At 38.2% G+C, this 72,089-nt stretch overlaps 2 protein-coding genes and 1 long non-coding RNA gene across 3 annotated transcripts; 1 reads left to right on the forward strand and 2 right to left on the reverse strand.

Annotated features, from left to right (window-relative positions):
- Positions 1–8,192: 8,192 nt before the first annotated feature.
- On the reverse strand, positions 8,193–8,621 carry LOC146003825 (histone-lysine N-methyltransferase SETMAR-like). The gene has a single exon (XM_083142249.1). The coding sequence runs from the start codon at positions 8,619–8,621 to the stop codon at positions 8,193–8,195; it is 429 nt and encodes a 142-aa protein (XP_082998375.1).
- A 2,554-nt stretch (positions 8,622–11,175) lies between these two features.
- Positions 11,176–51,636, reverse strand: LOC146003529 (uncharacterized). Its single transcript, XR_014443827.1, has 7 exons — positions 51,354–51,636; positions 50,921–51,178; positions 45,113–45,236; positions 37,710–37,847; positions 28,250–31,057; positions 25,503–25,630; positions 11,176–11,418 (listed from the first exon to the last, which is right to left on the reverse strand). It is a non-coding gene; the product is annotated as an uncharacterized LOC146003529 (long non-coding RNA).
- LOC146003826 (uncharacterized) lies at positions 36,016–36,639 on the forward strand. The gene has a single exon (XM_083142250.1). It carries the CDS (start codon positions 36,016–36,018, stop codon positions 36,637–36,639), a length of 624 nt encoding a protein of 207 aa, XP_082998376.1.
- Positions 51,637–72,089: the final 20,453 nt, after the last annotated feature.

Below are 72,089 nucleotides of genomic sequence, written 5' to 3' on the forward strand. Positions count from 1 at the left end.
TTAATTGAGGGGTGGAAGGATCTTTGCAATAATTTTGCCTGAGATTATTTCATATTATTACATTTTGCTTAAAGGTCATTTTTTTAAAATCTACTCAGTATTAATGTAGTTGTAGCTTGATAATATTTTGTGACAGGACTGCTTAATTAAGGGGAGAGGGATCTTTGCATTTATTTAGGATGAGAGTATTATTATATTTTGCTTAAAGGCGACCTACTTTTTATTTTATCTGCTTAGTGTTTATGTAATTGTAGATTACTTACATCGTGTGCATGCTTGAGTTTCATTTATGTGAGGGGACTGCTTAATGGGAGAGGGATCTTTGCGTTTATTTAGCGTGAGATTTTTTTCACATTATTACATTTTGCTTAGAGGTGATTTATTTAACCTGCTTGGTATTGATGTAGTTGTAGCTTACTTACATTGTGAGATTTTGCCAGTACATTTGAGAATGAGCTCAGGAAACGTATGTTCTTGGTGTTTCAATTTCCATCAGACACTTTGAGATTTCAGAATGATTTTATTTTTTATTGTGATTTTAAAATTTTAAGGCGGTAGACATGGATCTAAAATAGCCTAATGAAATACAAAATTCAGCCCGGGAGGGTGAATTCAAGGGATACATGATTGACTTGGTCAGTGAATATGTTAGAGCTATGCATTGCAGTAAGGTTAAGAAATGTATAACCTATAGCAATTATACTGTGTACGATTTTCATTCTTTTTTTTTTAAAAAAAAAAAAAGATAGATGTTTCTGTCTGTCTACTGCCTCTCCACGTTAAATGTAACAATGACAATGAATGAATAAATGTACGTGTCTTAACTTGTTCAAAATAATCTCTGTCTGAAAATCTGTAAATCCTCCTAAATTTTGTCTATTTATACATTTCTTTAGAATGTGCTTCAATGCTAAGATCAAAATGCAAAGAATTGTGCGTACATAAATGTAAATCACTACATTTCGAGGGAAAAAATTAGGTGTTCGAACAGAACTAATCTATTACAATGTACATATTACTTTATATTTTGGTATATTAAAATAATTGACTTTCATCAGATTTGTATCTCCTTATTTACTATTCTTGTTCAACAACATTCTGCTCAACATTACATAGTAATGTACGTACGTACGTAGAAGCAATATCGTGAACTGGGCTGCGAACGAACAGCACTGGCTGCTGTTGGAAGGGTCAGATCGGCGTGACAACATGCGGCAAGGGAGTGGCCTTCTAGCTTCAGAGTGTGATGGCTCAGTCAGGAGCCTATCCTAAGGGCCAGAACATATACCCTTGGTTGTACCCTGACACAAATGTATGTACCGACTGAAAATTTATGTAACTTGGCAGGAACAAAATAGACATTTAGTGGTTTAATCATTGTGCTAATTTTCACTGAAATGTTGTAAGAAAATTGCAGTGTACCTGAAATGGACTCTATAAACTTTTGCAGAGATCTAAATTTTGGGGAGGCCAGAGGTTGGCTTAGTGGGAGAACACTGGCACGGAATGCCCTGGTTTGATTCCTGATTGAACCACAATTTTTACATAACCATTCAGTAAATTAAATAGTTTAGCTACTAAGTTTTTTTCACTGTTTTTGTTCCCACTCTTTTGGCCTCCTCATGATGTAGTGGCAACATCATTTTCTTGTAATCAAAGGGTTCCAGGTCCAATACCTAGTGGAGGCACGTGATCAAGGGTGCCTGAAGGATTTTTTTCATACCATTGAAACAAATTCGGCGTTGTTGATGAGTTCAGACTTGTGTTAACTATTTAAATGGAAACTTATTTTGCCTTCCTTACTTTCCATAAACATCTATAATTTTTTTTATGAATAGCTATTTGTTTTTTGTACTTTTCCACATTTCACAGATATCAAACAGGCCACTTAATCTGCTCTCCTTCTTAGTATCTGATCTATGTTATTACCCGTCGATGAATACTGTAAAAAAAAATTCAAAATGATGGTGCATGAACTGTCATGGTCAGATCCTGATGAGTTGGGAAACTCCAAAGTGTCATATTTAAAAGTATTTAATTCTGGATATTTTCTGCACTATATCCCTGAAACTTCTTGAAGTTAAGTTTTTAATCAAGAAGTGCAAAAACAATCACTTGAGGGGAAAATCGTGGGCAGAATTCGAGATTTTCTTCCTTTGAAGGGAAATGGTCTCAAATGTCTGCATTATAAAATTTCCCTTCCCAATCCCACATTAAACCTCTAGTTACGGCAGTCAACATGATTAGATATATAATGGACGATAACCTCATCTTAACCAACCTTTCCGATAATTATGATCGTATTGTCAATGTACTTTACTTATCAATCAGATATCTGGACTGCAAGGTTTACTTTGATATTCTTTCTAATGTCTAGAGTTATAAAAATTAAAATTTATTGCAGAAATTTGAAGGAACCAAATTTTGCATAAGACTGAGAATCATAAGAACCGAATCCAGAAGTGGAAGTGAAATACTTGTTCATTTTGCAACTATTTCTCTTGCAGACTCCAAAATGCACGTAAATTCCAGACAATCTGCAAAATTCTCTGACATTTCCCTGTTTTCCAGATACATAGCAATTCTGTAGTTGCAAAATTTGTAAGTTTCCCAATTATATAAAAAATAGGGTGGCCTGAATTGTCTTATGAGGATCATTTTTTTTTTTTTAAAAAAAAGTGATTACTTAACAATATGCCCACTGTGTCACTGGTAGCAACAATTAATTGTGGAATCAGGTGATGGCTTTTTTCCCACCTCTACACGTGACATGCAGTTCCACAGATTAACATTTGTTTCGTTCTCGTTATTGCATGTTAAAGCGAAACAACGAACTTTTTTTTTTTAAACTTGTTAATAATAGTAACAATGAATATATTGTTTTGCAATTTGAACGTCACACCTTCATATATGTACCAATGAACAAGAAAAACAAAACCGAAATATCATGTGTTGTTTTGAAAAATGTCATGTTTATTGCTGCCACATGGTGGCCGGAAATATGCTGCCCTGCTGTCTGCAAAAGGTTTAAATTTTCCTGTATATATTGTTACATCGAAACTTTCCCTTTTACAGTATAACTGAATACCAAAGAAAATACATGCAAAGTTGTGTATAAATAGACTTAATTTATGTAAAACAGTATTACCCTCAGTAGAACAAATAGGTGAGGAAACAGAATATTATGCTTGATGAGACTATAACTCCATTTTGAAATTTATAAGTGGATAAGTTATGTACAGTACCTGATTCGTAATTTCCAACAACTTTTGAAAGAAATATTTTTTTAGTGTGGGCCACCACATTGGACTGCGAGAATGTGTGAGAGACTGCTGCTATATATTGTATATATTTTTTGTGACATGCTAAGAATGTGGTAAAATCACTTTGTACATTTAAATGCATAGTAGGGTAGTCATCAGTACTAGAAAATAGAAAAGTACCGATAGTTCATTTTTATTCCAATCTACAATAATAGTTCATTGTGAATTTGATTATGCAAAGAAATCTCAAATCAGTTTTAGGTGTATATTCATGCCCCACACAAAAAATGTTTCCTGTAAAGTTTGCTTGATTTTGAGACCTGTCAGACAAGGCATGATGTGATTTAAAATTTTCAAGTCTCCCCCATCTTCTCCCTGCCTTTCATGATGTTACCAAATAGAATCAGTTATCACCCGTGTAGTCCCTTCACATTTCTTTAGCGTAATCTTTTTTTAATTGTGCATATTGCATGTGTTCTACAAACTAATGGATATATTGAGCTCAAACAAGGACTTCCATTATCTTTTTTTGGCAAACGTTTCTGTACTTTTCATGGTTCTTTTCTACAGGGCTAGCATAAGTGATTCATTCGTTTTGAAAAGGCTATATTTTCAAAACTATTACACGTACACACATGAAAGATATATGAAAAGAACCACAAACTTACCAAGTTTATACACCCTCTACAAATGTTCGATATGTGCCCCTTTGGTTACACGACACACATCCAGACAATGTATGGGCCGTTTTTCTTCGCTGAGCAAACTGTGACCGGTAAATGTTACCTGGATATGTTGCAGTTGTGGTTGTTCCCGCAACTCAGTGCTGACTTCAGGGATTTTGTCTTCCAAGATGGGGCACCCCCTCATTGGAACATCCCAGTTCGTGACTACCTAACCAATGAACTTCCGCATTGCTGGATTGGGCGTATTTGTGAGGATGACCTAGCTTTGTTCCCCTGGCCTCCCAGATCTCCTGATTTAACGCCCTGGGACTTCTTCCTGTTAAGGACCTTGTTTACGTACCCCCACTACCGCAATCCTTAGTCGAGCTCAAAGAACGCATCAGTGCTGCAGTGCAGACCATTGACAGGACTATGCTACAAAATGTATGGAATGAGCTCGAGTATCGTCTGGACGTGTGTCATGTAACCAAAGGGGCACATATCGAACATTCGTAGAGGGTGTATAAACTTGGTGAGTTTGTGGTTCTTTTCATATATCTTTCATGTGTGTACGTGTAATACTTTTGAAAATATAGCCTTTTCAAAATGAATGAATCATTTATGCTAGCCCTGTATATGGAATTTTTGGACAGTTCAGCCATCGTGTTAATTGTGTACTTGCTTCTATATTGTATAACAACTCTATGTGTTATTATATTGGATAAATAAGTGAAAACTTGACATTCAATCCAAGGTGTTTGCTGTGTCAGCTATTATGTGTAATTCACATTGTACGTTGTAGAATTTCATAATGTAGACATTTTGTATTCTATTCCATGTGTAGTGTATGTTAGTTGTGTTAAATAAAATGACATTGTAAGAATTGGATCATTGGAACTTTGGCCAAAGAGTGGCCATGTTCTAGTCAAAAGCACAGGAAAGTGTTGAAATATTGCCACAACAGCGCTTGTTTGAGCTCCAATAAAATCTCAGCTGAGAATATGTGAATTAAGGTTCATTTTCCAACCACACCGTTCAAAATTCAGACATAATGTAAAGCACTCCCATATACCCGAAAACACACCCATGAAATTAGCCGGGTAGCAGACGTTCATGCTTTTGTCACATCGGAGCACAACCCCGTGTGTTTGGAGGTTTAAAAGAATGAAAGATCTTGTTGTAGATATGGGACTCCGTTTCTGGGGTCTGTAATGAACTTTCAATTCACACGATCACCAGCTCTATTATCGAATGGGGCTCGAAAGTGACCCAGAGAGAGGTCGGTCTGATGCTCGAACTACTCAACGCAGCCCGATTGCCACACAGTGTGCTGGAACCAGCAACTTTTGTCCCACTCTCGCTTTCTTTTTCCATATGTGGCACCAGCACAAATCTACTTAGTTGCCTGTTTTCATGGCCGTGCGTTTAGCTGAAATTATTGTTTACAAATATCAAAGCCCCTATGGTTGCAAACTAACTCTTGTTCTACAAAGGTGCAAAAACTCTGCAGAATTTCAATGAGGTTCAGCAAAATAAGCAAGGTTGTATAGAACAATGTCAAAAAAGTTAGCATCTAGAGGACACTGTCTGATTAATTGAAATCCTGATGGTCACTGGTGAGGTTACATTCACAATCAGAAGGGACTTAAAAAAAACACTGAAATGTGAACACCCTGTTCTCAAAAACAAACCTGCATTGCATACTATCTCTTAAAAATAATTATAAAATTAATTTAATTTTAGGGTTTGTTTTTATGATTCCGGAACGACGACAATATTCTCCTGGATGCAAAGTAATAACAGTGTAATGTAATAACAGAAGTTAATACTGTATGCAACACAACACACAAGGTACACATTCTTATATTTCCAGTAATTTTTTAATGTTCGAATTAATTTTGGCTAAAGGTACTATAGTTGGATTTCAATTCTCATTATTTGATGCACATGGAAATATATTGGTGTGTGTGTGTAGTGCAGGTGACTAGTAAATCATGGTTGTGGAGGCAGATACACTATTATTATGAAAAACAGTGTTTTTGATGGTTGTATGTACAAATGTTGAGAAAGACAAGAAGTTATTCACTATTATATACAGGGTGTACCAAAAGTCCCATTACCCCCCCCCCCCTTCGAATTGTAGACAAACTTACAAAATGTTATTTTAACAGCATGTGTATGATGAGAGGATGGTATACCATTAAATCAGACCAATGACCACCATTTACTCCAGAGGATCTGTGTGCACACTGCTATTTTCATGGCACAGTATTATTCGCCTCCAGGCGCGATGTGAAATCCTCCGTAACATAAGATGTCAGATCTGGATTTCAGGTGGCCACCATTTTAAGAGAATACCTCAATGATGTGTTCAGAGACAAATTGATTGGACAAGGATCGCCAAATTTACCAGAACCTCTAAAATGGCTGCCCCAAAGTCCAAATCTGACATCTTGTGATAATGCGCTATGGGGACACATCAAACAGAAAGTCACCCATAATTGTTATCAGACAACTGGGGAACTTCAAGAAGCTGTTCGCAGTGCATTTGCTTCCCTCACGCCAGCCGTGTTACAGAGGATTTCACATCGCACCTGGAGGCGAATAATACTGTGCCACGAAAATGGCAGTGTGCACACAGATCCTCTGAAGTAAATGGTGGTCATTGGTCTGATTTAATGGTATACAATCCTCTCATCATACGCATGCTGTTAAAATAACATTTTGCAGGTTTGTCTACAATTCGAAGGGGGGTAATGGGACTTTTGGTACACCCTGTACATTAGTAGTAAGTACTGTTTATGACAAATGTTAAAATAATCACTTAAAAAGTTCCATTATTTTGCAGGTTCTCCATTGGTACTGATTCACATCAATCTCATTGGATGGCTACACTGACACATTCGTTCAGACTTTAACAGGTAAGAGCAACATCCTTTATGTATGAACAGTTTTGGTTTAGTAGAAATTATTTCTGTTGGTGATATTTTTACTTCATAAAAACTAAAAGGGGAAGAGCGTACAGTTTTGCCTCAAATGCATACATATTTCAATTGTCAAAATCCATCAGGATGTTCTACTTTGTGAATTTCTCACGGAGTCCTCGTTTCAATGCCGTGGGCTCTCAAAAAATGAAATTTTCCATCCTGTACGTATTAGGGTTACCTGGTATTTCAGTTTGTTAACGTTACTGTATTTATTGCACACCAAAATATATTGATGTACCAATATGAGAATACTGAAAATGTGAGTTGAGAGGAAGTATGGGTTAAAAAATCTTGAACACCTGCTAAAACCAATTAATGCAAGGGCTGTGGTCAGGAATTTTATTACATTTAGACAAAAGTTACAAGGCATGTCTTCAGTGCATACATTGATGAATTCATTCTGCTGTAAACTGATATGTATCGTTAACAAACTTCCCAAATTAAAAGACAGACCTAGACCTATAACATACATGGGTGAAGTCTGTAATCAGATGTTTCAGGGGATTTTGAGGTTTTTTGTTTTTTTTTGTTTTGAGTCCACTTTATGAACAGGCTCATTGGACTACATTTATACTTTAAAGTGGAATCCGAACCACTATGTGCCTCTTACCACTTATCCAACCTGTAGCCTCTTGATTACGAGGCAATAAGGTTACTACTTTGGTCATCAGTGAGGCGTTAAACAATTATTTTTTTCAAGTTCTCTTAGCATTATGAGGAAAAACATTAGTGAGAGATTTTGTTTGCTCAGATGACCAGGATACACCTTGAAAGCTTGTTGGTGTTGTATGACAACACCCTGTAAATATACATGGTTATTGAAAAATAAATCAATGCCGGCTGAGTGACCAAGAACATTTAAGGCCTGCCACACACAGGATCCGACACCACATGATGAGTCATTTTGTTTGTTCGTTAAAATCTGATTACAGACTTCACCCATGTATGTTATAGGTCTAGGTCTGTCTTTTAATTTGGGAAGTTTGTTAACGATACATATCAGTTTACAGCAGAATGAATTCATCAATGTATACATTTTTATGTTGTGAATCGAGTCAGTTTGTATTACCTTAAATGCATTGCTTAAGTCACATACCAAAAAATTGTATTACTTGCTAGTAATATATTCCAACAAACCGAAACAAAGGAAAGTAGGATTCTCATGTTCTCAGTCAACATGGCGACTGATCAAGGGGCAATTCCAGTGTGTGCATATTGTAAGGGTCAGTCAGTGGAAAACAGGCCACCCTGTATAACTATGAAATTATGTGCTCACCTTAACAGTAATCCCCGTAGCCATTGAGGCATTTGTCCCACCACTTTGGCAGTAGGTTAATGGCAGTCCTGTAGAAGAAGGTGAGCTGTTGCTGCAACAACCAATCATTCACTGCATTCTTCACCTCTGCATCTGAGTTGAACCGGCGACTACGTGTTGCCCGTTTCAGCTCACCAAAGATGGCATAATCACACTGGGACATGTCTGGGATATAAGGTGGATGCTGGAGTGCTTCCCACCGAAATCTGTGTAACAGGTCCAGGATAACATTGGCCATATGTGGACTTGCGTTGTCATGCAACACCACCACCCCAGATAAACAATGTTTCCAATTCACTTCCGTCATTTGACAGTGAATGTCTCTGGTACTAGCACCTTCCCCCACCAGGAAATGCACAACTATTTGCTGCTCTTCTTTACTGGCCTCCATTATATGCAGGACGGCAAGTCCCTGCACGACTGCACTTGACACGGCTCACACAACTCTGTGACGTGACTGTCATCTACCGGGCGACAAAGAAACTCTCTTCTAGTAGCAGGAGTTTTGCAGAGCCGCAGCATCTACGCGTCGAGATATATAGGGTTTTCCAATAAGAATGATTTGATTTTACAATGGAATAAAATAAAAACTATTTCAGATACAACCAAACTTTTTATATTATTTTGAAGCATAGTTTATTACATTGTTTTGAATAACACATCATTTAAGTGTCCACCTCGACTTTGTGCACACGAGTGAATTCGATGAACCCAATTTTCGATGACTTTGTGCAATAACTTAATGCATCAAGGTTTCGTGGTCTGTTTGCATAGACTATAGATTTCAAATAACCCCATAAAAAGCAATCTAAAGGAGTTAAATCACAACTTCTTGGAGGCCAACAAACAGTTGCATTTCTTGAAATTATCCTTTCACCAAACTCTTCTTGCAATATGTCGATAATGGCATTAGCAGTGTGACATGTGGCACCATCTTGTTGGAACTACATGTTCTCCAAATCAATTTCATCTAAATTTGGCCACAAAAAATCTGTTAACATGAATTGGTACCGCTTACTAGTCACTGCAACTGCATCTCCTACCTCGTTTTGGGAAAAAATGGTCCGATGATCCAACCATGCCATAAACAGTACAGTGACGTTTTGCGGATGCAAGTTCTTCTCATCAATTACTTGTGGATTGTTTTCACACCAAAAACGACAATTTTGTATGTTAACATATCCACTTAACCAGAAATGAGCTTTATGATAATTTTTTGCCCAAAATTATGATCAGTTTCAAGTTCAATAGAATGTCTATTTTCATAAAATTTTTGGATAATAACCAAACGTTCTTGAAGCGTGTATTTAGCCATGATGAATTGTCACAGTATACTAAACAAAATAATATATAAAGTTTGGTTGTATCTGAAATAGTTTTTATTTTATTTCATTGTAAAATCATATCGTTCTCTTTGGAAAACCCTTTACAAGGTGGCATGTTTTCTATTGACTGACCCTTTGCAAGACAACATAACCTCCCGCAGTTGGTGGACACATCGAATAAATTACTAAAAAAAATATTAGTAGTTAGAAATCCATGTAATCAGCCAGTTAAAAATGCTTAAATGTCGTACTTTGTGCAGGTTGAATGCAAACATTTTTTGCACAACATTAATGTTAACGTTAAAACACCATTAAGCATTGTTTCCATGATATGAAAAACTCAATATGCTGACCAAGGCAGAAAAAATTATTTGATTTTAAAACATAAACTAAACGTAACATTTCAACCTTCTAGCAAGGTCTCTGTACCCAGTACAAATGAAACAAGGTACAAAACAGGAAGATATATATACACACAGAAATCACTCCCCTCCAGACACAAGATTATCAGAAAGTTGAGTTCCCTCTAGAACATTCCAGCAGGTGTCCTTCCCTTGTCAACTGTACTTTCTGCCATTCTTTGTTCATCTTCAGTCCCCATTCCAGTTCATTGTGTCGTCTTCTCTATTTCTCACTAGTACTCTTCTCCCTTCCTATCTGCTTAGCCTCATCCCACTCTGTTATGTCCTGTTTCTCGTGTGTTTAAATATCGCATTTTTCTCTTTTAAGTCTTACATCATCCTTATGTTGTTTCAACCTGTCTTTTAGCCTCTTTTTTTGTTTCTCCTATGTACACACTCTGACATTCTTTACACTTCACTTCGTAGATAATCCCATCCTCTTCTCAGTTTAGTTTATTCTACCCAGTTAGAATTATGAATAGTCAATAATTGCATATATTTTATTGTGAATTTTTTTTTCTATCTTGCTCCATAGTTGTTAATGGAACAGACTGAAGTTCCACAGTATCTCCTTAATGTTACTAGGTTATCCTATTTTTCTTGCATTGTGTATGGATTTGTAAAATTTTTTTGGTTTGAACTTATACTGACAAAATGTTTGTTCTTCTGTTTTCGGGGACGAGTTCCAGTAGACAACACTGCAACCATTGGAAGTGAAATCCATCTACTGGAAGTTTCAGCTGACAAAATCATTGGTCTCGTCTTTCACTAGAAGACAGTTTATTGTGAATAAATAATTGTTAGAAATAACAATTTTGGACTTATATAGTAAAAATTCACTAATTTAGCAAAAATTGTCCAAATTTTGGTCAATTTTTAGCAAAAATATGCCTTAACACTTTATGCTAAAATTTAATAAAACAAGTGTCAGGTAATGAGGGTAAGAGTTTTTATTAATAAATTTAGTGAACATCCACAGCAGGGGTTTCTAAAGTAGGCATTGATTAAATGTAATTGCTGTTCAAATAAGGTGACCATTCAAGAGAGTAGTCAATCCACTTTTGGCAACAATTGTGTATGTTGGTACCTTGGATGGACTACTCTCTTGAATAGGGCACCTTACTTGAACAGCAATTAGAATATAATCCGATCCATACAATTGCATTTACTCAATACCTACTTGTGAACCAGGCTACATGTACAAGCATTACTTAAGGCACAAATACATAGATACAGTAGAAATTTTACACTGGAATTATCTGAATATTCTCAGGTTGCAATATTCTATTGTCATGTCTCTGTTGAAGTTGTTTTACATCAAATTCCTCTTCTGTCTCCATAGTTGTTGATAGACCTTGGCCTCTTGTTCAATCCTTCTCTTCCCTTCATGCACTTCTTCTATACTGCAAATGATTATCCTGCTCGTCCAACCTTGCTTTGATCTCTACATGGATTGCTGCTGCTATAACAAAAATGCAACTTTGTAATACATTCCTACACTGAAATTATTTAACTTAGTACAGTAGAATGGTTTTATCCAAATAGTAGGTTTTGGGGATTTTTTTGGCTGCCTGATTGGTGGGGCATTTTTAATGCAATACAGCAAAGTGGCATTCTGGCTGCATGTGGGAAGATTGTAAACAAATAAACATTAGAATCCTAAGTTCCTTATTTTATTGGGTGTTCCTTCATTTACAATCTTTATGATCATTCACATGTATGCTAAGTATGTAAAAAAAAACAAAAAAAAACTAATTTTCATATACAGGGTGTCCATAAATTATCTTTACAACTTTAGACTTGAGTAACTTGAAAACTATACTAGATAATGACAAACTGTTTTCAACATGTGACAAGAAATCTCAGTTTTTTTTTATTTTCCAGGTGACGCAGATTTGACGAAAAATGTGGACACCACAGGAAAAAGCTCAGTGTGTAGCCTGGTTTATAGAGACGAAGTCCGATACCCAAGTGCCTGAAGCACCTTGTAGGCATACAGACGTGGCATTGCCAACTCTCTGGCCACCGTATGCACTGATTTTGTCCGACTACTTGCAAACGCCTGCCGCACCATGTCCATGTTGGCATCTGACACAGATGGCTGACCTGCCCCCTGTTTATGGAGAACAATACCCGTTTCCATGAATGACGTATGCCAAGCCCGAATGGTGGGTCGGGACGGTGGTTCCCTTCCATACTGTGTCCAAACGTTTCGTTGCACTTGGGTATCGGACTTTGTCTCTATAAACCAGGCTACACACGGAGTTTTTTCCTGTGGCGTCAACATTTTTCGTCAAATCTGCGTCACCTGGAAAACAGTTTGCCATTATTGTCGTATGCCGATTGAACTTGAACGCCAGACCTGGTTATTAAATGTTGTTCGTTATCAGTCTGTGTATTGTTCCTCTCATGTATGTCTCAATATCATAGCCGTTCTCCGTGACGAGACTTCATTCTATTATACCGATATGTAAGTTGTTGTACTTGTTCTATTACTGTGTTCCTGAATTATACACTTTTGTTTGTGCTACAAATTCTGTCTTATTCTTAACTCCATTTCTCGGATAATTGAAGAACTGAAAGAACCTGAAACTCAACAATGGCGACGAGGATCTTGGAAACTTCATTTGATACTTACTTCTCATAATTTTACATGTTTCTTGTGAATGTTCTTCAAGCTGTCTGTTGGAGGTAAGAATCTCTGTACACAATGCAAAAGTTGTCACAATTTTCTGAATTCTGCAGAGAGCAGGAAAGTATTAAACAATACTTCGATAGATTCGAGCATTTCTGCAAAGCTTCAGACATTCCCGATGATAAGGCTAAACATGTTCTATTAGCAGCAATGGGGCACAGAACGTATGCTGATTTATACAATCTCATACAACCTAAATCAATATCAGAGCTCAGTCTTGCTCAAATTCGACAAACATTGATCCGCCATTATGAGCCCAAGAAGAATCTCGTACTTGAAAGGCATAAGTTCTTTCTTATTAAACAGAAAGATAACACTGTCCAACAATGGTTTTGTTAAAAGTAAAATTTCAACGGTTCTTTATGTTTTGCCACCTGCTAATTCCGAAAATGAAGTCAGAAATTGTCAATCACCCACCATTTTTTTGTAACAATAAAAACATAATTCTGTATTATTATTGCAGCATGCAGTCCATAATTAGCTGATTAGTAGGCAATATTTAAAATATTTTTATGTCTTTGCTCCAACAATACACTAGTAACTTTATGCCATTGATGTCTGCATGAATGACAACAATTAAACTTGTTAAACAATCCAACTATAAAATTTGACAATGATTAAATTTTCAACACAATGCTGTGATTTGACTGTTATGTCTACTTCTCATTTCACTAGCAAGTTGTCTGGAGGAAAGAAGCTTTCCTGAGTGTTCTTCAGTTCCAGTGAGTGTTTCGAATCAAAGACAGAATCATGTCAAGAAGTTGCGTAAACGACCGGAACAATTTTTGTTATATCTGTGGTGAGTTGACCTTAAAAGCAAATAGGAGAACATTTACTCCTCGTGTAAGAAAAGCTTAAGAGTGTTACTTTGACAATAAGATAGACGAAAACAAGAAATGGGCCCCTGATATCTGTTGTGCGAACTGTGTAACGCTTTTGAGTGGTTGGCTGAAATGATCTCGTAATATGCATTTCGGAGTTCCTATGATATGGCAGGAACCTAAGGATCATATAACAGACTGCTATTTTTGCTTGACAAATATAACTGGGATAAATTCGAAATCAAGGCAAACAGTGAAATATCCAACACTAGAATCATCAACTCGACCGGTGCCTCATGGACCTGGAGTTCCTATACCTGGTCCACCAGATCACATTAGTATAACGGAAGAAAGTGAAAGTGTTGCTAACAAATGTAGCGAATTGCATAGTGATCCTGATTTTGTGGGGAGTGTTTCAACAGCTGAACCTCACTTAATAGCTCAAGAGGATCTTAACGATTTAGTTCGAAATCTAGAGTTAAGTAATGGTAAAGCAGAACTGCTTGCATCGCGATTAAAAGGATGGCATTTGTTGGAGAGTGATACTAGTTACTTTTTTCCGGCAACACCAAAAAGACTTTGTAGATATGTATGCTGAAGATAAGGACCTTGTTTTCTGTTGTAACATCGATGATCTATTAGAGTCACTAGGTGTTGTCCATAAAAGTGAAGAATGGCGTTTGTTTTTACACTCTTCGAAAACAAGTTTGAAAGGAGTGCTACTGCACAATTGAAATAAATATCCAAGCATTCCCGTAGCATATTCCTGAAAATATGAAACTGTTATTAACAAATATCCAGTACTGTAAATACTCTTGGCAGATATGTGGAGATTTAAAAGTTATTGTTATTTTCTTAGGATTGCAACTAGGTTACACCAAATTTTGCTGTTTCCTGTGTAAATGGGACAGCAGAGATAGAAAAAATTATTATGTTAAAAATAACTGGCCGAAGAGAGAGTCATTCATCGCAGGATAGGAGAATTTTATTCATCCACCACTTGTAAGTTCAGACAAAATCTTACTGCCTCCTCTCCACATAAAGCTTGGTCTGATGAAGAATTTTGTAAAAGGAATGGACCGCGAGGGTAGTGGATTTATGTTCTTCAAAGAGAGGTTTTCGCGAATTACTGAGGCGAAACTAAAAGAGGGAATATTTGTTGGCCCTCAAATCAGGAAACTAATGAAAGATAATGATTTTGAAAAGAACCTAAATGAGCTGGAATTGGCTGCTTGGCAATCTTTCAAGGAAGTTTGCATAAATTTCCTCAGAAACTACAAGTCAGGAAATTACAGAGAACTTGTCAATAATTTGATTCAGAACTATCATGCTCTGGGGTATAATATGTCTCTGAAGATACACTTTTTAGACTCCCACCTCGTTTCTTCCCGCAAAACCTTGGGACAATGAGCGACGAACATGGAGAACATTTCCACCAGGATATTGGTGAAATGGAAAGGCGATACCAGGGAAAATGGACTCCAAATATGTTGGCAGATTATTGCTGGACACTAAAAAGAGATGTTTCTCAGGCAAAATACAGTCGAAAATCAAGTTCGAAGACATTCTAGCTATGCTATTGTGAATAATATTGCATCGTATCACTATAAGGCTATATAAGATTTGTATGTACCCTGTTACTCAAATTTCATGGGTGATGGATAAATTCTGTAATTAGATTTGAAATCAGCACATCAAATTCAATTAGAATCACCCCCAACAGACAAAAACTTCAATTTTGTTGGACAGTGTAATCAAAGCATTCCTGATTTCATTGTGCAAATCAAAGAGCAAGCCTCAAAATGTGATTCTTGTGATCTCATTGATTCAATGTGTTGCGATGTATTTATTCTTGGTATGAGAAGTGTGCGTGTTAGAAATAGACTGTTATCAGATCCTGATTTGACTTTGAAAAAGGCAATAGATACGGCCATGAATCTCAACGAGCAAGAATTAAATGAGGGAATTGTTAACCAAAGTCACTCAAAGAATGCTGTGGAACATTCTGAAACTCCGACTGAATTCACTTCGCAAATCCAAAACAGGTACAAGGGCAATCTTCGAATGAACATCAGACAAAATAGAACTGATACAAGGAATATTGGTAACAAATCAAACAATGATTCTGGTAAACCGTGTGATAATTGTTATTCTTTATTGTAAAAAGAAAAATCATTTCTTAACAGCCTGCAAGAAGAGAGAATATAACAATTCCAGCAAAAACAAATTGGTTTCTAGCACAAACATTGTGCTTCACACACGTATCAATGAAAGATCTATCAATGTTCCAGCTAATTCAAAACCTACGATTGTACCAAATAATCTCAGCAATTTCAAACAATCACATTTTTCAGATTTTAATGTGCCGTGCATTCCCATAGATCACAAATTTGCAGATATTCAAGAAGAAAAATCTAAGAGCGAATTTGTTGATTACAGCGCCGCTGGTATCCAATGTAACGCTCAGTGTCCAGAAATTTTCACTACTTTAGTTACTAAAGAAAGTGAATCTGTTTGGCATACACAGGGATTGTTGTTTATCGACTTACAAGTCAACAATTCTAAGATTCCATTCCTAGTGGATACAGGTTCTGTTTATACTTTAATTGACAGTAGAGAATTTGAATCTTCATTGCGAGGTCCTATCATCTTGAAAGCAGCAAATGGTAATAATAATCTTGGTGTTTTAGGAAAAGTTAACGTTGAAGTTGTATTTCAAGGAATGAAACATAACTTAGATATGATTATTGTAAAGACAAAATTGAATCGTGCGATTATAGGTTTGTCTTGGATTGATATTTTCATGCCTGAATGGCGAAACAGTTTTGTTCCACATGTTCCTCAGATGGTTGCAACTGCTGTTGAATCATCAGTAATAAAAGAACTGGTTGCGAATCTAAGGAAAGATTTTCCTATACCTTTTGATGGTGACATGTCCAAGTCGATCAAGCGCTTCGAGATAGACTTGCCATTGAAAGACAATGCTACACCAGTGTTCAAGAGATATTACGACGTCCCGTACTCGCTTAAGGAACCAGTCAAGGATGAATTACAGAAGTTGCTTAGTGACGGAGTCATTGAACCTATCAAATCATCATCGTGGGCTTCTCCTCTTGTTGTTGTTCGTAAGAAAAACGGTGAATTAAGGCTATGTGTGTCCTACAAGAACACTGTAAATCTGCAACTTAGGATGATGGGACATCCGTTACCTAAAATAGAGGACCTTTTCAACAAGATGGTTGGTTGCAGTTGGTTCGTTTCATTCGACCTTCGAAGGGCTTACCTTCAGTTACGCCTATCTCTACAGGCTCAGAAGGTCCTTGTCTTCAACACGGAATTCGGGTTATTCAGACAGTTGAAGCTTCCCTTTGGAGTAAACTCTGCCAGTGCCATTTTCCAAGCCACGATGGAGCAGATATTGATGGGTGTAGACAATGCTGAATCTTTTCTCCGATTATGGCATCCGCATAAATGAACAAAAGTCTGTGTTCTTCGTGCAAAATGTGAAGTATCTGGGACATTCTCTTTCACATGAGGGAATTCGTCCTCTGAAAGAAAACATTGATAAAATAATTCAGTGTAAGCCATCCACCAATGTTGGCGAATTGAAGTCATTTCTCGGTATGGTCACGTATTACGCTTCGTACTTGCCAAACCTAACTGACTGTGTTGCCAATTTATATGATTTGTTGAAGAATAGGGTACGCTGGTCATGGACAGATGTTCATCAGAAGGAATTCCAGGATGTCAAGGATCTGCTATCTAAGGACTTAGTACGTACTGTATATGATCCTTACAAAGACTTATACCTCAAGTCGGATGCATCTCCTACCGCTACGGGAGCAGCTATAATGCACAAGATAAACGGAGTCTTTAAGCCTATCATGTGTATGGCCGGTACTTTATCCGCTGCAGAAAGGAACTACACTCAATTGGAAAGGGAATCACTTGCATTAGTCCGTGGAGTCAAATACTTTCACAAGTATCTCATTGGATGACATTTTGTTGCGTTCACCAACTCGAAACCTTTATCTCACCTGCTGGATCCTAGAAGTAACCTGCCTGCTTTAGCCATCAGCAGAATCAAAAGATGGAAGTTAGTATTGGAAGAATATGACTTCAAAACTGTTTACACGCCTCATGTTGAGTTGGCTGATGCACTGTCTAGAATTTGTGTTGCAGATGATCCAGTTCATGATTATTATGATGATTTCGCATGTCAGTTGACAGCTGAGCCGGTTGTCCTTAATCTTATTGAATCTTCGGTGTTGACGCGCATTTCGCTGGAATCACAACGTGATCCTGAGCTTTCTAAAGTCTTCGAATATGTTCAAGTGAGATGGCCACAATTCATCGGGAGAACAAAAGGTCATCCTCAGAAAAATATTCGACAGGCGATATGATGTCCACATACAGAAGGGATGTGTTTTCGTGGGCGAAAGACTGGTCGTACCTGAATCTTGTATCCAAAGTGTCCTAACTCTGTTGCACTAATTCCACCAGGGAACATGCAAAATGAAGGAAATAGCTCGTTCATCGTTCTTCTGGAACACGATGAACGAAGATATTGAGAGGGTTACGTCTTTGTGTGACACATGTTTGCGATACAATAACAGGCCCAACGTACCGGGTACTGCATTTGAAACGTGGCCTATTGCATCACAGCCTTTTGAGCGTGTTCATCATGATTTCTTCCATTTCTCAGACATGAATTTCCTGTTGCTGGTTGACGCTTATTCTCATTGGATATCGGTATGGAGAGTGAAGAATATGCAATTTGACACCATGATTGGTTATTTAGATGAATTTTCTTCATGCTTTGGATATCCGAAAACCTATGTTACAGACAATGGCCAACCATTTGCATCTTCAGAGTTCAACTCTTATTGCTCAAAGAGGAATATCAAGCTTCTTCACTCAGCTCCGTACACCCCCCCCCCCAATCAAATGGTCTAGCTGAAAGGAATGTTGGGGTGGTGAAGAACTTACTAGAAAAGAACTTTTCAAATCGTTCATGCATCACGTTGAGAGAGATGGACAAATTCGTTCTTGAGCTTTTAGGCAGATTAAGGAATACTCCAGTGCACGGGTATAGTCCAGCAGAACGTTTGCTTAAGTTTCGGCCAAGAACAGACATTTCCGCTTTTGACACGTCAAATTGTTCCAAGAATCAGCCTATTAGTCCTGTTCCGTTTATGCCGGAGGAAAAGGTACTTGTGGAACGTAACAAGAAACAATTCAGCCATGGGTCCAAGTACAAAATCGGTGAAATTGTTAAATTGATAGGCCGGAAGATGGCGAAGGTGATTGAAGATAATGAACTGATTGTTGTTCATCTCACGAAGGTCAAGAGGTATCCCGACAAGGTTGGAGAACACACCTTTGTCCGAAATCAAAGTCGACCTCGCGGAAACAACCCAATGCTTGTTAGAGAGGAGGACTATCTCCCAGTACCTGCTACTGAAGATCTAGTGGAACCTCCAAATGCGACCTGCGACAATCAAACGGTTAGGAGATCACAGAGACCAAGACGACCGCCTGACCGCTATGGGCAAACTCCATGAGACGGGAGTCTCTTCAACCAAAGGGGGGGGGGGGGGGAGAGTGTCGTATGCCGATTGAACTTGAACGCCAGACCTGGTTATTAAATGTTGTTCGTTATCAGTCTGTGTATTGTTCCTCTCATGTATGTCTCAATATCATAGCCGTTCTCAGTGACGAGACTTCATTCTATTATACCGATATGTAAGTTGTTGTACTTGTTCTATTACTGTGTTCCTGAATTATACACTTTTGTTTGTGCTACAAATTCTGTCTTATTCTTAACTCCATTTCTCGGATAATTGAAGAACTGAAAGGACCCGAAACTCAACAATTATCTAGTATAGTTTTCAAGTTATTCAAGTCTAAAGTTGTAAAGATAAATTCTGGACACCCTGTTTTTCTTTCCAGAGTAATTGAAAAAAGTAAAGAACGAAAAAAGTTTGTAAACAAACAGTGAAGTACAATTTTGGAGTTTTTATTGTAAATCCTCAGAGTTTTTAGTGAGAAAGATGTGCCTTTATAGCCTGACAGTTTCTCCACGTCTGGTTGTGCATTTGAAACTTTCAAGCAGATTCAGCTCCAAATTTATTCTATTTCGGTACTTAGTTTGAGAACTACTGGTCTAGTCGGTAGAGCATCAGACTGCCAGGTTTGAAACACTGGGTGGGTGATTTAAGATCTGAATTTTCCTTGCATAAAGTAGCTCTGAGGTTCACCCAGTCTCAAATAAATTTAAAGATAATTAAAGGCAGCTGGAGCATGGTGCTGATCACACATTGCCTCTAATATGGTCAAGATCGACATTGTGGGGGTAATGGGCATGGAGGAACTTTATCTTTGATTCTATAGATTACTAGACTATTGTAAAAAAAAATCCATGTAGAGTTCTCAATATTTCATATCAGAGCAAAATTCTACATTTCACAGTAGTACTGAAAGACTGGGTTGATGTGCATCTTTGCATCCATTCGTGGATATGCAAGATTATAATAAATGTGTGCACAATTATGGCCTTCCTTCACAGAAAAAATATCATGACTAAGGAGAGACTGCACAATGCATTTGATTTTCTGCATTACTTTTTTATGAAAGCACAGCTATGACTGGAATAGAAATTTTAAAAAGAAAACTGAATTCATACACAAAATGCTGAAGATGTTACCAGGGTTGAGCTTAGGCCTATATTTTTTGCACCAAAGTATCAACTTGAAAATTATTTCCAGTGTAGATGTTAACAGTGCCTACTTCCTCCCAGCATAGAAATGTATATTACCTTTTGAATTTGGCACACAGGAGATCTGCATAGTACATGTCACAGGTAGTGTCTGCCAAATCGAAAGGTAATATACATCTCTATGCTGGGAGAAACTAGGCACGTATGTACATAACCCATAGTGATACCACTGGCAGAGACAATTCCACACATAAAACAGTGACAGAAATAAATAAGTTCAAGCCATGGCTGGCTCAGTTGGTAGAGCAATGACATGGTATGCCAGAGACCCAGATTCAAGTCCTGGTTCTGCATTTTTCACTAAAATTTCTACAAAAATTATGCCCACTTTTTCTTCCTGGGAGGAATGAATGTTGTGATTAAAGGATTATCTCATGTGAAATTATGAAATATTTAATGTAAGCATTGCTATTATATAAAGGGTGATCCATTTGAGACGTATGCAAGAATGTAACATTTATCTTTGAGCAGTTTCTTTGAAATGTAAGTAGGAAAGAAGCCTGCTTAGGGTGAATGGAGGGTTCATAATGAGTTCAACTATTGTTACAAGAACCGAAAAAGCTTATCAGCACCAATACACATTGGAGTACATATTCCTGGCAAATGGTGCCTCACGCAGGTGGAAGAGAAGGAAATATTTGGAAAGTAACATTGAGTGTTAAGAATTTGGATAAGAGAGTGATTTCCCTCCTGCATATGTAGAGCCAACGGCAAATATATTAGCCTAGGCAAATTGGCAGTCACTTTTTTTTTTATTTCTAAATTCGGAGTTATTTCAAGGAATGGAATTCTGTTGATGCCACTCTGCTTGTTCACATTTTTATTCCAACACATGATCACCACATGGGGAAAACAGACAATGAAAATGGACAATTTGCGTACCATTACTTTTACTGTTGGGTGTACAAAAGTAAAAACTTGTAAAAAAGAGTGGATTTTTTTCTGCAACATTTTAGTTTCTTTTTTGACTTCTGAAATGGATCGCCAGATTGTTTCATAGGAAAACATACCTTTAAAATTTTTTAAATATACAAAAGTATATTGAATTGTTAAGATTTTCAACTATTGGTGGGATCTGTACAAGTATCAGCTCATCACTACATAACATCTAAGCTACAGAGCGATCAAGGAATTTCGTTTTGTAAAATAAGTGGAAACTCTAGTGCACAACTTTCTTGATGGCCCAAGTTGACACATATTATTGATTAGGGGGCTGTATGGGATGTCTTACACCTTTGACTACAAAAAAAGCAGTTACAAGACAGTACTTATCCTTAATTAATAATGTAAATTTAGATAACTACACAAGACATTCCGATTTTTTTCCACCAACACCCTGGCAATTTAAAGAGCTTATTTCCAAAGTGTCGTGTCTCCCGCAACAAATTGGAAACAAAAATTCATTCCGTCATTTTTGTTAATCTGACCCACATAAGAGTTGAGTTGGTGTTTCAAGTCCACTTTATGCACAGTAAGGCTAATCGGGACTGGACCTACAGTTTAAAGTGGGATCCGAACCACTTGTGCCTCCACCGGGTATCGAACCCAGGACCCCTTGATTACAAAGCGACGACGCTACCACTGTGCCATCGGGGAGGCCCGACCCACATAAGAATATGGAGTTGGGACACTTACGTTGTCATTGTAGCTTGGGAGAAGGGAATAGGTTTAAAATATATAGCCCCACCCCCTTTAAGTTAGTGGTATGCCTCTGTTATTTTTTTAACCTTTACATGTGCCTGGAGAGCGTCTGTGGAGAGGATCTTTTCAGACTTGCAGTGAAGTACAAAAAAAAATCTTAGAACGAGAATTAATTGTTGTAGAGAGATGAAATTGGGATTTCTTATACATTGTGCCTCCAAATAATGAGTTAGTGGAAGAAGAAAATTGAAAAAAAGTGCCCCTGTGGCCCCCCACAATAGACCAAAGTGAATGAAAAAAATGTATGTAGCAGTGTTACATTCTTACAATCATGCAAAGCTTAGTTGAAAGCAGACCCATATTTCCTTGGTAAAAAATAATAATCTATGAGGCAGTATTGCCAGTTTACAGAAAGAATTTCGCTTCTAGCGTAGACACTATGGATGGACCAGATTTGGAGAGAATCACGAGAAGAGACCAATCTTTGAGATATGTAATTCCCGTGCCCTAACTTTGAAAAATGGACCGAATGTTTAGTTCATGACCCTTTGTATTTTTTGCTTGATATGATTTAAAAAGACAATTAGGTCACATGTACGACACACACAGATATTCAAATGCTATTGTTTTGGGAAATTATTTAAAGGATAGTAAACACTCCTCTCTTGCATTTTGAGGTGGGTGCGGTTTCAGTCCCAAAAGCCATCCCCTGGCTCTGCCAGGCCAAGATTCACCAGAAAAGTCAATCATCTTTATCTTCCAACAATAGAGACTAATAAGGTAACTGGGGGGGGGGGGGGAATAACACCTATTGAGGTAATAACGCCAGGTGGCTATATCTCGAAAAGTTGAAAATGAATTCGATAGATGTCATATGCAGTGTGTGCGTTACTAGCAAGTAAGTCACATGATTCCTTTGTTCTGACGTCGTGCCATTCTTCCCAGTGTGACTTAGCTGTTTGTGGTGAAAGCGGCTATTCGGAGACGCTGATGTAAAATTGAGAAGGTAAGTTCTTAGTGTGCAGAAATTTTTTGCTCACGTTAGAGGTTCGCGCTCTGTATTATTTTTGTACGTGGGTCATTATGTTTTCCAAACATACTACTAACTAATTCTCGTTGTTTTGAGGAAGAAGCAAAATGCATTCCGAAAGAGGAACTTGCGTATTATGGGTAATAGCGCCAACTTCAAGTTGGGGTAACAACGCCAACTTTGCTATTGTGTTTGAGATATTCATTTCGTTCAATTTTCATTTCCGTATTCATTTAATTTTGTTTTCTCACTTAAAGTTATAGATTTCAAGAGATAAAAAAATGTATCAGTACTGTAGAAAATAAATAAACGTGGAAAATAGAATCTGTTTTTGTGTATTATATACATTTCCATTTACTATATGTTTATGTTAATATAATATATTATACGTTGCATGTTATGGCATCTTCTAACTAGTTGTAGAATGAATATTGCTTCAAGTGTGTATAAAGTGAGTAATTACCATTTATCCTTTTTATTAGGACATTCTTATAGTATGGCGTTATTACCCCTACACATGTGGCATTATTACCCAGCTATGTGGGAAATAACGCCAAAATGCACCTTCTTAGAAAAAAGCTCCCAGAAAATTTACTAATTGAAATAAAGATACCATAATTTTTTTTGTTGCTAGCGAAAAAATGCATCTATTGCCTTATCCAATTTTTACATTGCCAGATGGTTTTATAATGCCAGGAAAAATCAAAGAAGCTTAGCATGGCGTTATTCCCCCCAGTTACCTTATATTCAAGCAAATTTGCCAGTTCAGTTTTGGGGTCGAACTGGACATCTAGATTATCAGTGTTAGTACAGCATCTCAAGGTAAATTGAAATCTACTAGAATAAGAATCCTGGCTTGTGTATGGGTGTTCTTTCTGAGTGTCTCATCCTCACGATTACAGGGTGGCCACTCTACGATCATGATAAAATTCAAGTATAATTCCTGGTTTTCAAGGCGAACTTTCCAAATATTCAAGGGTAGTACAAAGAGATGGTTTCTCTATTTCAACCTTTATGTAATACCGCCTTGCACCACCCACACATAAGTGTATTAAGAATATAAAAGTTCTGTGTGATTCTAATGTATCCAAATTCAATTAAACTGTATATATATATATAAAATATTTAATTTAAGGTGCGGAATTTATATTTACCATTTCACATACTGCGACTCGAAATACATCAACAAAAACAAGTCAAAATGTTACAGGATATACAGGGTGTTCATAAAGTCCCGGTACCATTACAATGTACATTACATTAGTAATGGTACAAGAACTTTATGAACACCCTGTATTAATCGATAAAAAATTGTTACTTCTCTAAGAACTTCAACTCAAATTTACCTAATCAGCTTCAAGATTTCTTATCCTGCAATAATCTTCCGCCTGTCAGATAGATTATTCTGTACAGGACTCTAACAAAATAAACAAATTGAGAGAATTGCTTTATTTTCCAAGCAGCTTTCTTTTCCTTCCTCAAGAAAAACAAAAGCTAAACTGTGAAAAACTTGCCTCAGGGCATTATTAAGCATTGGTAACATTGTTAAACCTTGCTTCCATGTTAATAAAACATTAAAATACTGACCAAAGCAGAATTTATTGTATAAAAAATATATACAAAGGTAACGTTTACACCCTCTAACAGGGTCTTTAGACGAATATTCACACTAGATTCTAGCGGAGGGTGGAAACGTTACCTTTTTAGTGTATATATTTTTTATACAATAAATTCTGCCTTTGTCAGCATTTTAATGTTTTATTATTAAACATGCATAAATTCAATGGGATTTGGATTTTAAAGAGTCGCAATATTTCATGTCTACGGAGAAAAATTCATGTATAATTCCCGGTGAGTAGCCACCCTGGATTAGCCAAAAGTGGCAGAAAAGAAATGCTAAATAACAAAAAATCATATTGAACGACTTTTCACTTCAGAAATTGTTTCAATTCAGGACACGACAGATCTTATAACTGCTAGGAAATTGACAGTAATTACCAAGAACAGACAATGTTCCGTTTCCTTAAATATGATATAAATCTCCAAGGAAGAAGTTATTTGCTTTTCAACTCTTCAACAATAGGAAAGTAAAGCAGTCACGTAATGTATAAGGGCATGTACTTTGGGAATAAACATGAAACGTGCCATTTCCAAAATAAAAACCTATTTTTCTCAGAATGTCAATGCCAATCATTCTTTATTGGTATGCAATGTTAACCGGGCATTATCCATTGTCTAATGCTTTCACCTATACTTATTTTAACCCTACGTTTGAAAATAGCACCTCTTCTCTCAATTGAACAGTGAACAGGCAATCAAACATTTGTCGGGTCATGTTTTTTTTCTACAAATCCAGTGTTAACAAACTAGTCCACAGTACCACCCAAGTCTGATTTCTCAATCGAATTTCAATGGGATTTGAACCTTTTGAAAATTAGCCACATGATAACAGCATAAGAAAGAACCCTACTCATCTGATGATATGATGTAGTCAGCCCCAAAAACTTAGTTCCCATGCTATAACAGAAATATGGTGGAATTACTTCTACTTTTAAAACTACAGCAGAGCAGTTTCCCTTACCTTCCAAGGGTTAGTCAGTCCTGGACTGTGACTAATGTCGAGTAGCATCAGGTACGGGGTAAGTATTCCTCACTCACTCTCTCTAACGGACCAAGTTTCACATCCATATTACTACAGGGTAAGTATTCCTATAAAAAAAATATCAAAACTTCAGTAACAAATCATAAAAAGTAAACTGCTCGCCATTAAAAATGCACCACCCAGAAGGAGTAATCGGAATCGGACGAAATGTGCACAGTGTGTAGAGGAGAGGTGCAGAAGGAAATGATTAGGTGTTCAAGGCCGTCATGCGTGCCTGCCACGCCATCTGGTAAGTGGTACCTGTAGCAGGTCAGATAGGTGCAGAAGAGCAGTGAAAGTGCATGGTCGTTAGTGTAGTGTGTTAAAATCGGTCAGCAATGCCACGTCGTCGAATACGGCAGCGATTCCAGCAGGTTTCCCAGTTCGATCGCGGCAGAATTTTTGCATACCGTGAATGCGGATTATCCTACCGTGAGATCGGTGCCCGTGTAGGACGGAATGCATCCACAGTGATCCGTGTATGGAACCAGTGGATCCAGGAAGGCACTGTAGAGTGACGTATAGGTTCACAACGTCCGCGACGGACGACGGAACAAGAGGACAGACGTCTGATACGCATGGCCCTTACAGACAGAACGGCCACGTCAACGAGGATTGCGCATGAAGTACGGGATGTTTTACGAAGTCCAGTGTCCCCACGAACCGTGCTTCGTCGTTTGGCGAATCGGTGAATTTTTTCCCGGCGCCCACTGTTGCGGATTCCTCTGACGCTAGAGCATAGGCGTTTGCGTCTGAGATGGTGCCAAGACCGTCGTGCATGGATGGCGGAGTGGAATGCTGTAGTGTTCTCTGATGAATCCCGCTTCTGTATACAACATCATGATGGACGTACACGCGTGTGGCGGCACCGTGGAACTAGGCTTCATGACGCATGCATCATCACACAGGGCCTTCATTGGGTATCATGGTATGGGGTGTCATCGCCATAGGTGTTCGTTCGCGTCTCGTATGCATTCAAGGGACATTGAACAGCCAACGGTACATCACACAGGTTCTCACCCCTGTTGCTGTCCCATTAATCCATGCACTGCATAATGCCACTTTTCAACAGGATAACGCGCGCCCCCATGTTGCAACGAATGTCCTCGCATTTATGGAAGGCTAATCACGTGCCCCTGCTTCCTTGGCCAGCACGTTCGCCGGATATGTCACCAATTGAACATGTCTGGCAGTGTGCCAACTTAGCTCTCTTGGAGCCAGATCTGGCTCTTTCGTGCACTCGTTCGGCTGTAAACTTCGACGTCCACCCCCGTGGCCCACTATGATACCATCACTTGTTCCGGCCCACATAGACCAACTTCTGTCATAATTATACATTTTGCATGTGACATGATATTGTTATAATGATTGCATCGCCCCACTCCCTCTTATCTCCCCAGCTACTTCTTTATAACGCCATGTTTGACGTGAAATTGACATAACACTGTTATCAGGGAATTCTTTATTTTCGATTGCATGCAACCATCAGTGGATTATTGAGATGGGCGATGCCACCGAATCTAGATGTTGAAAACAGAATAAATTGTCATCAATTTAGAGTTAATGATACTAGCAGTGCTCCCACCCCTTTGACAACTAACATTACCCTAGGAGGCACTTTTTCAAGCATTCGTAAATCTAGGTCGTTGAAAGTCAGTTTTAACTCCATTTAAGGTGAAATTTAGTTCCTTCATGTGCATCAGGTTTGGCAACACTGCCAGGAGGCAAGGAGAAAAGCATTGATCATATGGGAGTATAATTTGATTCGTTTTCCTGGGAATATAAAACTTCCGATGGAAGAGAGAAAATGTCAACGGGAAGAGAGCAGTTTGAAGATGGATTTTCCCCATCGGAAAAGTCGGAACTTCTATTTGATTAGCCGTAACTTGATGTTGAAGTTGATTCCCATAAGGAATACATGGGATTCCGAAAATTCTTATTCATCATACTTTTCAAACATCATGCCCAGCTTAATAATCAACATAAAAAAATGCTTCCACTTGTAAGATGGAGAGAAATTCATACTCTTGGATACACCCAGGATTTTTTTTAGTACAGATACATCTTAATCAGATACATCTAATGTTCAATTGGGGGAGACATCTGCACCCTTGTACTTTTCTCTTTGCATTTTCTTACTTCGATTGATGGATGATACAACACTGATGAAGGGACACTCACAAACAACACCAAATGCCCAGTTTGGGATTCAAACCCGGGACCCCTGACATAGTAGCATGTTGTGCTAACCACTGCACTACTGAGGTCAGAGCATATTTTCTTACATTTTAGTGTTTGCTGCCTCTTTCCACTAGTTATGGCCAACAGTACGAACTAGAATGAATCGTGACATCATCTAACAAGTTCCGGGCCCCATGGCGAAATGGTGGACATATCGAGCTATGAAGTCAGGGGTTCCAGGTTCAAATCCTGGTCAATACACAAGTGTGTGTTTGTCCCGTCATCTATTTCATCCCTTTATCATAGCGATTAGCCAAAATGGCAGCAAAGTGTAGTAAAATAACCAAAATTAGCATCTAGAACTTAAAAGCATCCATAAGTTTTATGTTGTTGAAGGTACGATGATAGTAAAATAATATGGAATTGTGAGTATATAGTGAGTGGAAACTTGGGTCCATGCTACAAAGATAACATAAGTAAATATATTATAAATGTGATATTCATACCTGGGAGTTGAACATCAAGCTCGTTCAGTGATTTGCCCCTGCACTTTTCTAGTCCTCCTCTCTGATCCAATGCAAGGAGTAATTTGCTGACACTGGTGAGCTGTACAGTTGACTCTGGCAATCTGTAATATTCTCTGTGGATCTGAATATCGTGTCCCATGTGTCTTGTGATTTGGTCCAGTTCACAGTCCTTCAGATTAAGCAATTGGGACATGGTTGTAATAAGTTTCCTTAAACATGTAGATCTTAATGCAGATGGGTTCTTTGCTCCACATTCTTGAGAAAACTTTCTTAGGCAATCGTGTGCCCTCACACAACTATCTTGGATTGAAGGAATGGCAAAGAAATACGTTTTACTTTCACGGATGTTTCCAACTGTTCAAGTATGGAGTAATATTTGCATGCATTCGTCAATGCCAGGTGTTAGAAATAAAGGAACTCCTCGGCCTCTCTTCCCCCGTATTTCTATTCTTATTAAAGATTGACACAATTTCTTTTCCAGATCAGTTAAGCTGTTGAATACATCTTCATTAAGTTTATTATTTACCCTGTGCTTAGTGTAAGTTTCTGTTAACAGTCTTTGAACTTCACCAACTCTTCTCCGATTGAATAATAGGAGGTACGTTAACGCAACCTGACAGAGCGAAGTCCATGTATATTCATCGGGATTGCCTTTCATCTTTTGTGTGAGGTCCTGTTTGGCCTTCTTAAGATACGACTGTAGTTTTAGCACATCGTCTCTTAGTGGCAGCAAAACATCCGTATTCCATTTCTTTTCCTCCAAAGTTTTCAAGGCGTTCCTTGAAATTTCAACATTCCATTCAGATGTCATCAAATGAAGGAAATCATTTGCATTCTCCTTCATTTGTACATCATGAGTTATTATAGCGTCAGCCTTCATTATCTTTGCAGTCTCAGATAGGGAATTGCCAATTTTCAGTGCCAAGGAGGGAGCTTTATATGTATTAGATTCTCCCTGGAAACCACAAAGAATATGTACAGCTTGAATCACACTTTTAAATTTTGCAGGTGAAATACAGTCTCGTAGTGTGATTATTGTATTGTCAAGTTTTCTAATTTCTATCAAAAACCTTCAGAGTTCTCTCATTTTGCTACTGACGGTACTGTGCATGAGTTTTAGGTGACCATGGATATTGTGCAATCGGCTTCCTAATTTGACAATCAATTCATCATTTCGAACCACTACAGATACTCTGTCCTGAACCATCTTACACATAACATTCTCTTTCAGACCTTCAGTGAAATGGGCATCAGTAACGAAGCGCGTGCTTGGTGGCGATACTTGGAAGGTGTTCCATTTTTCGGAGCAAATTTACAAATTTTCTTGTGCCTCCAGAAGGCAAATATTCTTGTGTTGGTACTTGGATTGATGGCCTTCTATTAACAATGAGTTTTCCTTTCTTATTTTTCACAACTTCAACATTGTGAGTATAATTTCCACGGTTCCTAAGCAATGTTAAGGCTTCCTTTCGTTCCTTTGAGTTCTTAGGAAATGCAAAAGCTGCCTTGATGTCTAATTCATCTATGTGCTTTCTCTGTAGGTGCCGAGTAAGTTTTATCATTGTATCTCCACAGTAAAAACAATGTTGTATCTTATTAAATATTATTTTAGTTCCGTTCTTTCTCGTAATATCAACTTCCAGCGTGTCACTATTGGAAGACAAAGTGTCTTCTTCATTAATTCTCTTTGATCTATTACAAGTATCGCTATAACTACACTTTTTACTCTCCTGATCAGAATTAACTGACGCCAAGGTTTTATTTTTCTTAGTTAATTCAAGACAATTTTCAATTTCAGTATCAGAACTATATGTGTCTGGAAGATATTCACAATCTGAAGGAGTTAAGTCTATTGAAGAATCTTCCTCGACCTCGTTAATTTCCAAGACACGATTGGTTGATTGAACATGTTCTCTTCCTTGCAATTGTAAGTCATCATGAAGGTATGACCCAGCTTCGTTTGCCGCTGCATTTTCCACAGGAAGCACATCCACCACAATGTTTCCTTTCTTATATACAGCTGTTTTTCCAAATTCTGATAATTTTGGAAAGGATGAAGCTGTCTCTCTGCATGTAGATTTCTGATCATTAAAATTAAGTCTCTCCGATTTGCCTGACCTTTGCTGGATTGTTGTACACACTTCTAGCTTTCTTCCGTTGTTTAGTAGTGCTCTTCTTAAATTTTTCCACGGACGACGATAACTGTATTTCTCTCAAAGATCTATTTATTTGTTGAATTTTACTTGTTTTGCGATTTTTTGCATTCTTTGTACCATCTTTGTTTTATCCTTCTCTATTCTTGATGAAATGTTTCCAATTATATTTTTCTTTGCGTATTCTTTGTTTCTATCAGAACACTTTGAGTAGTCATTTGCAATAGGTATACTGTTGGAATTTGATACCTTTATATTTTCTTGCCATTCACGCCACTCAGTTTTTCTTGAACATGAAATAATTGCATTTTCCACTCTGTGGTTATTAGGTACATGGGTTGCTTTGTTTATCTCTGTCAAATCCGGTTGATAATTCGGACATTTTACCTCATCACATGCAGTTGCTTTACAAGATTGCCTTTGTTGATAGGAATTTTCAATTCCATTTACTACATGTTCAGTACTAGATATTTCAGTTCTCTTCTAAAGCAGAATTGTTCAGTCTCCACAAGTGACATTTGTATATTTTCCAATTTTCTCTTCTCAGATGTTTGCTTCACAGTACTTTCCAATGTCACTTGAGCATGCTGTCTGCTGGCAGAGTCGTCTTCTTCACCGTCATCCAGAGATGGTCCTGTAAAAATATTAACAATTTGTTCACCTTAGAAACTAACGAAATCAACATTTTTGTAGAAATGACTACGTCTTTCTCATCGTAATTAATATTTCTATGCGATATTGTATAACATTATATATTATGTAAAACAGAAACACAAGCGTAACCAGAGAGGGATACCGGGAGGGTTATGTTCCCCAATTTTATCAGATTTCCTTTCCAAAGAGAAGTCTGTTAAATACTTAAATCAAGTTGGAGCAGCATTCACAATCTTACCGTGATGTGCTTAATGGGTACTAATCAGAACATGTTATATCCACGGTTAAACTTACAAACAGTCAGACTAATCGAAATGTCATATATCTCTTAATACTCTATTTGTATCTTTAATGAAGAGGTATCGATTGGTTTGATTGTTGAATAGAACGGATAATGGGCGGATCAATAGAGAACATTTTCACGAAAGAAGTGACTGTTCAACATGGTCTTCAGCACACAAAATTGCACGTATTACATGTTTCAGTAATTCCAAGATCTCAATGGTCAAATATATATCGATTGTTGAGTTTCGATTGTTTACCCCTCCCCTCTCACCTTGTATATGCGGACCTTCATATTATGTATGTCACTTCAGAGTAGTATTGAGTAGGTCTGTCAGTCCACCAAATTCTATTTCCATGTCCAATAGTTTTTCTGACTACCATATACTGTATTTATCAATCGGTTTCGACTGTTGACTACAAAAATCAAATGGATAGGCCAGTGTTCTTTCTGAACACTCTGTGGCTCAGTCGGAAGGGTGTCTGGCTGCCAAGTGGGAAAGCTGGGATCTATTCCCAGCATGGGTGATTTCAGATGAGAGTGGCTCTGGGACTCATCCAGTTTCTCATCAATGGGTACCTGCGGGGTGGGGTTACTCCGGGGGCAGGGTAAATGCGACCGGAGACTGGTGTTGATCACATCGCCTCTATTATAGCCTCCCTACATTAAACTTCATTTGTTAACAATTGCACATGCACTTACACATCACACAATGCATACATACCTAACACCCCCCACATACACACAATGAACTACTGAAGACTTATTACTTATCTTTACTCCACAGTATGTATACTAATCTATTCAATGTATTATTTTATTATTGTATAATCTTTATATTATCTTTATTGTATTATCATGATCAATGTGTTTTCTTTTCTTTCTTTTTATTCATTTATTGTATCTTTGACAAGGGTTGGTTGTAAGAACGGCCTACGAGGCCGAAACATGCCTGCTTAAGTAAAGACCATTCTATTCTATTCTATTCTCTATGCCCCCACACCCCCTGCCTACCTGTATGTCATTGGGCAGTGCACAGAGCACAGCTTCACCTTCTTTTCTTTCTTGCAAAGCAGTTTTTCTTCATGACATGTGGTTTTATTGTTATCCATACTTAAAATGAATATTTTTCAAAAAAATAATCTTTCAACACTCTTGGCCTCATTTTTCTTGCCTTATTTCTTGTCTAGGCCGAGGAATTAATTTTGCTGAATAGCAATGGCGCCTGCATCCCTTGAGATAGCTGAGGAAAGTTCATGTAATTCGAATGGCAAAATTGTAACAAATATTTTGTTAGAATCAATATTATTTTATGCGATTTACAGGCTGTCAGTTATAGCAATTAACTGGCATGTCCAACAAAATAACGAGAGAACATTTTCACAAGACAATTAGAATCCTGTTGACTGCAGCAAATAGGGGTGTGCGGGATGGGATTGGGAAGGTAATATTAATAATTCTGAGGTTCGAGACTGAAAACATTCTCCGAGACAGAACATTTTCGAAATTTAATGATACGGTGATTGTTTTTGCACTTCTGGAATAAAAACAATTAATTTCAAGTAATTTCACACTTAGGGTCTATAGTGCAGAAAATAGAACAAATTAGCCTATTTTAAATAAGATCATTTGGAAAATCTCTGCTGTTCTGGATTACGAAAAGTCGTGAAATTATTTCCAGATGTCGGAATTTGACCTTGGAAATTCATACCCCATCGTTTCGGATTATTACTTATTTTCCAGTACCCTTCGGCACTTGAAAACATGGATCAGGGGTACCATGAACGACAGAAGATTAATAATTATTAATTATAATTATCTCTGTCTGATATCTGTGCATAGTTAGAAAGGACAAAAATACATAGAACTCCTAAACAACAAAGTGATACAAGTTTTTGGAAAGGAAGCAAGGCGATTTCAGTTTCTATTTAATTGGTAAACTCGACTCTGAACTTGTATACAACGTCAAAGTATTTTCAATTCAATTTGAATTTTATGATTTGTAAAGTAATAATATAAATAATAATAATAATAATAGAATAACAACAGTTCCTATGACTGATGGGCAAGTTATGAAATCTTATACATCAGAGAATGTTTGGAAAACTATACAAGAACTACACTATGTTGCCATTCGTCACCGGACACCCCTCAAAAAGTGCTTGGGATCGTCTGTACACGTCATACAACCTATAAAAGGCGTTGCCGGTTGAGAATATACTCATACCATCTGCAGAAGTCAATATGGACAGACGATGCGAACTGAGTGAGGCGGAACAAGGGATGATCATGGAGCCCACAGGTTTGGGCATTCGACCCGTGAGATTTCCAACAAATTTCAGATACCCCGGTCGACAGTGTGTGATGTTATCGTGAAGTGGAAGCGAGAGGGGGTCATGACATGCCGACCCAGACCCAGTAAACCGAAAATATTAACATATCATGACCATCAATGCTTCAAACGTGTGGTGAAGTCAAACCGGAAGGCGTCATTACAGATGGTGGCACAGGAGTTTTGGGTCGGCTTCCAGTAATGCTGCAAGTGATCGTACTGTCCACCGGGAGATCGTCGAACTTGGTTTTCATGGTTGCGCAGCAGTTCACAAGCCGCATATCACAGCCCGCAATGCGACCCGTCGGTTACAGTGGTGCAAGGAACGCCGCCATTGGACTCTCGAACAATGGAAATCCGTCCTATGGAGTGATGAATCTCGCTACCAGATGTGGCGGTCCGATGGAATTGTGTGGGTGTAGCGTATGCCCCATGAACGCTGTTTACAGGACTCTATCGTACCCACAGTGAAATTCTACGGAGGTGGCATCATAGTGTGGTCCTGGTTTTCGTGGTATGGTCTTGGTCCTCTTGTTTTAGTTCGGAGAAACTTGAATGCCGATGCGTACCAAAAAGGTCTGGACAATTCTGCGCTACTGACATTGTGGGAACAATTCGGTATTGGCCTATACCTGTTTCAGCACGACAATGCTCTATGTCATACGGTAGGCATTATCAACACGTGGTTCGAGGACATGGGTGTGCAAAAACTTGATTGTCCAGGCCAAAGTCCAGATCAACCCAATTGAACACCTTTGGGACGAGTTGGAGCACCGCTTGAGAGCCAGGCCATGCCACCCAAAAAACACCAATGAGCTGTTTGCTGCTTTGCAGGAGGAATGGGGCAAGATTCCTGTCGACACGTATCGCAAATTGGTGGAAAGTCTTCCTCGAAGGGTTGCGGACGTCATTTCGGCGAAAGGTGGCCCTACACGATACTGATGTGGTGCTGCGACCGGATTAACGTACTGGTATGGGGTGTTCGGTGACGAATGGCAACATAGTGTATATCATTGCTGCATAGTGGTAGAAGTGTCTTTAGCCATACAGTTTTGATCATTAAAATGAACACCTGAATATTTGTTTGCAACTTCAATCTGCTTGAGAAAAATTCTTGAATGTTTTCTTAACAGAGGAAATGGACGATTACTTTGCACTACCTTGCCTCTTCCCTGCCTATCATACGCACGTCCACTATCGCGGTTAACCTAACAGTAGAAATGAACAACGTTAATTAAATCAGGTAGCCATACACATTTTAATGTTATATTCTTTTTAGATCTCGTCTAATTTTTCCAATCTATCCAATTGGAAATGGGCCCAGAACGACATCTATGGATTCACTTCTTCCAAATTTGTATTGATTCATTTGTATCAAATTTCTAGAACTTCGTACAGAAAAGAAAAACATTCAGATAGAAACTCTTTGAAAGAACAACAATTCTGCAAATTTTGTCAAAAGAAGAGAATATGATGAACAAATGCGTGCTTTTCAGATGTAGAATTAATTGTCCATATTTCTGGATGATAGTAATAAATATAGCTATTGGCTATTTATTGATCTATTTTCTTTTTTGGAAAGCTTTGAAATTTGTTATGAAAAAAAACCCTTGGAAATACCATTACAGTGTTAAACTTCTTTGGGAGGAAGGTGGGGTTATCAGAAAGATACAGAAGCTATCGCATTTTTTGATGTTAAAGGTTTTGTGCATCATGAATATCTACATGAAGGATAAACCAAGATGTTTATATTGACGTCCTGAAACGTTTGAGTCCAGCAATTCAGCCTGATTTGTGCACATCTGGGCAGTGGTTCTTATTGGGCAACAATGCACGGTCCATACTGCTTTATCAGTCCAGGAATATCTGGTCAATCATCGTATCCCTCCTCTACCACATCACCCATATTAACCCATACTGTCGCCGTATGATTTCTTTTGTTTGGCCATGTGATTGAGTGATTAAGTTGGTGTTTAGTGCATGATGGCGTGTGTTTCTTTGATTTTTGTGTCTATGAGAGTGTGTGCTTTGTATTTGACATGTACTTTCTCAATTTTATGGTTGTGGAATTTGATATGCTTGGCGAGTCCGGTGGTGGGTTGGGCAGTTTTTGAATTTGATAGGTGTTGCTGAATTCTCTCACTGATGGGCCTGATGTATCTGGCACCCTACCATACATCTTACCAACTGGCTCAAAAACAAAATATCTCAATTCAACCACAAGATCTCACATGTATTTTGCAACAGTGCCGATGCCAAAAACTTGATAACATCCATAGTGCAAGCAGATAATGCTAAAATTGCAAGCATCGACATAGTGGACATGTATAATTCAATACCCATAAACCTAGTCCTAACATCAGTTGAAAGGTGGCTGACCATAAACAAAGTCCCCGCACTGGAATTATCCGAAACTGTCAATTTGCTAGAAGTGTGCTTAAGACACAATAATTTCTATGAGCAATCTGAAGGCCTTGCCATGGGAAACCCACTATCGGCTCCCATAGCAAACATAGTAATGCATTTGGCTGAAAAAAGCATACTCCAAACTCTGGAACTCAAATTCATCAGATATGGACGATACGCTGATGACACCATAGTCATATACAAAAAACCAGAAGAGATCAACCTGTTGTTGGAAAAACTAGATAGCATCCACCCCAGACTAAAATTCACCATAGAACATGAAAAGCAGGGCAAAATCAATTTCTTGGACCTCACCATCAGCCGCGGGGGCAACAAATTCACAACCACAGTTTTCAGAAAACCAGATGCAGGCAACCAATACATCCATGAACTATCCAACCATCCACCCAAGCAAAAGGCCAACGTATGGCTAAACTTCTTCCGAAGAGCCTTCTCGTACTGTTCCAGAGAAGAAGACCTGAGGGACGAGATAGCAACCATCACGGAACTGGCACTAAAACATGGATATACTGAATGTTAACTCTCCACATGGTGCAGCAAAGCTGAAATCTAAGTCATACAAGCTGCACCATCAACACAACCAGCTCCACCATCGCAACCAGATCCCAGTAGCAAAACCTTTCCCTACCATCCTACCACATCCAACCACCTTACCAAAGCCCTCCACCCCTACAACATCCAAATAGCACACAAACCAACCTCCAAAATAGCTAACCAACTAAACAAACATAAAATATACTTCCTCTCCCCCTCAACAATCCAGGCGTCTATGATGCTGAATGCGAGTGCAAGGCTCATTACATCGGCAGATCCGTCAGGCCCATCAGTGAGAGAATTCAGCAACACCTATCAAATGCAAAAACTGCCCAACCCACCACCAGACTCGCCAAGCATATCAAATTCCATAACCATAAAATCGAAAAAATACATGTCAAATACAAAGCACACTCTCATAGACACAAAAATTGAAGAAACACACGCCATTATGCACTACAACCATGAACTGAACATAGATAGTGGTCAGGCTCACCACGTCTGGATTCCGTTACTGCAGCAATTAACACCGGTGAACAGCAGACAACATCTACGCAGACACACAGGCGACAGCTGCACACCTAGCGGCAATTTAGGAAAAAACAACAGAAACGCGGCAAGCAACAACACAACGAATTCCAACGAGGATGGTGGCAGTGGCCACCAAAATTAATAGAAAATAATGTAAAACAGCTTCGCGGAAAACCTTAATTATACTGTACTTGTTATTAAAAAAAAATAACAATGCAAATTTTCGTAATCGAACTCTAAATATGTTTAAAATTTCTTTTTGGAACTGGATTTAAAAATTCAGTTGCCAGGTGAAAATTTTCAGTCATCATGGCAATTTAGGCATCTTTCATTTTTCTGCCCCAGCACACGTGCATATGAGAGAGATCACAATCTAACAATTGGGTTTTGGGCCATTATCTGTTAATTCATAGACAGTACATAATGGAAGATGATAATCAAAAAGCAAAATAAATCTGCAACCATGCTACCTGAAATTATTACAAAGAAGGAACAAAGAAAATATCAAAAGTTGTCTTTCCATACCTCCAACAGGAACAGGCAAAATGCTTCTCTCCGTGCAGCAAGAACATCACATGTTTGGTACTCCTTGAACGTTAGAATTCCAAAGAAGCCCACACCTACTGGAAATACAGGGTCCAACTTCTGGATGAACAATCAGTGCTACAAGATAAAAAAAAAAACTTTAAAGAAATTAGCCATACCAAATCACACTGGAACAACACATAGATACAGTTGCTAGTTCTCATGATTGCCTAAGGCAAGGAAGGTTATATTATTTTGCTATTTTAAGTGCAGTGGTGACAATTGGGTGTTAAAACTGGAGGGGGGGGGGGAGGGCAAGGAGAGGTGACTTAACTTGGTAGATAATAAATAGAGAAACTAGTACTCACTTTTATCCGCGAAGCTGTTTTTTTCTTTTTCGATTAATTTCAGTGGCCACTGCCACCATCCTCGTTGGAACATGCTGTACTGTTGCTTGGCGTGCGTTTTTTGTTTGTAGTTCTCTGGCTGCTGCTAGGTGTGCTGTTGTTAACTGTGCGTCTCGGTCTGTGTCGTCTGCTATTTCCGGGTGATAACTGTTGTAGTAGGGGAATCCAAGTGTCGTGCGCTTGCCCACTATCGATGTTAGCTTGTGCGGGAAGTTCATTATGGAGTGTGTTTCCTTGATTTTGGTGTCTACGAGCATGTGGGCAGTGTGTTTGACTTGAACCTTTTGAATTTTATGGCTATTGTATTTGATATGTTTAGCAAGACCAGTAGTGGGTTGGGCTTTTTTTGCATCTCCTAGGTGCTGTTGGATTCTTTCATTGACAGATCTGATGGACCTGCCGATGTAATGTGCCTTGCATTCACACTCTGCATCGTATACACCTGGGTTATCAAGGGGGGAGAGGAAGTACCGTTTGTGTTTGTTCAGTTTATCAGCTCTTTTGGAATTGGGTTTGTGCGCTACTTTGATGCCATATGGGAGAAGGGCTTTGGATATGAGGTTGGAAGTGGTGGGATGGTAGGGGAAGGCAAACCAATTATATTGGCCGCTGGAGGTTGCTTGCGGATGAATTGATTGTGGTTGGTTAGGGTGTCTGACCTGTATTGCCACTTTAATGCACTTCCCGCATGAGCTAAACATCGATAGCGGGCAAGCACACCACACTTGGATTCCCCTACTACGACAGTTATCGCCTGGAAATAGCAGACGGCACAGACCGAGACGCACAGTTAACAACAGCACACCTAGCGGCAGCCAGAGAACTACAAACAAAAGATGCATGCCAAGCAACAGTACAGCAAGTTCCAACGAGGATGGTGGCAGTGGCCACTGAAATTAATCGAAAAAGAAAAAGCAGCTTCACGGATAAAAGTGAGTACTAGTTTCTCCGTATTTACATACTACCACGTCTCTCTTTTCCCAATTATGAATTGGTAGATAAGGCGATAAGGCTTAGATTTAAGAAGCCATAGTGCGGGGACAAAAAGTGAGGGACAACCTCCCCCTAGCCGGGTCCAAAATTTGCAAAAATTCCTTTATTTTTTTAGTGAAGCAAATTACCCCCTCCCCTCTTCCCCCAGTTGGATGCCAATTTACCTAAAACACCTCACACACAGCTTAGGATCAAAATTTTCCGGACGAGTTTTAAATTTTTCCTTAAGGAGAACATGCCTAGAATGTAGCAATCCCCCTGCTCTATCACCCTCAAAGGATCTAATCACTTTTAACTTTTGTTAAAAATTGAGCTCAAAGATATACAGTTATGCACTCACTCCACCTGGCCAAACCTGTTACATGACCAATTGTACCCATTATTACTCCTTTACATTTTATGGGAAGGGCGATGTTAAGGGACTTTAGACTCACGCTGTACATCAAATATTGACTTTATGATAATGAAATTAAGTTGGGTAATTTAGGGTGAATGGGGTCACTTTTTAAATTCTCTCCTCCAACTCAAACCAAACGAACTGGAAGAAATATTTCGATCTGGCAGTGAAGTTTGGAACTTGTAGTATCTGTTGAACATAGAAGCTACGAAGAAGTAGTGTATTTGGAGCTGCCAAAAACTACAGATAATACTTGTGTTAGATGTAAGTAGACGAGGAAAACTGTGTTTTAAAATGGCTGTATTTATTAGTGTTGCACTGTACTACATGCGATAATTCAATACCATTTGTTCACAACATGGTGTTTAGTTGTCATAGAAGAGATTATAAGATTTGCCGCCATGTTTGTCGTTGATACAGTGTATCCAGCTAATAAAGAGAAAAATGTTGGGCTTTTAGGCGAATAGTCAAGAAAAAGAACTCTTTGGTGTTCCTTATTTCTGTCTTCAAAGAAGAATACAGAGTTGACAGGAAAAAATCCTGAGAAGAAATGGGGTAAGCTACTTTGAACGTGGAGCAGAAGGATAAGCTGGTATTACAGTTACGCAAATTATGTTCGTCTGGTTTTTGCCTCGACCCCAGTGATGTGAGAAATGTTATGTTCGAATCTGTCAAGTGGCTCACATACTGTCATCATCATCATCATGTTCAGTCGGAAAACGTCAGTCATGAAGTAAACAATACTGTTTATGGGTCCTGTTATGTGAAGTACTAATACAACCACCCTATTTCTGTGAAATTGTTTGATTGGGTAAGGCGGCAAGAAAATCTAAAGATGGATATCACGGGAAATGTGTGACTGCACAAGGGAGAATAAAGTTTATTTGTGGAAAATGTGCGAGCAAAAGATAAGGTCCTACACTCTGAGCATAAGGTTTGTAATGGAAATGAAAACTAATAATAAAAATTTCAATGTTATGTAACTGACCTGATTTACCCTTATATGTGACCGAATTCACCCCAACTCTTAAGGGTGAATAGGGTCATTCAGAGTTGAAGTTTAAATGCTATGGGCAATAAAATAAGAGAAGGTAACAAATTACTTGAAACTGTAGTTAAAGTTTTGCTTTATTACTATATTCCAGATAATTTTAACATTTGAACGAAACTATAGGAAATATTTACATTGTTTGATTTTTTGACCCGATTCACCCTAAGTTACCCTACTTGCCTAACAATTGTTAGGCAAGTACTTTAACTGTGGTTGTACTTTTTTAATGTTAAGCAAGTATGTACTTACAAGTCTTACTTGTATTTTTTTCTTTTTAACAACCTTGTTACGAAATTATATGTTCTGTTTCTGCTATGAATATATATTCTCTGACTCTTCTATGATCTGCAAACATTTGAGCTCAAGTTTAAAAAAAGATAAAGGAGATCACACCCTTTAAGAGACACATGGCAGGTTCAGTTGGATGCCTACATTCTAAGAATGTTATCCTTATGGGAAAAATAAAAACAAATGTGGGCCACAGCTGGAAAATAGCCCTCCGATCAAATATTTCGTGTGCGGTCTTTTTAGGTCAATTGGTACCCAACTAGGGGAGGTGACTTGATAAATTCTCACATTTTACGAATTTTGGACCAGGCTATTGACCCCTAATAGCCGTCACTTATATGTGCAATGGTAATACAGTTAAGTGGTCAGTTTTACCTCTCAATATTAACATTTAATCCCTTACCCTCTTTTAACATTCAACTACAATGCAGTTAAACAGGTCCAAAATAACAAAAATCAATTTTCACCCTTCGTTCTCGGTTTGTTAGTCACCCTTGCATCTCCTGACAGGGGATTGTCCTTTTATTTCAACAGAGAAACTCTCGAGATTTCTGTGGTTATTATACACTTGTACTAAGTTTTTTCTTAGTATCACCACAAATTTTACGTATGACATTTATGCACAATAGCAAAATTGTAAAGTATTGTGTGTATGGACACAATAAACAAGTAAATAATCTCTTAACTCTCTCATTTTAGTAGTATCTTTAAATATGATAAAATCTTGTATGCAAGTGAGTGCTAATTAATATGATAGGATGAGCACACAATCGGAAATATGTGTGTGTGTGTGTACTAGATTAATTTTGCATTGCAAGATGAATACTGTTGTAGAAACTACACAAGATCTTTTATCATCAATTTTTGTGCTTTACTGTATTGTATTTTGTTGCCATTGCACATTTTTTTAACATATTAGCTAAGATTAAAATAGTTAATGAGTGAAGTGATAAATCGTCAAGGTGGACATTTTGAACATGTTTTCCATTAAACTTTTGGGTTTTCTCTATCAGATTATGTAATTATTTTTTTGTGTAGTTATAATAAATATTTAAAATGTCATTTGAAATCACGGCGTTTCTGTTGAAACACCCGGTATTTTCCTTAAATATGCTACTCTCTTGTCTGCAAGTGTCAATGTTAATCAACAGGATTGGATCAGCATACAATCAGAAACGTGTGTGTGTGTGTGGACTGTATTAATTTTGCAACAAAAAGGGAAGATTAGTATTATTGAAACACACTTATCAGTTTTCGTGTTTTACCATATTGCATTTTGTCATCATTGCACACTTTTCTACTTTTTCTACATGTATTGATGAACATAAAAATTGTTAATGAACTAACGTCGTTTACTTCGAGTCATTAAGTTTACTTAGACACAAGAATAAATAAAATTCAAATTTACAAAATTGTCTGGCTCATTGGGGAACCAAAAATGCACAATAAAATACCAGAAAATGCTCTATAAAAATGCAATAAAACTCACAAAAAATGCTCTTTTACAACAAACGTAAGTGTTGTTGTCATGCATTGCAATGCATTACTAACAGCATTTCATGTGGAAAATGTTAGCTGGGAAGATGCTCCTATGGTTTAGCGTAGTGGCAATGAGACAACTGAGGGATACCATCCCCCTTCATAAGACTTGAACATTCGAAAGCTCCTTCCCACCTCTACCAATACTAGAGGAGCTTACTTGAAGTAAATTATTGTCACCAGCCTGCTAATTTTCTGGTAGTTCTTCAGTAGAAAAATCATCCCAGACAAAACATCACCCATTGAACACAGCTTACTAAACCCTTCACTTTTATTCAAAACCAGAAACATTTTCTTGGTTACTCTCTTTCCCACTTCCCCATGAACTTTTTCCAACTCATTTATCAGTTTTTACACTATATCTTTTTGTTCCAGAAGAAAGGATTTTCTCCAACCAAAGTTGTTCTGAAACTTTCATACTGAAAAAAAAACAAAAACAAGTGAGTTGCATAAGAAAATAAACAATGCACCATCAAAGATGCTTTGTTAAGGGCATGCGATACAATTTCCACGGGAGTCTTCCCAAGCCCTTCCGTCCATGGCAGTGTGCCAACTGAGCTCTCTTGGAGCCAGATCTGGCTCTTTCGTGCACTCTAGCCGGACCCTGTGGCCGAGTGGTTAGCACAACACGCTGTGACGCCAAGGGTCCCGGGTTCGAATCCTGCTCGGGCTTGGTTGTTTGCGAATGTCCATTCATCAATTTCATCACTCATCCCCATCTTCACAAATTAACGAAGAGGCACAAAACGCGAAGTAAAATAAACTAAATCAATCATCAATCTTTCGTGCATTCGTTCGGCTGTGAACTGGGGAGCCCACCCCCCATGCCATCTCTGGTTCCGACCCACATAGACCACCTTTCGTCATAATTATACATTTTGCACGTGACGTAATATTGTTATATTGACTGCGTCGCCCCACTCTCTCTTATCTCCCCAGCTACTTCTTTATAGCGCAATGTTAGACGTGAAATTGACATAATATTGTCGTCAGGGAATTCTTTACTTTCGATTTCATACCACCATCGGTGGATTATTGAGATGGGCGATTCTGCCGGATCTAGATGTTGAAAACTAAGAATAAATTGTCATCAATTTAGAGTTAACGATAATAGCAGTGCCCCACCCCTTTGACAACTAACATTACCCTAGAAGGCACTTTATCCAGCCATTGTAAATCTAGCTCCATGAGAGTCAGTTTTAACTCCATTTAAAGTGAAATTTAGTTCTTTTATGCCCATCAGGTTTGGCAACACTGCCAGGAGGCAAGGAAAAAAGCATTGATCATATGGGAGTATGATTTGATTCATTCTCTTGTGAATATAAAACTTCCGATGGAATAGAAAGAGATGTCAACGGGAAGAGGGCAGTTTGAAGATGAATTTCACCAGCAGAAAAGTTGAAACTTCCATTTGATTAGCCGTAACTTGATGTTGAAGTTGATTCCCCATAAGGAATACATGGGATTCCGAAAATTATTATTCATCATATTTTTCAAACATCGTGTCCAGCTTAATAATCAACATAACAAAATGTTTGAACTTGCAACATGGAGAGAAATTCATAGTCTTTGATACACCCAGGGTTTGTTTTAGTAGCAGTGCCCATTTGGGCGATACTGAAATAAATGCACAATTGGTGCGTAATTGTATCTCCTCGCCTTAAGATCTGTTGGTTATGGACCACACAAACATCTAAGAGAGAAAAAAAAAGCAAATGCATCAAAATCCTAACTTACTAATCAAGAAGGTTATATAAAATTAGCAATGTTGATTTGTGGCGAGAAATACATTTTTAAATAATCATCGGTGCTGTCAACTTACTATACACCCTAGAGAATTACATTGCTTTTTATAATAGACAGATTTCAATGTTTTATGTAATATGAAATTGGTTCCAGCACACGGAAAACACAATAAGAGATATTTGATCCGAAAGTAGCTTCCATACATAAAAAACCTGCCATTTCAAGAGTACTTTTGCCACTTTTTATTAGTAAAAACAGGTTGTATGCACATTCAAATAGTGAAAAAACACATGCAAAAGAAAACACCATCAAATGTAGCACTCCTAATGTAACAAAACCGTCGAACATTGCCATCAGCACCAAACCTAACACTGTTAACTTAACCATGTAAAATTATTAACAATAAATCTAACACCTAATGATAATTTCATTTCTATTTTAGCTTCATAAGTTTCCAGTCCTTCAAGTTTGATTTATTTTATAATACATATATCATCTGCTGCTGTTGTGGAATGTCGTGTTATGTGCTATATTCACTTGCATGAAGCCTTCGAGCTGTTCTGGTTAATGGTACGGTAACATGCTAAGATACCAAACATTCTTTACTTTACAATAACATATCTCCGTGGCTAAAAACAACGGAAAATGTTCATAAACTACATAATCTTCATAAACCATGCAAAACAAATGTCATTTTCTCGAGGAGGTACAGAGGGTCAAGGGTACCTATCATCTCCATAACCTCAACTGCAACCAAAATGTTGAGGTCACTACATGTCCAGTCAACTTTTACAGAAATATACACATATGAATATGTAAGACATAATAATCCATCACTTGGGTGTTGTGCCATTATTCTGAGAATTCATAGACAGCAAATAATGGAAGACAATCCAAATATGTAATAAAACTGCAACCTAAATTAATTACCAAGAAAGAATAAAGAAAACATCAAAACTAGCAACTGTTTTTTTCCCCATACCTCCATCAGGAACAGACAAAATGCTTTAGTCAACTTCGCCCTAGAATTCCCAAGAAGTCCACAACTACTGGAAATATGCTGCCCAACTTCTGAATCAACAATCAGTGCACCAGAACAAAAAAATCTGAAATGAAAATTCGTATGTCAATTCACTGTAACAACAAACATGGAGTTACAAATTTTCAGGAAAGATCTCATGTATCAAGCAATTATCATGTATGTATATATTTAGCAAGTGCGTATAAAATTATTTACAGTCATCCATGACACCATATTATTTCTTCAAATTTAATAGGAGCATGAGAAATGTATCTGGAAATGTAGAAATAATTTGGATCAAGTAATTTCTGTATTTTTAAGTTGCAGAGAATATTAATTTGTGAGGATTCATAATGCTAAATTTAGGTTTCGCAAGGAACCATGCTTGTAACTTGCCACTTTTCATGTGGAAAACTTATATATCGTCCACCGAGAATGGAAATGTTCTATGTCCAATTTTTCATTTTATTCAGGAGAGCCCTTTAAAGTTTAACTTGATATATTTATTGAACCTTCGTCACCAGGGGTGCCCACAGGGGGAAAAAAACACTATGAACTTAAACATGTATATAAAACTAAAAACAATCTTCCCATAGTATATAAAACTGTGGAAGTTAAATTTGGAAGTGGGCCTTGGAAAAATCACCCAAATGATGAAAGTGCTTGAGGTTCAGGACCAGGTGAACAAAATCAGCCTAATGAGACAGGCCAGAAGAAACATAAAAGGTAATTATTTTAAAACTTTTCTTTTATACTATCCTTCCTATTCACATGATTTGATTGTAAAGTGTTTCTGAAGATTTGCAATGGAAAACATTATTCATCTTGAGTCATTTAACGTCGCTTTTCTACCTTGTGGTTAACTCTTTGCGGCTCAGGAGTTGGATAAATTTCCCGACCCTTCCGGCGCGGAGAAGGTTCGAATTTTTTTTTTACATTAACACTTTTAATATCTTTTATTTTGACATAAGAATACATATTTTCATAATATTTCTTAAATTCTATTGTAATTGTAATTTTAATTTGAAAAAAACTGGTGGTTATCAGCACTAACCACCACGCAAAAGTAACATGTTTTTTTATGCAACATATGTGAATGAAAATTGTGAAATACAAAGGTTTTCTTTACCTAAATTCAACTTCAATTTCGGTGAAAGGTTTGGAAACAGTCTTTATCCTTCCGCAAACAAAGGGGCACATTACAAACACTGCACATCCATATTGTGCGGACTGGATTGCTCTTCGTGCTACACTTAGCACATCTTCTTGATGTGGACCTCTTAGGTTGATGGCTTGCACTCTGGTTCCTAATACTCGGCATGACACTAGGTTTGTGGCGCTTTATTTCTACACTTCTGTTTGGGGGAGTGTGTGGAGTTGCTATTCTTTTGGAGAGCAAACCTATATATACATCCCTCCTAAATTCCTTGTTAGTGAACTTCTCACCTTCAATTTGATTGTGAATAATAAAAGCATTTGTTAGAGCTGGAGTACTCACTGTGACCTCATTGGAACCATCCTGTTGTCTGACGCTCATTGATGCACTAACACAACCTGTGGCACTTTGTGTTGATGTCGAAGGTCCTTCGTTAGTAGGAATATTGCACCCAAGAAATTCATCTTCAGAGGACGTTTCTGCAATGCACATTCCTTCTGCACTTATTTCTGGGTGAAAAGTGGGATCTGCATCTGAATCATCACTACTGAAGTCCAAATCGGAGCCTGAGGGTATGTCCGCAGCATTAAAAAAGTCTCGAATATCCTGATCAGTCAACCTCTCCATGATTCTAGGAAATATGTAAACTTTACACAGAGTTCCGAAAGCAACCAAATCTGCGCGGTGGTCAGCAACACTAACCACCTACATATGAAGAGTTCCTTTGTGAACGACCGCACAAAAACCTCCACTTCTTGGCCCAGACGTAGCCACGGTAATGGGGAAATATAAAAGCACAGTGGATTCGGCAGAAAACGAAAAAGAACTACCATTACAACAATTAGTCATTAACAATCACTGTTTACAACAACATTCAACAAAAGCGGCACCATAAAGAATACTGGAGTAAACAAAAGAAACAACAATCCCGAAAATCTCATTTCAGACAAAAGGCGATACACCTCAAAGCGAAACATTCGAGTTAAAATACCACACAAAACGAAAATTTGCATTTCAAGTGGTGGTCAGTGACACTAACCACAGAGCCGAAAAGGACAATCTTGAGGTGGTTACCATTGGTAACCACTGCGCCGCAAAGAGTTAATCGCGATGGTAGGATGGGATTGAGAAAGAAAGTTAGAAAGTTCAGGTACAGACGACATGATGGGTTTTGAGAAAGTGTATGGATCAGCAGAAATGCGTCAAGAATTTCGTAAACCCTGCCGTGTTGTAGTCCATTTTTCGACCTTTCCAAATTTGTAAGTATTATACAAAATAAGTTGACAAATTGCTCTGCAGAACAGACAATGAGTGTCATTAGAACCATTAAAAACTGACTACTTTCGTTTATGACTGATAAGTGGTTAATGTCTACCTTCAATCCATCCTGCGAGTCTGATATTTTAAAAGTGGAGCAAAATGAGGAAATCATCAATAAGCTTTGACACGTCAGAAGTTATTATCACTTGTGTAAAATGTTCTTTCAATCAATGCAAAGTAATATACAATATACATGCAATTGTTTACATTGTAAACAATACCTGAAGTAAACATAATATTGCTTAAATGTGTGTGTGTGTATTACACTGTTTTGCAAATTTTGCCTGACCAAAATAATTTGAGTAAATAAATCGGCATAAAGAGGGGGATGTTCTACCTTTTTTTTGGGGGGGGGGGGACCTTGTCAGCCCTGTTTGTCACCCTTGCGCTGAAAGTTTGTATCATTGCAAAGGCTGATATATTGAAGCCTTTCTAAAAAGAAGCACTTCATTAGGTACTTATGCTGTAACTACAAACTGACATTTTGGATGGAACAACCGCAACACTAGCTTTATTTTAAAGTTCCAGTGTTCTACCTACCAGATAAAACACTGCATTCTTGAAACGAGATGGAGATGAAAGAATTTCATTATAAATTTGTCATTCAGCAGAAAAGTAAAATAAATAATTCATATCTTGGGAAATCAGTCAACTACTTTGATTACACCATTATTATAAATTTGGTAAAACTTTCAAAGCCGGGAATCGGATTTCTTCAAATTTACAGGAGAAAGTACTTACGAATTGAGTTTCTGTGTAATTTTGGAAGGTCGTAGAAATGTTTTCTCGCATTTTTCAATGTACTTGGCCGCTAATTCATGTATTTTTCTATAATAATGTCCGTCCGATGCACAAAAGCTGCTGCCTTGAATTTCCATCCATGTACTTGAACTGGATGTTGCGAGCATCTGATGATGTAATCCCCGGTAAGTGTTTCTAAACCACAGTTTTTTTTACTATATTGCCCAACCTAAAGCAACCTAACCTTACCGTGATGGTGCATGGGGCTATTGTGAATGGTTTTCGGGGCTATTTGTGGTTGGTTATATGATCCAGAATGGTTTTTGGTTCTATGCGTGAATGCTTTTTGGGGCTATGTGGGAATTTTTTCTGCTAAGAAGGTTGAAACACTGCTTTGCCGTTTGAAACACAATGCTAGTCAAGATTTGCCTGCCATTTTGCCTGTTCAGGAAGCGAGAAAAGAACGAACAATAATTACTCGATATGTCGACAATAGATACTAATTTCGTTAAAAAAAGCTAAATCCCTTGTTAAACAATCTTTTGCAATGCAGAATAAGTAAGTATGAATGTCAACAATTACAGAATAAACGAGTTACAGCAGATTCCCGGCTTCGACAGTTTTACCATAAATTTTTGTCTGTTAATAACAAAAGTAAGAACTCAAGACCACTACTATTGCTAAGCAGCTCCCACAAGTGACTGAGGTCAGAATGCAAGTGGTCTATTTCATACTCGGATGGCAGTTGTGGTTGGTTGTTGAGGAAATTGTGTTGGAGTTTGCATTCTCGTTGCTGCTTCCAAATTCTGTACATGGACCAAAAAGATTCTCAATATTGGTTGAATGTAGGCATTGGACGATAGCAAAGGTGAATCAATTGCATCCTAAATGGACCACAGCCAAAATATCTAGATTTGTTTACAATTTGGAGAGAAGATTTGCATTCTCAATGGGACGATATGTGCAGATGAAGGAAAGTGGAGAAAAATTAAGACAACCAAACTTAAGAATCCTAACCTACTAAAAACGTATAAAGTGGCAAATAGTTACATTAATTATAATGCTGTAAACAGCCCACCTGACCTACTCACGCATTGGTGATTCAATCAATCATGTTCACACGCGTTGTTGGCAGTTCATGATAAACTTCACTCTACACGTAGCCCCCCAAACAAAAGTCAGGCGAAGTAAGATCTGGCGATCTTGCAGGCCAAGACACTGGACCACCTCTTCCGATCCACCGACGGTTGTCACGCAATCTAATACTTCCCGTGCTGCAACGGAATAATGTGCTGGACAACCGTCATGTTGCAACCACATTGTTTGTCACATGTCTAAGAGAAGGTCTGCAAGCAATACTAGAAGTTCGTTCTGCAAGAAGTTTCGATACTTCTCAGCATTTAAGTTCCCATCGATAAAATATAGACCAATAAGTTTATCGCCAATTATTCCACACCAAAACGTTTACATTCCAAGGGCGCTGATGTTCAACTTGGCATAACCAATGCGGGTTTTCGACACTCCATTAATCAGCGTTGCCAACATCTCAGCTATGAAAAGTGCTGTTCGAACTGTGAAATTATGCTAGAATGCCACCCAATTGTGCTAGGGCAGTTTTATTATTATTATTAACAATATATTTTATTACTATTTTCAAATGTTATATTTTATCCCGAGTATAAATTCTAAATTGCTAATATTCGATATCCCTGTTAGATACAGGGAATCACTTTTGATAACATTTTATAATAGACATTTGCGTGATGAGTGTGTGATGGAGTGCAACGATCATGGGTTTCCGATCGACATGTACTGCATTAACGAGACACGTTACCGGTTTGAGAGAGCACCTGTTTACGGGCATGTATCTTTTCGTGCCAGGAGTAACCAGTTAGCAAGTGAGATAGCTGTAAAAGGATACCATGCAGGACCTTTTATTGTAGCGTCGCCAATCGCCACACTAGAATGTCTGTGTAAGGAGACGGAATCGGAATTAAATTCCGAACATGTGGATGTGAGGCATCTGCATGTGTCTCCATACAGCCTGGCTCAAAAATATATCATGATGCCAGACGAGAGACAATGCATGGACACGTCGAATTTGGAAGTGGTTTTGTATGAGAATCTGGACGAGTTGCTGGATGTGGAAATTCCCTAGTTGCACCGGGCAGGGTGCCATAAAAAATATATGGTTGTTGAGAGCAACGATGTCACGGCACTGATGCCCAAATTTTGTAAAACGTATACAGAATCTGTGCTGAAGATGGCCGAATGAGTGGTTTAGGTGTCATATAAGGTTGGATGAGTCATTGGGTGAGACGCTAGACATAAAAGGTCCTACATTAGATGTTGAACAGATGGCGGAATTCTCCAACCATCCTTCAAGCCACCCGAATCTCAGATGGAAATATCTGTTTCTTTCCAGTATTGATAAGCTAGAGGAACAATTTGAGAGTCGCAGGCCCCATCGGGAGTTCTGGAAATAAGTTGCAGAAACAGATACTTCGGAAGTGGAAGAAGCAGAGTAAAAGGTGAGAAAAGAAAAATATTACCTGTATTTATGTATTTATTGATGTTCCACATCATCTTCCTTGTCAACGATATCGATGACGGGAGGCGGTGCAAAAGCAGCAGGCAAAGCAGCGGCTTCCTCACTGATATCGATGACGGGAGGTGAAGCTGGAGGGGGTGGAGGTATAGCAACAGCAGAAGGGACCATCGCAGCATTACCACCCCTTACAAGTGCCAGGAGGGACTCTGGCAGTAGCCTGAAAAACTGAGTGGTATGCTCGTTGTGGGTACGACGGAACCTGCAAAAAAACAACAAAAAAGAAATGATGTAGTGAGAATAATATAGTGTAGTTACATATAGGTCTGAAAAACAACGGAATTAGTACAAATGGTTTTCATAGATGGTACAGATAAGTGTGCAAAACTACAGAATTAGTACCGAATAGATATAATGGAGAAAAGAATCATAATCACCTTTCCAGGATTGCACCGACCTCCGCCTCCAATTCCCGCTCAGCCTGACTTCCTCTGTTCAGGAATTTGGGTGTGTTCCGCGAACATCTGGACAAATATCTCCGTCAGACGTTGAGCGATACCACCCAATTCACCACCCAGATGAAGGTTCGCAGCCCGCTGCTCCATATCTATCCCCTCTGTTGTTGCCCGGAAACGACGGAGTGCTGTCAGTAGTCGTTCACACTCATCCTGAATTCCTGAGGTTGACGTATAATTCAGGAAGGCCTCGAAAAGAACCAGCCCGTGGTTCTGAAAAAAAGAAAACTGAACGAGTAACTAACACATACTAATACACTAACATCTAACACTGGCATGTTATATATATAAAATAAATATAGGGCATTTTGCGAACATTTTTGTAAAAGCAACTTGAAACACTTCTATAGATGTTCACTGTGTCGATAAACATACATCTGTAGGTAACCATTTTTGTAAAATAAAACCTGCGATGTTTCTATAGAGGACAAAAATCCTGAAATGAATTATGTTTTGATGAAAGAGGTACCGGGTTCGAAACCCACCCAGGTATGGTTGGTACTTCAGCCTGAGGTCCCTGGTTCAAATCCGGCTCCGTGACTGTACAAGGTGGGGTGGGGGGTGGAGTTTGGCATTATTGAATGAGTCCCTTCGAGACGAACAAATTTCATTCAGAACTTTTTTTTTGATCAGATGCGTACTTTTCGAGATATTTCGTTGTGTCAAGCTAAAAAACTCACCCGGTATAGTAATAAGATGGAGAAATCGTTATCCACAAAAGAGCAGTGAGCAACCAGGGAACGACTTAAGATGACTAGACCCCTCTCAGATTTTCTTCATATTTGGCATACTCACTAATTGAGGCCTCCTAATCACTAATCTAACCACGTGCCAATGGTTCGTGGGGCCAGCGCCAATGGTTTGTGAGGCTAACGTCAATGGTTCGTAATTTCTAGCCGTGACCGACAAATTTTAACTTCAGATTTGTGATTAGGAGGCCTCAATTAGTGAGTATGTCAAATATGAAGAAAATTGGAGAGGGGTCCGGTCATCTCAAGTCATACCACTTCTTCAACTGTAATGCAATAACACTTGGTTAGCCAGTTCAACAACAACAAAAAAAAATCAAATTTAGTCGTCTTAGCATACCTACACAAGTCTTCTCGTAAAACAATGACATTAGAAAATTTGGTACCAGTTCCGTATATCGGAAACACATTAAAATTGGATATTTTGTGTTTTGCATGGTTCGTACTTACTAATTATGTATTGCGGGACATATTTCAAGGTGCCACCATTACCCTTGACTACGTGAATCAATTGTTCCGTGCGCTCGATTACGTAACCCCCTGTCAGTGTAGCAACCATGCGGTAGTTTTACAAGATGACATGTGAGCGGGATTTCTTTTTCCAATTTAATTTTCTGTTTGCCTAACCTAACTGAACCTAACCTAACCTTCCGTGAATGGTTTGTGGATTAAAAACAATCGATTGATTGATTTAGTTTATTTTACTTCACGTTTTGTGCCTCTTGGCTAATTTGCGAAGATGTGAATGAGTTATGAAATTGATGAATGGACATTCACAAACAACCAAGCCTGACCGGGATTCGAACCCGGGACCCTTGGCGTCGTAGTGCGATGTGCTAACCACACGGCCACAGGGTCGGGCGATTAAAAACAACCATTCTTCGGTTAATAAGTGTTAAGTGTAACAACTACGTGGTAGTTTTACAAGATGACGTGTGAGCGTTTTCTTTTTTCAATTCAATTTTCTGTTTGCCTAACATAACTGAACCTTACGTGAATGGTTTGTGGATCAATTTTCGCTTAAAAACCTTTTGTGAATAGTTTGTGCGGCATTTATCGGTTCATAAGTTTGGAAACACTGCATATCAGCTGACGATAGACAACGTGAGTCAAAATTTGGCCGCCAATTAGCAACGACCAATAAATACTTATAATGTTAAAAATAACGCTTTTTTCATTGAAAAAAAAAGTAATCCCTAGTTGAAAAATGTTCCGCTATGCATACGAGGTAAGTAGAAATGAATCTCATTTCAAAATAAACGAGTTAAATGTGTTTCCGGTATATCTAACTGGTACCAAAAACAAAGCGAAATCCCTTGTTAAACAATGATTCGCAATGCATAATAGGTAAGTACGAATGTAAAAGAGCAGAGAATGAACGAGTGAGAGCGATTTCCCGCATATGATAGTTTTACCGAAATATGAGCCTATACACGACATAGAAACCATAGAATTGTGAGTAGAAACTGATGTTGTTTCATGATGTAAACAAAGAACTGTTCGTCCAATTGTGGGTCAAAAGACATCGGCTTCAAACTTTGCTTGTTTCTCCCACACAAAAAATATATCGTTTTCTTTTATTATTCGTTAAGAACACAAGAAAACCAGCTATACAACAAGAAGAACAATAAAATATAACAGAAATTGATAAAAAGAAATAGATGAATATTTTACCGGCTTCTCCTTCGCTCCCGCCAGTGTTGCCAATCTCCGAATACAGGATTTCCCTTTTACTAGTGTAAAATTTCCCTTTTTCGACCTAAATTTCCCTCGATTTTCAAAACACATCTGAAGCTGTATCTTTGTATTACTATACCTGTTAATCAGAACCGTATATAAGGGGGTTTAGTGGGTTCAAACCCCCATTGAATAAAATACTAGAAACTGATCATAGTTTCATAATATAATTATCCTAAAATAAACATTTGAATTTTAAAATAAAACACTAATGTATTGAAAAAATCCCAAAACAAAAAAAAAATCGTCTGCGGCGCAATGATTGTCGGACTTTGAAACCCACCCATTGTCAAAGCTTAGCTAGGGGCCTGCTGTTAATATTTTTCTTTTGACGCCTGTTTTGCCTGAGGAACAAACTTTATTATTATTATTAAATATTTATGAAAATCATAAAAGTGTGAAGTAATGGGCAGCCACTCAATACGATTTTTTTTGCACATGTTTCCCAGATACATTTTCATCCGCAGATAAATCCCCACGACGTTTTCTAACCTTTTTGGGAGTTGCAGGTAGCTTCCTATCAGTCACCTCTTCCATTCTCCTTGCAACGACACAGGACACACAAAATCACACACACAGCCACTAAGAAACGTTCTGAAATGATGAATGGAACAAGGAAAGAAGTTGAATATCGCGTCCCAAATTCTTTCCAGGTGCAGCGCGGCTCGTGCCTTGAGGCCTTTCTAGGAAACGCGACAATATAAGACTGACCGGTCAAGGTCATCTATAACAGGGAGAAGAAAGCTTGCTGAAAAGTGTCTCTGTTGCTAACTATTCATTTGTAAAAAGTACACGCTGAAAAAAATATTTTCGAACTTTTTAAAAGAATGAAACGAAAATGTGAGTTTAAATTTCCCTGTTTTTTAGCTATTTTTCATTAAATTTCCCTGCTTTTGGCATCACTGGCTCCCGCTCCTATGTTACTCAGCGTTGCCACCATAGTTGCCACAAGCCACAATCTGAAGGCACAATATCCCTATCTAAGAGAAAAATTTACCCTTTCCGTTCAATTTACCCCTTCATTTAAAGAAAGTAGAAAGAAAGGTTGGAATCAGGCCCGTAGCCAGAAATTCTTAGTAGGGGGGGGGCGAAGTCAACCTAGAGGGGGCAAATTTGGTTGTTATATACTGTGTTGCATTGGCAGATATAGCAAAGTACAGAGGGGCACATGCCCCCTCCTCCAAAAGTGATAACTAACAGGAAAGGAGTGATATCTTTAAACTCCAACGAACAAAAAAAGGTCAAGCAACATCAAATAACAATATTTCGATAATGACCTATCGGACTACCAAAGAATATAAAAATAAAGTTTAACATAAATAGGCTAATCGGGACTGTATCTACTTTATATTTACAGGTCAATAATATTAATAGACGATTAATATGTACCAACACCTTTGGGTTTCTCTGCAGAACTGATCAAGGAAGTCCTTTATAAATCGTGCTTGATATTGTTTCCCTCTTAGTTTCCTGTTTGCAAGATTTTTGCGCACAAGGAATCTAACGAGAATCCAACAGCACCATTGTGTTGTGTTATGCAAGAAAAATCGAATAAATTAAATAATAGTGGTTACATGATATTACATACCCAGCGTCGAATGACATGGGTACCTGGGGGAAACCCTGGGAGTAAAGTCGGTCAGGGGCGTGATGCTGATCACATGACCCCCACTTACGACCGGATCAAGAAAGTGTGGGGCGTTACTCCCACACCCCCTATACGCCTTCATGGCGTCGTGCTAAGCACAGGGGAGCACTTTTCTTTTTTTTTTTTTTTACATATTATCTACACTTTGATGAATTGTGTAAAAATTTGTAATACATATTTTGTAGGCCTACTTGCTAAAACATTAAACATGGGTCCCTTAGGGCCGGTTGCACCATCTCCGCTTAACGTCTTATCCCCCACTTAACACCATTTTGCGGTTGTTCAATGTCCACCTAACGTTACCTAGCACTTAAAGTCCCGTGTAACCTAAGTGGCGGTCGGGGCTCCGCCTAACGCGTTAAGTGCCAGGTAAACATGGAAAAGCAGTACACTGTGCAGCCAACAGATACGTGCAGTACCTAGTATAATCTGTGTTTGCACTTTTATAGTTGATGAAATGGCGAAGTCTCGATCAGCTGTTGTAAATTGCGAAAGTTTGCTGCATGTTTTGCATTACCAAATAACAGCAAAAAAAGGCAGATTTGTTAATTATAACAGGAACGGCAATAAATAAAGCAACGTTTATAGATATATGTGTAGAAATGAATATTAGGTGGTCATTTTCGGGTGTGTTCCGAAAATGTATATTGATATTAGCATTAGCAGTTTCACTGTAAATTTCGTAAGTAGGATTTGTGTGCATGCGGGTACAGATCAGGGGGTGCTCGTTCGGCGGCGCAGATCGTATGCGCAGTTGTCCGTGGATGCATGACGTCATCATCGAAACACTCTGCACGGAAAAGGCTGGTTCCTTATGCAAATATTGAGAAATTTGGCAACGAATATCTTCTAAAATATAGGTAGCAGGGGAAAAGTTACAACTTTTACTGTTAAGATTCATCCTTTCTAATCAATTTATCACAAAGTTGATTCAAATGTGTAAAATAGTTTTCAAGAAATCGTGTTACGAAGGAACCGCTGTTTTGTTCTCTCCAGGCTTCGAATGTAAGGGAGTTTTAACTTAGGCGCGTTGGATTTATTTTTGCTCTATGTTTTGAATTAAGATTATTTTGTTCTTGTCAACTGAAATCATGCTTAAATGCTATGGAAAGCTGTGAAAACTATTATCAGAAAACTAACGGAATAAATCTAAAATATCACAGCTTGACTGATATAAAAAATGTCATATTGCCCATTTCTTTGAAAAAGGCATTGTGCGAGATCTAAAAGCAGAACTTTTTAATATTGTATATAAATGTAAGGGTGTAATAAACGTGACTGCTTCCCAGGCAAGTATCCAAGGGGGAGCCTTAGGGGGCTCGAGCCCCCCAAAAGTTTTCGTTTTACACTAGATAAAATGAGATTTTTTGTTTCTTGTGGAGTCAAATAAAATAATGTGACGTTAATTTAAGGAGAGAAATAATTATCGAGGCAAGACGGAGAATATTCCATAACCCTGTTATTGGTAACAGCTCGTATCCAAGGTGGGAATCAGGGGGTTCAAACCCCCCCCCCTTTAGAAAATTTTCAGTTTACGCTAGATAAAATTAGTTTTTGGCTTCTTGAATAATATGGTGATAATTTAAGGAGAGGAATAATTATTGAGACAAGACGGAGAATGTTCTATAACCCTATTATTGTTAATGGCACATATCTAAGGTGGGGATCAGGGGTTCGAGCCCTCCCCCTCCTATAGGAAATTGTTTTGTTTACACTAGATAAAATTACGTAGGTTTTTGGCTTCTTGAATAATGTGATAATAATTTGAAATATATAATTATCGACGCGAGACGAAGAATGTTCTATAACTCTGTTATTGTTAATAGTGCGTATCCAAGGTGGGCATCAGGTGTCTCGAGCCCCCTCCCCCAAATTTTTCAGTTTACACGAGATAAAATTAGGTTTTTGTCTTCTTCAATAATGTGACGATAATTTAAGGAGATAAATAATTATCGAGGTAAGACGGAGAATGTTCTATAACTCTGTTATTGTTTATAGCGCGTATCCAAGGTGGGGATCGTAACTCGTGCCCCCCTCCCCCCACCATGAATTTTTTCAGTTTACACTAGATAAAATTAGGTTGTTGTCTTCTTGAATAATGTGACGATAATTTTAGGAGAGAAATACTTATTAAGGCTAGATGGAGAATGTTCTATAACCCTGCTGTTGATAACATTGCACGTAAACTTTTCTTACGCTTTCGGTGTTGTCGTAGCGAACTTGAACTCTATGTACAGTCGGAGAAAGAATTACCTGGGCCACGGTACCTAGAATTTCGTAACGTCTTAAAGCCTGTTGTTTATGCAACCCAAATAACAAATTATTCGCTTAAGTTTGTCTGGTGGATCTGAGTTCTCGGGAACGATTGAGCATTGATAGCATGAGTCACATGACTCATGCCCAGCAACAACAAACAACAGCTGGGTGCTACGTGGCCTCAAGAAGAACATTTCAGCAACTGGTTTCTTAACAAGATCTACTCGTAAGAAAATATTTTTCGAGTGATACTAGTCATTGTCAAGAAGGTTCACTGAAATGATGGTTCTCATCACAGGCCACATGCCACACGCTAATGGTTTAAGTCCAGTTTATGCACTGGACCTACAGATTAAAGTGGGATCCGAACCAAATGTTCCTCTATCTGGTATTGAATTCGGAAGTCTTTGATTACATGTCGAAGACGTTACCACTACGCCATCGGAGAGGCAATGGAACGCCTTGAGAAAGAGACGAGTGAAACCATATTTGGCGTAAATTTTTAAAAAAAGACAATATTTTGTGGTCACAGTTTCGAACCGTGGGAGAGGCATATATATATTTTTGTCCCATCGTCCATTTCACGAGTTTATAATTCTTCCTCACCGACACGATTAACGCCAGTGGGAGAAGAAAAGCGAAGTAAAATAACTGAAACAGAAATAAAAGGAAAAAGCGAAACAAATTTTATCCATAATATTCTGCGGTCACTTCAGTCGTATTCAAGGAATCCTACATTTAAAGAGAGCCGTGGTCTCTGACTTGTCTTTCCCCCTTCCTTTGTGCTCTCGATTCCCTCTGTGACGATTGGTCTAAAACTAATTAATGCGACGTTAATTAAACAATCCAAACAACGAAACAATGCACAATCAACTACACAAAACAACATTTGTTTTCGAACCGGAAAACAATTGAGATGCTGTAAAATGAAGCAAGAAGCAGTAATAAACTGGGAATTTGGTACGGTATAGAATTAAATCGGTGAAGATGTTCCATTTGATTGGATTTTTGTTATTTAGTGTCGCTATTCTTTCACTTTTGGCAAATAGCGACGATGAAGATGATATGATGACATTGATTCACGGACACTCACCAAGAACACCCATGGCCAAGCCGAGATTCGAACCAGGGGCCCATGCTGTCGTAGCGCGCTGTGCTAACCACTCCGCCACGGAGGTTGGTTAGGAGTGGACATTATACCATATTTTGTGTACGCAATTGGGATCAATCAATCGAATGACTAGGCATATTATATTATTAATATATTCATATCATAATATCACGTCATATTATTCGGCACGAAGTAACATCATAGACATTCAATCTTGCATGATTGCCTTTCAACTAATTCTTCGCCTTCAGGTTAATAACATCAATAAGATAAATTATGAAACAAATGATAATGAATGTGGGATATTGACAGTTATTTCGAATTACCTGACACAAGCAACATTAAGCAGACTCGGTGGGCAAGCTCATTAAGTGGTCAACCTTCGATCTCGTCACCAAAGTTCCCGGATTTGAGTACCGTCCTTGTCACAGGTGTTTGAGTATTTCGTCATTAATTTCATGTAATGGTCACTCGTCCGCGACTAGGAAGAAAAGTGATGTCACGTAACAAAACTAATAAAAATAAACATGATCGAAAAGTACTTATTTCATCTCTCACGAAATCTCCTATAAAACCGGGATATATGAAATACTATTTCGATTTCTATATTTAACTAGCCGAGACCGAGAACGGGAGAGCAATTTTCAATTCGAGAAACCGAGAGACGGAGACACTGTAAAGTCTTGTTTCTTTCTTGACATCTGCCTCTGTTCGTTATTGGCTTTGTATTGGCAATTATTGTCATTATTCCTCCCCTGGAAGTAAACCATAACGACGATTTATGATGAAATACAGTAGAGCAGATAAAAGGGCAAGAACAAGAGAGTCATGCCTGCCCTGGACTTCAACCCAGAACCTTACGTAACGAGATTTGAAATTCTGGAGAAGGCATCTGTGTTTCGCTTGGCTTTCTCTTTCCTCAACTTCTGTTATTTTATCATGAACGTATAATTAAAATGGATCTGAGAAAATACGTTGCGATCCATAATTGTGTTGGTTAGATGCTATAAATTTGAACTCCAACATGGAATAAATTATTCCCTTTTGTATGTGGTTGAACATGAAATTTTCTTACACTGTGACAATTTCTTTTTTTAGTTTTTCTGCACAGATAAGCTAATCTGGACTGGACCTTCAGTTTAAAATGACATACGAACTACTACGTGCATCCACCGTGTATCGAACCCGGGATCCCTTGATTATAAGGTGACGACGTTATCATTACGCCATCGAGGAGGCCCCGTGAGAAAATATTATTCACTCGATCTATACAATAATATTTAAACATTTACATTTTCGTTTTCTTCTTTCTTTTTTGTTAACTACTCTTCTACGACTCTTTTTTTGTCTTGGAATTTCTTCTTGTTTCAGGAAAAAAATAATACATGCAGGCTGTATACCCCCCCCCCCTCCGTGCAAATAGATAGAAAGCTCACTCTCGAGAACTAATTTACAAATAACGTAACCATTAGGAAACTATTCGAACGTTAACTGATATAACTGCAGATGAAACAATACTTACAGACGCTAACGAAATATCTATTCCTGTATAAGCTCACAGGCAACAGGTATCTGGTGAGTCATTCACTCTTGCTAACTACGAGCGAAGGTCACGGAACCAAAGGGTGGCAAACAAGCGTCTGCTCTACGAAACTAGGGTTTGCAGACGAGGCCGTTTTCCTGTTATCAATGACGTACGAAATAAGGAGGAACACAGCTTTCATATCAAACCAGACCAGTGTTTTGGTCTAGTCATTGCATGTAAAACACTTTTTCGTCGTGACCTTGAAGCCCTACCTAAAGGCTTCTCTGCAAGAAAGAAATCTTACCATTGAGGGGAGAAAAAGTGTGTGTGTCTATCGAGGTCCTTCAACTTACGTATTCTTCTTCATTTTAGAACGCGTGATGTATCGTCGATTTAATCCAATCTAGCCGTTCTAGGTTCTGTTTCTGTTGGGTAATTTCACATTGTCTTCCTGCTTATGTTATTCGCGACGAAGCTTCTGGTTTCGATACTGGACGATAACGGGATTGTGTTGGTTGGTTGATTTGGTGTCTTAAGTCCACTTTATGCACAGTAAGACTAATCGGGAATGCACCTACAGTTTAAAGTGGTATCCGAACCACTATGTGCCTACATATTACTTTGCTGCTAGATATTTGCATGCTAAGAGGTAGGAAATGCTACATTTTCAGTGTGTGGAATTGAGAGTTATTTCGGATACGAAGAATTGGAGAATGGAGTAGTGAAAAAAGTATCACCTCACATGTTTGAATTATAGCCCCCCCCCCCCCACACACACAGGATATCGGCCGTGGTTTTTATAACGAAATATAACATGAATGAATTGTGTCAAGAAAAACTGGAGCCTATTCACATCCCTACGAAACTTTGAAGAAAGTCCAGATAGAAATTAGAAAGTTCTGTTCCGACAAAATCGGGACATATAGTAAATGAAAGAGCAAAGTGCTACCTTTGCACCAAGCCATGAAGGCGTGTAGGGGGTGCGGAGTTAGGGTCGCACACTTTCTTGTTACGGCCGAAGGTGGGGATAATGTGATCAGCACCACGTCCCTGGCCGCCTTTACCCCCCCACACAAGTTTCCTAGAGGTACCCACTTTATACGACGCTAGGTGGGCGCCGGAGCCACTTGAACAGGTGGACAACATTCCAATTCTCCCCAGTCGGAGATCGAACTCAGATCTCTCGCATGGTAATCAAACTCCCTAACGACCGAGCTACCGCGGCACATATAGTATAGTAGCCTTTGTAATTAAGGCAAGAATTATTTTAGCGTTTCGTTCAACGGTTTTAGGGGAATCATTTTCGGACATAGGCTATAACTCTTGTCGGTTCTGCGACCTGGCTTGAGAAAAGGCGATTTTATGACGAACAACATTCCACCTGATGTCACGTGACTTTCCTACATTTCCTGTGTCTGTTGGCTATTGCATAAAAGACGAGTTGGTCCTTGAGACAGACAGAATCACCCGATCACCTAAAGGTGCAATGTGTGTTGCCTACCTTTCCGGCATTATTTACTGCCATTAAAGTCTTATGGGGAAGAACTTTTTTCCACCACTGTACAGACTTGTCAGCATTTGCAAGCACAACAAATGTAAGGCCACAGGTAGGGCGATTCGGATTCATTGTAATTTTTTAAACTGTATAAAGCGCGAGAGGGAACGTTCTTGAAAAAGAGAAGGAGTCGAACTACTGGCAATATTTACGAATCGTTTTATCTGCGGAACGTTCTAGAATGTAATGAGGATATTAATACGCGGCTTCAATTTCCCGGTTGATCTGCACAACAGAATAGGTGGAGACTTCTGAGGTAAGTATGACAATTCATACAGTCGATTAGTGATCAGTCAGTGTCCATTGGTTGCTTTATAAGTTCTAGTGATTCGAAAATGAAATGGACTAAATACCGTAAAGTAACGAAGTCTACTACTAGTTCCAGTTCGGTCCCAAAGCTAAAGACATTGACGACAGCGGAACGTCGAGTAGTGCTACGAGTAGTTCGGGTCGAAAGACGAAGAGATCGAAGGTCTCTCTCTCTAAAGTGAATATTTCGGCAGTATCGGGCTGGGCATTGGAGCGATTTATTAAAAAAGAAATAAGCTGCACAGATCAACTAAAAATTAAAGTTTTGAGTGATGATTGTGTTGTTCCAAGACCAAATTTTGTGTATGCAGTCCGAGAATTTCATGGCATAAAAAAATACTTTTGTTTAAGGCCACTGGGTTCGACACACACTCAACAGACAATTTTGAACACTTGCGAGTGCTTAGGCCTGAATATGAAGAATTTGGTGGGTTTCAGCTTTTATAAGAGATGCAAACATGGGAGGACAAGACACATCTCGAGTTGTCGAGTGGATTGTGCATTCCGTGCATGTGTAACACCTTCGTAAAAATACTTCTGGTACATAGATGTTTTGATGCCTGATGAGAAGAAATGGACAAACACACACACTGAGATGGTTCCGGCACACAATGTTAATGCATGGAAACAGAGAAGTTGAGTGGTAGAAAATGTCCTGATTTCACGTTCTGATTAAAATGACAGCCTTACAGTGGCGACGATTTAGGAGATAGTTGCTCCCCATTCTTGTCCACCCGGCCCCCCCCCCCCCCACATTTTGGAACCCAATTGCCACCACTGACCTTAAACATACAATTGTGATACACTACAGGGAGGAGGCAGGAACGCTCCCCATTCTCGTTCGACAATTTCTCTCTCTCTCTCTTATCTGCCACAAGTAAAACGACAAAAATAAATAAATGAATGAATGAATGCTCTTTTAGCCAAAATATGCATTTTTGTGTCGTATGTAACGGAATAATAAACATAATTGCCCCGGGAAAATATGATTTACCCCTCCATCTTTACTATTGCGCCGTCACTAGTTACAACATATTTTGATTTCTATTGTTCCCACATATTTATTTTAATTTTAGTATTGTGAATCTTATTCCACTGTGTTACCTCACGTAGCCACCCCCCCCCCCCACACACACACACGTACGATATCAGTTGTAAGTTTTAGACTAAGCTTGCCAAATGTCCACTTATATCTTTGTATTCTTGAGCCATTTAAAAAAAAATCATTTCACCCCTTCTTCTGGACTATTTCATAGCAATGTTTTCCCACTGGAAGCCCCTTTGCAGATCGAGATCCGGGGCTATAGCCTTCCCAAGCCACCGTCCCCTCCAAATACTCTCTCGGCTTCGTGAAAGAAAAATATATGTATTTCTACGAAATATTAATTTGACTTGACAGTTTCTTTTTTCGAACAGGAATGTTTTAAATTTTAATAGCTTATACATTTACACTAGCAATTTTGAGTAAAGGTTTTGCGTAATCCCAAAAGTACATTTAGAGACTGCAAGGTCAACTCTCAACATTTCAGATATATTAATAATTTTCATCACAACGTCTTGTGTAATTATTTGTTACTTCAATAACCTCCTCGCAAATGTTTCTCGCATATTAAAACATATATGCCATTTTCTGTTCATTTCCTTGTAATGCTGACCTCCGTGGCGAAGTGGTTAGCACAACGCTTTACGATGCCAAGGGCCCCAGGTTCTAATCCCCGCCCGGGCATGGGTCTACTTTCCTTTCTTCAATTTCATCATATCATCACGCATTCTCATCTTTGCGATTAGCCATATGTGACAGATAAGCGAAGTAAAATAAACTAAGTCTATTAATCAATTATTTTTTTTAAACTCTTTAATTCTTCTTTAGCATGCAACGTTTTTGTTAAAATTATATTACAATTTGTAAAATGACGAAATTCTAAAGGAGAACACGCAACTTTCTTTGTAGCGCATCGGTCAGAAAGTTTCAGGAATACGGATTTTCAGAATACATTTTTTCACATGTACTTTGCCCCCTTTTAAAAGTAGCGCGTTTTCAATTATGTTACTAATCATTAAAAGGATGCCTCAATACCATCTTGGAGGATGACAATTAATATTTTTCCCCTCCTAAAAGTAATAATATACTTTCGCTCTCTGAATCTCCAATATAAATGCTAGGGGCCGTCTGCTTCAGCCGAGCTCACTGCTTCTCCGGTGACGTCACGCGTTCGTGCAAGATCGGCAATCTTCGGATGGCTTTACCTAATCTCTATATTCCTTGGGTACAGATATATAAAGAAAACAAGGTTAAAGTAATGCGTTTGATGCTTGCAAAATTGTATTAAAATGCCGTTCCAAATAAATGAATGTGTGTTTGCTGTAACAAATTTCTTCAACCAAACACAATACACGAAATGTACACCATGCATTAGTTGCTTTTTCGCAATCCTAGTAATTTGTAATCTTTAAGATTAAAACACGTGCAATATTATTCGAGTCACTTACGTCGCCATTGGTGTGAATGTAACATTGCAAATAAACAAATTATGTGTTGTTTCCGAATTACAACTGGCAAAGAATGCACGTATAATATTTAGCAGTAGCTACTCTTATCTCTTACCGTCCAGTTCATACATATGTACAAGGAACAATTTCCGAATGGTGGTGTGTTTTTTACAAAACACACACATTTACAGTAATTACTTTGCAAGAAACTATATACCTAGTAGTACATAAGACGTAATACCAATCTTTAAAGAAACGTATATTTATATATGTGTGATTTTGTATGTTAACTTCCAAAACTGGCAAAAAAAAGTTTACTGTTAACAAGCATCCTTATGATGTTGACATGCATGTACAAGGAACAATTTCCTACTGGTTTTGTACCTAACCTAACCAACCTTATCCTAATATTCATGGCAGAGCATAAGACGTAAATGCCAAAGTTTTTTTTTTTTTTTTTTTTTTCGATATTTACTACTCAGAGGAAACGTTTTATGCGAAGTAACATATTTTTAATTACATTGTGCGAGATTTTGTACTTTAACTTTAAAACTGTCAAAGAATAATAATAGTAATAGAGAGGTACAGCAGTATCTTTACGGCGTTGATACGTATATACAAGGAACAATTTCAGAATGGTGTTACGTTTCGTAGATACAAAGAAAATGCACCATTGTAATAAACTTGCACGAATCTACATGCCTGACGATGCATAAAACGTGCACTCAAGTTTTTCTGTTTTTTTTTTTTAACATTCATATGCAATACACATGGTCTTGTATTTGATTTTTCAAAATAACTGGCCTAAAAAGACGAGAGGCTAGGGGCAGCATTAGCACCTTGGGAAATACATTCTGGCAACACCAAACCTGGTCTGCCTAACCTATCCACGTAATCTAATAATAGCATACATAAGCATGTAAATAGGTTTGGCAAGTTATAATTTGTTTATTTAAGCTATTATATGCATACGTGGATAGGTTAGGCCGGCCATGTTTGGTGTTGTTCGCATTTATTACCCAAGGTGCTAATACTGTCCCTATCCGCTCGTCTAAAAAGGACCACAGCTTGTACGTATGTACAAGGTATATTTTCCGGGTGAATATTACTGTTTTCTGTAAACAAATATATACGGTCTTGCATTGCACTAGCATATAACGTTGAACGAAACTACCTATCTGAAAGTATATACAGCCTGGAGTTCCTTTTTTCTTAATAAGAATAAAACATGCGTACATACAGTACTACGGTACTTTACGTTACTATTTGATTCTTCCTTTTGTGCTAAGATGATAGTAATTCCCAAAATGTACCTTGTACATGGAACCGTTGAATAACGATTTTTTTTGTGCTATCCGAATTTGTTCTGAATACAAAAATTTAATTTTCATTTGCATCGTTATTACTCAACCAACTTTCAATATTAATCTTGCACAAAAGCTGCATTATAAATAAAGATGATGGTCAACGTTGATACTCGCTATTCGCTAAAGAAGGGGTTACGGATTGATAAATTATTAACAGAAACGAATGTTAGGCCTAATTAGTAAGAGCAGAATAGAAGATTGCTCTTCTCATTCCGTATATTTACACAAACTCAGATATGTCAGCCTTGCACTAAAAATTTAATAAATGTAACTTGCCTTTGTTACGACTTAGTAAAATTTTGGTCACTGTTTAATATTTTTTTTAAAAAAGTGACCGTATGTCTTACTGAAAGATAAGACGACGAATATTATTTTTTGCATTACGTTAATTGGAGTACGTGAAAAATAAATTGAAAAGTTTGTAAGCTTCCCACTACTTCGAAAGATTACGGGTTATATTGTATCATATAACATACATTTGATATTATATGAGAGTACGACACATGCATTACCTACTTCGATCAGCTGTTTCATTTTATTGCAATAAATATTTAGTTTTTTAAACATATTTCAGTTGAAAAAGCATGTATTTGGAATTGACAAACAGACATTAGCACGTAATAAAGAAACAAAACACAATCGAAAACACAAATTTCTCCAGTTTCTGTTGCCAGGTCTTACGGCAAGCAGGAGAAAGTTCCACCTTACAAGGCTGAGGATAAAAATGCTTGGTGCAACCCACCGCCGCCTAAATCTCCCGCCTGTCGTTATCCAGCACTTTGTAAAGTGCCAGATTGAGTGTCGATGGTGCAACCGGCCCTTACTCCACCACGGATTATATTTGCTTCAAATGAAAGACTCTTGCGACAATGTTTGCCTACTGGTTACGTTAACCATTTTGCAAAATATTGTGTTGTTGAAATACATGTGTTTGACACCCGACAAACAAATAGGAATCTCTTGATTGATCAATGACTTCTTGGATTACAGTGTCATCATTAATATTTTACATCAAGTTATATAGAGGGAAATGTTGTATCCTCTATACATTATGAAAAATACCTTCCTTAAAGACTATGGTACGAAACCGAACGATATAAGGGGCCTCGTTCGCCTTACCCCATTTCCGCGGCACAAGGTTTCTGTGCCGCTTATCGCCATCACTTTTTGAGCAGAAGCGTACAACCCCCAAATATCATTATTTTTTATGCGGATACTGATTTCTGCCAGTCACAGAATGGCTTAAGATACGAGTATATAAATAAATTAGGAGAATCAACTCCATAGCGAAAAAGTTGACATAATTATTTGTCAAAAAATTAGGTTCTGCCTGAGGTACTTGGAACAGATAACGTCTGCTAGAGACACAATGTAATATTATAAATATAAGAAAATAAATATAATTTGAGAGATTTTCAATCGTATTTATTTCATTGCAGAATTTTTTCATTGCCCTATATTCGTAGGGTACCTCCTGATAACGCCGACAACTTTCACAGTGTGTACAGGACATCAAGACAAGCAACTTTTGTCAATCACTATTTGCTCGTCTAATTCTTCTTTCGATGTTACAAAGAAATCGAAATATGGCATCTTCTGTCCTTAATGTGTGCAATTCCATTGATAGCTTCGCAGTTGCAAATGTCATTTATTTCTACTGCTGTTTAAAATTCTGAGAGCAATATACGATAACATGCTATGGAAACGATATCATGCAAACAGTCAGGGGTTTCTTTATAAAATGGATATCATAACACAGACCTATGTTGCTTATCATATTTGATGCGTTTGCATAGAGAAATGATTTATAAGATTTGAAATTGACATTTACACTTCATAAGATGCTTAGTGTAACCCGTCTCACACTACAAATTTTATCGCTTTCTAACCGAAATAATAAATGTGAAACACTATCACATTTTTATCGTGTTTGATAATAATTTGAGCCAGTAAGTTGCCCTACATCTTTCACTAGCCGACCTCCATGGTGGGATGATTACACTGGTCTACATATGAACATTTTCTTTCTGCTGACTTAGATATTTTAACTGATTCTATATAATTTGAGGTCGCTGATTCCAAATATGTAGTCAGAGAAAGTGTATCACGTCACAATTTTTCACAAATCACATTTGAAAATTTTCACAATATTATAATACTGGGCTAAACTCCAACAATTTTCCATATAGATATCTGCACATAATGAAATTATAGGACTATACATAGGTGGCGTAGCTGATAACAGGTATTAAGTTGCATTGTTTCATAAGTCACATTTCAAAATTTTCAGAAAATTATATCCGGCTACATTCCAACAGCACTTGCAAAGAGAATGCGACGTAGTCAGATGTCCATGCAGAGTATCACGTCACGTTGTTTAACAAACATACGTTTGTTTCTATTTTTTCAATAGGGAGTTCTTAATGGACACAAAATTTAGGCAATTCCGGCAAATTGATCAATTTGTTTCACGAGCACATACAGTCAACACCTGATGCCTGTACTTATGCTAAACTTAACATACACCACGGAATAGCACAACATGCATACCTACTAGGCAAAAAATTTCGTTTCTTTGATTTTCTGGAGTAGGTGGCCTCAGGAACGTCACGCTGCAAGCACCAGCAATAGTCGGCCATCATGTTTTCATTCCATCTCCCCTGATATCAGTGCTCCATGGTTTTTATGTCTTGGTGGAAGCGTCCGCCCTGTTCTTCACTTACTGCACCAAGATTGGACAGAAATACATCTAAGTGGCTGTGCAGGAAGTGAAGCTTCACACTCATATTTACTCCTAACTTTTGAAACGTCACCAACAAATTTTCAATTAGAACCTCGTAGTTGTGCACCCTGAAGTTTCCAAGAAAGTTTGTAATGACATCAGAAAAGGCACACCATGCATCTTTCTCTGTGCGGTTCATTGTTTGTAAGAATTCTTCATCTTTCATTAGCATTCTTATCTGAGGACCATCAAAAATACCTGCTTTTATTTTCTCATGCGTCAATGCAGGAAATTTTGAGCAAATGTATTTAAAGCAAGCCCCATTCTTATCCAGAGCTTTTACATACTGCTTCATTAATCCCAACTTAATGTGCAGTGGAGGAAGTAACACTTTCTTAGGATCAACAAGCGGCTTGTTCAGCTTTTCCTGGCAGGCCACAGTCTTTGTACCCAATGTTCGTTCCTTGCTCGACTGTCCCATAAACACAAAAAGGCATGGATATTTCGAGAAACCTGCTTGTTGACCAAGTAACATTGAAATGACCTTGAGATCTCCACACACAAGCCAACTGTCATTTGCATACTTTATCTTTCGAAGCAGTTCTTTCATTGTTTCGTAGCTTTCCTTCAAATGTACGAAGTGGCCAACAGGAATGGATGCTAACTTATTGCCATTATGCAGCAACACACACTTCAAACTCCTCTTCGAGCTATCAATAAAAAGCCTCCACTCTTCTGCATTATACGTACATCCCATAGCTTCAATTAGTCCCTTCACATCTGTAAAATAGACAAGTTCTTCTTCCCTTTGAAAATATCTTAATAGATGCATCTCTCTGTCCCGATACATGAAGGTTGTTCCAGACGCTAACATATTTCTTTCCTTTAGCCTACACAGGTCCTGCATACTTTATGAGGTGCCCAGGATTTATCTTGGTCACCCAATTTAATTCCGAAATATACACTATATGCTTTCCTTACAAAGTCAGTAGTATTTGTCCTTTTGGGGGGGGGGGGTTAACAATGTTCGAATAAGTGATTGAAATAATATTCATTATAATATTCCATGTGCTGCCATCTTGTGGCCTTTTTACGGACTACGTTGTTTCGTTGCTCTAAATATAGATCCCTAATATTAGATAATTTTCTATTTTCGTCCGAAACCTGACGTGATAGAAAAAAAATGATTTCGGTTTTGGATTTACCACCCTCGAATTACTAAAGAACAACCATCAGCCTCCAGTCAGCAAAATGGACGTAGACCAGTGTTACATAACACTACGATGCCAGGGGTTCCAGGTTCGAGCCTGGGCATGAGTGTTCTTTGTGAGCAGAGGCGAAACCACAAATTTTTTATCTGGAGGGGAGAGGGTCAAGTACCAGGGCAAATGTGCCAGTAACAATAATAATAATAACAGTGGTGGTAGTGGTAGTAATAATTAGAGCCCGGAAGTTCAGGCATTTATTTCCGTTAAAATAGGCAGGCAAAAAGGCATTTATAATGTGGAAAATAGGCACTAAAAATGGGAAAAAAGGCAAAATAAACTGAAAAAGGCACATTTGAAAGTCACTTACTTTTATCTATAATTTCTGGCAAAATGTTAATGAAGCATACATAAAACAAGCAAATGTAGCTGGACTCATTTCGATAACAGCATTTTCACCTTTTAGAATATCACAAATTGTTTTCAATTGTTTCAAGTCATCATTTGCACTCACTACCCATTTGCACTTTTCCACAACAGCTGACCCCTTTTCTCCTGACACTTCCATCATCTGCTGCATAGATTCCTCGAAGATTTTCATGGATGCTACAAGAGTCTCGCCTCTTTTTTCTAGCTTTGTAATTGTCTCTGGCAATGCACCATAATGTGCAAAAATAAACGATTTGATTGATTTGATTCTTTGATTTGATGTTTTAAGTCCACTTTATGCACAGTAAGGCTAATCGGGACTGGACCTACAGTTTAAAGTGGGATCCGAACCACTTGTGCCTCCAGCGGGTATTGAACCCGGGACCCCTTGATTACAAGGCGAAGACGCTACCACTGCGCCATCAGGGAGGCACGCAAAAATAAACGACAGTTCATTCTTCAGTTCTGAATAGCACAGGAGTTTTTTTCACTTCACGAATTGAAGCCGCTTCATTTTCTGGAAGAGCATCGATCACCTCACTGATTTTTTCAAGGTGGATAGCATAATATATAGCTGCTGATATCCAGGTTCCCCATCTCGTCAAGACTGGTTGAGGAGGTAAACTAAGCTCAGGTGCAACTTCCTGAAATGTTCGGGTTCGAGAGGGAGATTTCAGAAATATCTTCTTTGTGTTCGAAATCAACCTGTCCACTTCTGGGCGCAACACTAACTTTTTCGGCGATTCTGTGCATTGCGTGGGCTACACATGTGATATGAAGCATGTTCGGGAAGAGAATTTTCAATGCTATGGCAGCCTTCTTTATATAGGGAGCTGCATCACTGATAAAAAGTAACATGTCATCATGATGTACACCATCTGGCCAGAGCAGAAGTAGGGAATTTGAGAATAACTGAGCTATTGACGAACCATTGGCTCTCTAGTTGTTCTGACGTGAGAAGAAATGACGAGGATTCTCCGCATATTGGTTCCATAGTTCCTATGATGACGTTGGCTATTCAGCGTCCCATAGCGTCAGTACTTTCATCTGTTTAAATCCAAACCTTTTTTCCACCAACTTCAGCACGAATTCTTTGCAGAGCTTCTTCGTAGCAGATGCTTAAATATGTTTTCCGCAGCGTAGATTCCGACGGCACCGTTTCTTTAGTGTATTTCTCCAGGAATTTCCTCAGTGACTTGTTTTCCACTTTCCAGAAAGGTATCCCTGCTTCCATGAAAGCTTTGCACAGTTCAAGAGAAAACTGAGATTGCCTGTTGGATGAAGTGCCCATTGTTGAAATTAGGGATATCTTCTTCTGTCCAACCTTTTTGGCAACTGCAGATTTATGTTTTGCTGTTGACACATGCTGAGATATAAAGTATTTTTTCTCATGGTTGAATGTTTTTTCACATATCTTGCAGAGAAGAATAGTACATCTGTCAAAAATGTGCTTTCACCAAATTCACGCACGTAACCATGTAACTTACCACTTAATAGCACACTAAATTTCGGCATGATGACAACTACATGATCCTTTCCTTCCAAAGTGCAGAAC

Source organism: Lepisma saccharinum, chromosome 20 (assembly GCF_977018435.1).
Source record: "Lepisma saccharinum chromosome 20, izLepSacc3.1, whole genome shotgun sequence".
Taxonomy (NCBI): domain Eukaryota; kingdom Metazoa; phylum Arthropoda; class Insecta; order Zygentoma; family Lepismatidae; genus Lepisma; species Lepisma saccharinum.

What these genes read in the sequence shown, in the direction of transcription:
- LOC146003825 (XM_083142249.1), bottom strand. Translation starts at nt 8,621, where the DNA reads ATGGAGGCCAGTAAAGAAGAGCAGCAAATAGTTGTGCATTTCCTGGTG.
- LOC146003826 (XM_083142250.1), top strand. Translation starts at nt 36,016, where the DNA reads ATGTATAATTCAATACCCATAAACCTAGTCCTAACATCAGTTGAAAGG.